The 72,089-nt window shown below is 46.8% G+C and overlaps 1 long non-coding RNA gene across 1 annotated transcript; it reads left to right on the top strand.

The window, feature by feature from the left end:
• Positions 1-54,946: 54,946 nt before the first annotated feature.
• LOC138925295 (uncharacterized) lies at positions 54,947-56,212 on the top strand. The gene is made up of 3 exons (XR_011441230.1): positions 54,947-55,038; positions 55,690-55,713; positions 55,811-56,212. It is a non-coding gene; the product is annotated as an uncharacterized lncRNA (long non-coding RNA).
• Positions 56,213-72,089: the final 15,877 nt, after the last annotated feature.

The following is a 72,089-nucleotide window of genomic DNA, read 5'->3' as shown; positions in this document are numbered from 1 at the left end:
ACCTGGTCCTTGAGTTCCTTATGCTGTATTAATGCCACCTCCCCACTGACCTCAAGGAGCCCACCGGGGCTCTGGGCCACCGGACTGCTTGCTGTTCCCTAGAGGAAGGGGATCACAGCAGCAGGAAATCTAATCTCCTAACCTTTGTTTGTCTGGAATTCCTCTTTGCGCTCATCTTTTGGAAAAGAGCTTGCCTTCTTTTTGAAGTTTTGGTTTTCAGATCTTTCTTTAGAGTTGACCCCAATCTCTTTTGTGCTCGACCACTATTTGTACATCAGCTGTTACAATCTCCATAACATTTTTGTCTACTTATCTGTTTAAGATGTCTTCCTCAGCTGGACTGGATTTCCTCTAAGGAGGGACCATGTCTGATTTGTCTTTGCCTTCCCAGTGTCTAAGGGTGCCTGGCACAGAGGGGCTTCAGAAATGCGTGTTAAATGAAAAACGGATGACTTAATGAATAAAAAGGACTGAATAGACAAATCCACTCCTAGCCTCCCGCTCCCTGGAAGCGTCACTAAGTTATGTCGCGGACCTGGCTCCTGGCGGTGTATGTGTTCCAGACCCCTGCCGTAGGTGATAATTCATTAGAATTGGGATCAGCTGGAGCGTCAGAAAGCCCTGGAACAGCAGTGGCTTAATCAGGAGAGAAGTTTATTTCCTTCTCATGTGGAAGATTGGAAGAAAATGGCAGGATTTGTATGGTAATTCATGGTCTGGGTTTCTATCTCACTGTGCCTGATCTCCATTGCCAAGTCACTTTATAGTCCAGGATGCTTACTCTAGCTCCAGCCATCACATCTGTATTCCATTCTGCAGGAAGCAAGAAAGAATGATGAGGAGCATGTTACTTCCCTTTAGGGATATTGCTAAAAGTTGCACAATCCTTTTCTAGGTATATCTCATTGGTCAGATCTGAGTCATGTGGCCACACCTTGCTGCAAAGGAGGTTGGGAAATGTAGTCTTTATTCTGAGCAGCCACCTAAAATGTGGCGGTTGTATTGGTTGAGTGGAAATTGAAGAACGGCACACAATTTCCGTTATAGGAACCATTTAAGGTTTTTTCTATTTGTCTTGTTTTATTTTATTTATTCATTTTTTGTCAGGGAATGATGGACTCAGATCAGTAATTAGAAAGAGTAATATGTTGCCTGGAAAGGTGAAGGGATTAGAGAAAGAAGACTGGAGGCCAGGAGACCAGTAGGAAGCAGTGGGACAAGTCCAAACAGAGAGGAGGAGGACGTGAACGAGGATGGGAGCGGAGGGGGTGGAAAGAAGGCGATGGATTTGAGAAGTGGTTTGGTGTGGAATAGATGAGGCCTGGTGACCACAGCTGTGGGGTGAGGGAAAGGGAGTCTAGACTCAGCCCCGCGTTTCTGACCTGGGGCCCCTGGAAATGGGCTGTCATTTACTGATCCGGGGAATGCAGGGGAATGTCACTTACTGATCCAGGGTGGAGGGAGAGGTGAGCACTGTTCTGAGAGCACTGATTTTGATTTGGGACCCTTGGAGAGATGGGCATCTCCCCAGAAGGAAGTTTTGTGGGTCCGTCGGAGCAGTCAGTAGGGGATGGGCAGTTAGTCCAGTTGGAATGTGTACAATGAGGGGGGGAAGCTCATTTGGGGCTGGGGGTCAGATCTCCGTCCTTGCCCTGGTACTGTGCTCACCGCCTGTCAGTGCGCCCTCACTGTCTTAGGGGCTGCCAACCAAGCCTCCAGAATTTCAGGATGGAAACAGTTTCGGATCCCTCTAATTAACAGGAGTGTATCAGTGTGCGCCGGGGAGGGGACGGGGCTTCCCAAATCCACAGCCAAGCCTCCAGGCAGGTGGCATCTTGACTCCAGAGGGAGGAACGGGGTGGCTGGGGGGGCAGCCACGTGCCAGCTGGCTGTGCCAAGTGTGGGAGCAGTGCGCCTGGGGTTCCGCCATGTGTTTGTTTATTTGGTTTGGCTGATGTAAAACATACACACGCAGACTCACAGCCTCAGGGCCTGCGTGCAGAGCCCACATTCAATCCTTAACTAAGATCAGAAACAGCACAGGAAATAAAAGAAGCCCAGACTGGAGAATACCACCAGGTAGCAGAGTTCGTTCATTCATAAATTCATTCATTCTTTCGGCAAATGAATGCCAGACACTGTGCAAGCACTGGGGCTGTCAAGTGAATAAACTCAGTCCTGGAGGAACTCAAAGGCAGGGTAGAGGAGCAGCGACAAGGACAGAGGCCATTTCGGCTCTTGATACAGATCATAGAGTGTCTCTGATCTGGCCGTTTCCTGGACTGAACTCTGAGCGGGGTTGGCCCTATATGGCACCAGGCTTTCCTAATCCTGGCAATCCCACCCTCAGGCCCCATCCCTGCTCCCCCACCCTGAGGCCCCACCCCTGCTCCAAGCTCAGGGCATCCCAAGCAGCTGTGGATCCCACTCCCTCTCAGGTCTCCTCCCCCACACACTTGTTTCCCTCTTTGGCGAGGTCTTTGCTCTGTCCCCCGCACTCCCCACTGAGCCGGGAGGACCAACTGGATCGTCTCCCAGGGTCTCCTTCACTGACCGTCCTCTGGGCCCTCACTCCCTTTCCTTATTCCGACATTTCTCAACTCCTCCTTTCATAGTTCACCTGCCCATTTCCCCAGTGACCTGTGAGCCGCTCGAGCAGAGACAGATCTTGTCCACATCTCCATCCTGGCAGTTAATCGATGCCTGGCACAGAAACGCTCTTAATAAATGCCTGTGCAAACGAATGGATGTAATTTAGTGCCACTGTGGGGAGCCTCAATGCGCAGCAATTAAAATACGCTTGGATTCTGGAGTCAAACCCTGAACTCCGTCACCTCCGACTAGCCATGTCCCCTCTGCAAGCCTCAGTTTGCTTGGAGCTATGACTGTTCCATGAGTATGACTTATGTGAAAACGCTTTCTTTCACATGTGTTCACTTTTCTTTCTTTAATGTATGTGGCAAGTTTACTGGTTACTTTTACTATTATCGTCATCAGAAGACAGGGCCGTGCTGTGATGAGCGAGGGCACAAACCTGGTAGGCAGGAAAAATCCTGAGTTCAAGTTCTTGAGAAGCGGCTCTCATGGGGGCCCCTGAGCGCCCATCTCCAGGGAACCACCTCTGTCGTCCACGCACTTCCTACAGGTCAGGCGTCCTGACCGCTCCCACTCTGGCCGTCTCCTCTGACCACTGCTCTTGGTCACGGTGGTACAAAGCAGGTAAGAACATGAACTCCAGAGCCAGACAGCGTGGGTTCAAATATCGCCTCCCCTTGACTGGCTCCTCCTTTCTCTCCTGGGGTGAGCACTCTCCCATTTCTGGACTTTGGTGGAATGCCACACCACAGGCATGGGATCCGGTCTCCTCAGACCAGGGCAACAGGGGAAACCTGCCCTGAGCCCCACACTTCTGAGAGCTCCACTCTGGTCCACCCAGGCCATTCCCCTTAATACGAGGAACTTGAGGGGCTGAGGGGCTGTGTCATCTAGAGCCCTCATCCTCCCCTTGTCGATTATGCATTGGGCAGCTGAGACCCACGATTTCCAGCCTAAATCACCCTGCATCTGCTTTTAGGGCCTACAGTGGCCTCTGCTCCCTGAGGAGGACCCCATCTTCAGCGTGCACACCCCAGGCCTGAAGGGTGGCTGTGGGGGTTGTGAGCAGAGCTGGCTTCCCACACAGGGACTCGTGAGGTGCTCATATGTAAGACTGAGGCACGAGGTGGGAGAAGAGGCTGGGGACCGGAGGCGGGCTCTTTCCTTCCCAACCAGGTGTGGCCCAGAATCCTGAGCATTCTAAACTCTAATGTAGCCTTTCAGGTCTTCACAAAGGTGTATGAACAAGATAGAAGCACTGTTTTCATCAGTTTACTTTCTTGATGTGTGACTTTCCAATATTTAGATATACGGCATGTGGGTGTCTGCCTTAGTCAGCTCAGACTGTCATAACAGAATACCACAGACCGGGCAGCTTAAACAACAGACATTTATTTCTCACAGTTCTGGAGGCTGCAAGGTGCAAGATCAAGCTGCCAGCTGATTTAATTCTTGGTAAGGGCTCTCTTCCGGACTTCAAAGCCACTTTCCCACTGTGTCCTCCCACGTCAGAGAGAGCTCTCTGTCCCTTCTTACAGGGGCACTAATCTCATTATGAGGACTCCACTCACATGACCTAATGACCTCCCAAAGGCCCCATCTCCAAGTGCCATCACATTGGGGGTCAGGCCTTCAACCTATGAGGTTTGGGGGACACATTTCAGTCCCTAGCAGCCTCCATCTGTTCTCTTGCTCTACACCCCACAGTTGTTGGGGGGTGGCTGAGATGCTGCAATCTAGGAGTACTGGGGCATCGGCTTCCTATGGGGTGATCCTTCACTAACGGAAAAAGGGAATGGGAGGGAGCCAAACACACGAACTCCCCTCTCCCCTCCGAGCACTGCTCCCAGCTGTGGTTTTTCTTAAGTGATCCAGAGAAATTGCCCGTGCTGAAGCTCACCTGTCAATCAGTGCTATGACTCCAGGAAGTTCACGGTGCGGTGCTGCCCGGGGGTTTGTGTCACGTTGCATTTTCCTCACTCACTTCCCTCTTAAATTCATCTTCTGTCCCCTGGGGCTCACCCTCCAGGTCCTGGGTCTGGTCCTCCTACAGGTCAGCACTCTAACCTTGGCCTGGGCCTTGCTTTCTAGAGGACTCGGAGTGAGGGACTTGCCTCTGCTGCTTGCTAGCTGTCACTTTGAGGCAGACCACTAGACCACTCTGCGCCTCGGTTTTCTCAGAGTAAACTGGGAAGAAATGACAGTGTAAACTGGGGATGAGTTCCCAGCGTGCACTGAGGATGAATAATAGTAGCTCCCACAGAGAGTTCTTGTGAAGAAAAGAGTAAGTGAGTTAATATATGTCAATAACTACCCTGTAACTGTTAGCTCTTTGTTTTTTAAGATCGGCCCTGAGCTAACATCTGTGCCAATCTTCCTCCATTTTGTCTGTGGGATGCCGCCACAGCATGGCTTGATGAGAGGTGTGTAGGTCCACACCCAGGATCTGAACCTGAAAAGCCTGGGCTACTGAAGCGGAGAGCACAAACTTAATGACTATGCCACCCGGCCGGCCCCTGTAACTGTTTGCTCTTATTATTGCTCTTTCTTCAACGACACTGCGTTAGTCTGCTCAGGCCGCCATAATAAAATACCACAGACCGGGTGCCTTCAACAGAAGAAGTTTATTTCCTGCCTCTTCTGGGGACTGGAAGTCCACGAAGATGGTGTTGGCAGGTTTGGTTTCTTCTGAGGCCTCTCTCCTTGGCTTGCAGCTGGCCGCCTTCTCGCTGTATCCTCACATGGTCTTTTCTCTGTGTGCATGCACAGCCCTGGTGTCTCTTTTTGTGTCCAAATTTCCTCTTCTTGCAAGGACATCAGTCAGATGGATCACGGCCTACCCTGACGGCCTCACTTTAACTTTGTCTCCTCTTTAAAGGCCCTGTCTCCAAACACAGTCACATTCTGAGGTACTGGCGGTTAGGGCTGCAATATATGAATTTTGGAGAGACATAATTCGGCCTGTAACAGCCCTTCTCAAGTGCTACCTCTCTGTAGGGTGACCAACTTGTCCAAATTTGCCTGGGATTTTCCTGGGCTTAGCACTGAAATTCCTACATCGTAGGAAATCCCTCAGTCCTGGGGAAACTGGGAAGATTGATCGCTCTAGCTGGTGCGGGAGCCTCACCTGAGTCTTTCCCAGTATGTGAGGAGTAGAAGGACCAGACTAACCCAGTAGGCAGCCAGAATCCCTACTTCCTAATGAACTTTGACATCCACTAACTTGCTCAGTCTTTACTTCAGCCTCGTGAGGCAGGTGGGGCAGGAAATAATCCGGTTACTCAGATGGGGAGACAGGCTCAGAAGGGTTCATCTTTGCCCCCCAGCCCTGTTTATCTTTCTTCTGGTTCTTTCATTTCTAGGTACCTCCTAGACAGAGAGCTTGGCAATCATAGAGTGGTCTTCATTCCAGCCCTGCCCAGGAGCCCAGGCAAGAGGAAAGTGCCAGAATGTATCAGGTAGGGAATATTGACATTTCTCTGCACTCATTTGAATTAGAGAAATTAAACAGACAATCACACCTGCACTACTTGGGCGGGGGTGACAGGTGGGCTGCAGGCTGGGCCTTGTAGAGCACAGGCCTCTCACTGGAAAACAGGAGGGTTGGGGGGAAGCAGGGAGAGATCCGGCTGTGTCTGATGATCGGCTCTGAAAGGCAAGGAGGGGAACCATTGATTGTGAGCTTTGTTTGATCTGCTCAAGAATCAAAAGGACAAACACCATTTACTAAGATGAAAGTTGACCTGGACACCCTGCGTCCCAGCCTGCTAGGATGCTAGGCTGCCCAGGGCCCGTGGGTCACGGAGGACTCCCACAGGAACCATGGGAAATATTGCAAGTCCATCTCTCCTCAGCTTGACTCTTGACCCTTGCTCTGCCACTGTCTTTCAGGGGCGCTTCCTCTTGCCTCTTGGGCCCTCTCTGGAGTAAAGGGAGCTCAAGGTTGCAGGGGGCCCAGGGTTATCCCTGTGGGGACTGAGGATCACTGCTGACCTTTGAAGAACGTGGACAAGTAGCCGGATAAAGTGTGGTGATGCTGGGATTAGGCTGAGGTTGGGGGACTGAAGATATAGCCCCAAGAACCCCCTAAACCTACCCTGGGAGGCACAGGAGAAGATAGCCCAGCTGATGTCTCAAGGAATAAGGGGAGAGTTGGGGGCGTGTTCTGCTTTTCTTTTGGGAGGTGGGAAAGGAGAAGCACATGCAAAAAGCCAAGGAAGTGATAGACACCGTAGTACATTGGGGACCAGCCGATATTAACAGAACACCTACTCTGTGCCAGGACCTACGCCATCTCATAGACCCCTAATGGCATCCAATGAGGTAGGCCTGGGATTATTGCATTTCCTAAGTGAGGAAAATGAGGCTCACAGAAGTTGAGTAACTTACCTTAGGGCAGTTGGCTTCCAGCAGAGTCAGGATTTGAACCCAGATCTGCCTACTTGAAAACTTGGCTTCTCACTGGTAGAGACCTGGTCATATTGGTATCTAATAAACATCGTTCTGGTCCTGGTGTAGACTGGAGGGGCGGGAAGGAGAGGCAGAGAGACCATTAGGACCCTCCTGCAGTGGCGTTAGGCACTGGTAGAATCTCCCAAGCCAGAGGTGTGCAAAAAAATGAAGTTTATTTTCTACAAACTTGAACCCAATTCCACTCTTGGCAGAAGTTTAATCTTGGTTCAGGCATTTGTCCTTATTTTCCTTCTCTCTACGGTTGTATCTAAATTCTGTGTGGGGATGGGATTACATAGCATTAAGCGAGGGGACGAGGACAGCATGGCGATGGGGGGAGAGTGGCAGTGGCTATCATCTATTCATGCAGGCATCTGCTGGGACATCCAGGTGCTTATCTGGCCTAGGTCATTGATTCATAGGGGTTATTGTATGACCTTTTCATCTTCTAGACAGCAAAGTTTCTTTGGCCCATGGTCTTCAGACTATTCTTTTGCAGGTTCTTTGGCCACAGTCTGTGGGAAATTCAGTGGGTCTGAGTCAGGCCTTATGCCTAGATGTCCTACATCAGCCCTCTGTTTCCAGTCCCTGGTGGAGCACAGGAGGACTCTTGACATTGTCATCTTCTCAGGCTGAAGCTGGGAAGTGGGGCACAGGCCCTCCCTGCTCTCAGATGCCTAACTATCAGCCCTCTCCCCAACTCTGGGCTCAGCCGAGGCAGGCGGGACATGGGACCCCTCTCAGGGACCCACACAGGCATCCACTTTATTAATTTCCCCTCTGCCTCTCTGCCAGTTCTCTCAGCTCAGTCAACTTCATGCTTGCAGTAAGTGTTCTTTCCAACCTATTGTTCAGCCTGGGATTTGGCTGTTAAACCAATAATTAACTCACTTATTTCTCTTTACATTTCTGCTAAAACTACCTTTCTCTGAGGCTCAGGCTTTATGTTCTAGTTTCGATGGGGGAAAGACCATGGCGTATATAGAAATAATAATGGGAACAATAGACTGGGGTTAATATTTCAATGTATTACCCTGTTAATGCTTACAGGGTATTTGGCTCTCTGAATTGTGACAGTGGCAGTGGGGAAAGCAATGAGGGCATGGATTAGAGAGGACTTCAAAATCTGAATACAAATGCATTGGTGACTGGTGACATCCTTAAATGTGGAGGATGAGGGACAGGGAGAGTTTCCGTGTCTCACCCCCACACCCCGAGTTTTCTCAGAATGCCAGGAATCAGCCACCAGGTGCCAGAGTAGGCTGTGTTGGGCTACATCGTATAGAGTCTGATCAAGGGTACTAAATTATGAGGACTGCCTCCATGTCTGGACTCCTTTTGTTGTTTATTTAGCCCCCTGACTTTTTCTGAGAGGAATAGATTAAAGCCTGCTGGGGAATCACATGAGAAACCAGGTGGCTCAGCATAGAGTCCGTTTCAAGTCCAGGACCCTAGAGGACCCTAGTAATGGTGGGGGTGTGGGGGGGTGTCACTGATTGGCTCCCATCCAAGCCATTGTATACTCACTTGTGCAGCCAGGCCCGCTGTTCACTTGGGGCTGGTGAGGGCCGGGGAGGAGAAGTGGATCTAAGCGTGGCAAGGGAGCTGCCGTGGAAAAGACTCCCGTGTTGAAAGGGTTGGGTGGTAGAGCGGTTGGCTCTGCTCTGAGGAATCTAGATCCCCATCCTGGACCTCTACTGAAGTCCCAGAAGAGCAAGTGCAGGGGGGCCTGCCGCGTAGGCCAAGGAGGCAAGTGTCAAGGCCCCTCATGGTCAGACCGTGGAGGCAGGATAACAACTCCAGTGCATCCGGTGGGCCATGTGTGTCTTAAATCACTGACAGTGAGATGAGGACCATGTTGGCCTTCACACCTCTGATGATGCCCCCAGGCTGCAACGGTGGCAAGAAGACTTGGATTTTGTGACTAATCCTATGTTCCACCACCCAGGTCTAGCAACATCAGAGCAGAAATTGGGAGAGGGCTTTGTGTGGTTGGGTGGGTGTGTGCACGTATATTTGAAACCCCCAGCCACTCTTCTCAGGGACAAGCCAATGGGCCACAGCAGAGGAGCGCTTTGGAAGCCGGGCCTGCGTGGGCAGAGGGCTGACGGGCTCTGTTTTGCACAAAAAGTGGTTTCTGTCACCACCACCACCCCTTCTTTCAGGGCACTCTTGACTGTTCTAAGCCTGAGTTTCTATGCCAGTTACTTGTCTGTAGTACTTGACTCATAAACGCTAGTTTCTCAAGCTTTCCTTGGTTCTAGAAGTTATAGGGAGCTATTTCTTCCCATTTCACGATTTTCTTTGCTGTTATTGGTATACCATTTTTACAGTGGGAAGGTTTGCTGGCTGATTGAAGTGGAGATCTGAAATTAATTGGCAGCAAGCACCTAGGCCCTTGCTTATAAAGAGAATGTCTTGGAGGCCTGCTGTCTATGGCTCTGAGTAGTCTGGAGACGGGGGCTAGAGCCCAGGGCTCACAGAACTGGAGGATCTTGTCTGACTCACTGGTTTATCTTCCTGCAGGCCGAGTGTTAGTAATCAGAGCTCTTTGCGTGGATATGGCACCCTTGGATGCTCAGTAGTGCCTTTGAGGTTGGTATAGTATATTGTTAACTGTTTTTTTTGTTGTTTTTTGGGGGTTTTTTGCTGAGGAAGTTTAGCCCTGAGCTAACATCTGTTGCCAATCTTCCTCTTGTTTTTCACCTGAGGAAGATGAGCTGTGAGCTAACACCTGTGCCAATTTTCCTCCACTTTATATGTGGGTCACTGCCACAGCATGGCTGATGAGCAGTATAGGTCTGCGCCTGGGGTCTGAACCCGTGCACCCAGGCCACCGAAGCAGAGTGTGCCGAACTTAACCACTATGCTGTGGTGCCAGCCCCTATTGTTAACTTTTAATAGCAACCTCTTGAGGCCTTGGGGGAGGGGTGGTATTATCTTCATTTTACATGGGAGAACACTGAGGCCAAAAAGGCAAAAATGTCACCTGCTGGAGGCCACACCATTAGCCTCAGTCATTTATTCATTCATTCATCTCAAATATTATTGTGTGCCCAGCCTCGTATGTGCCAGGCTCTGGCCTAAGGACTCACTATATTGAAATACACAAGATCCAGAACTGAACACAGGTTACTCAAGTCTAATGGAGGAGATAGACGCAGGAAAGATCATTATAAGCCAAGTAATCTACTCAACAAATATTTATTGAGAGCCTAGTGGGTGCCTGGTACTGGAGACATAGCAACAAGCTCCTCTACAGAGGAGGTGGAGAATGGCTGGCATCAGGATCCGTGTAATAGGCTATTTCTACACTTAAAGTCCATTTGTGATGATTATTCTCACCTTTTGGAGAGGGAAATACAGGATTCAGGCCCTAGAAACTGGTAGAATATATTACAAAGAGTGTATGCCCATGTGGGAGTAAGCCTGTACAGGTGTGTGGTTACGTACACGCATCTTTAGGTGTGCATGTGACTGTGTGTATGTGCGCACACGTGTGTATGTAGGCATGTGTGATGAGTTTGGGGAGCAGATGTGCATGGATATTTTTGTTTGTTTTAGTTTGAGAATCTGCGTGCATGGGGTATGTTTATAGTACACATATGTCCAGGTGGTGATTCAAGCGTGTGTATCTATTTACTTTTGTGTGTGTGTGCATGTGCGCATGTGTAGGCATGGGAGTGAACCTGTGTGGGCGTGAAGACAATCCTCCCAGCTGCGTGAGGTAGCCAGGCCTCCTGTTCCACGGCAGGAATGTAGATGCCAAGGCCGGCTTTCTTGCCTGCAGCAACTTCCTTCTAGGGATCCCGCTCCAAACATTTCCCCTAGGGCCTCTCCAGTTCTTCCCTCTCTTCCCACCAGGGGTGGCCGCCCAGAGGGGCCTCAGGCAGCTGCCTGGCCTTTGGAGCTGCCTCTCTGATGTCTGCCCCAGGAGCCTTGACTGTGGCAGTCCTGTCATGTTGGACCCTCTGCTGTCATCGCCAAAGTGACAATTGATGATCAGAACTGGGGCTGCCCAGAAACCCAACTTCTGCAGGGCCCTTTGATCTGCCCAGCCTTGGAGTGGAGCAGGGCCTGGCACAGATGCCTTTGATGGAGCCTGGCCAATGAGGGGGCTGCAGGCTGGCTCAGCCCGTCCCCACAGCCTCTGATGCCCACCCCGCCCTACAAGGGTCAGCCTACAGGAGCAGGCAAGTTGGGGTAGTTGCAGTAGGAGCCAGCCATGCTACTCCCTGTACCTGGGCCTCTGGGGACAGTCACTGTCGGGGTGCTTGGCCTGGTCATGCTTGAGTCTCGGGGATGCAGAAGGCAATTCTTAGAAACATTGTTCTTTCGACCACCCATTTATAGATTCAGCTAGGATTTATGGAGCACGTACAGAGTTGGCAGGACAAAGTTGTTATATGTACATCCTGTTGAGTCAGAAAGCTTGGATTAAACCTGGCCACTTAGTTTTTCCAAACTGGGTGAGTCAAAGAACGTGCACGTGTCCCTCTGTGTCTCCATGTTCTCATCTCTTATGGGGTTGTGATAAGAGCGAACAAGATAGTGCAAATAAGGCGGGGACACCCACGGAGCCCTCACAATTGTTAGCTACTCTCATTACAGGGTGGCTGCGTGGTCTTGTGGTGAAGATGCGTCAGCTCTGAAGTCCAATGACTTAGGGTCAGATGCCAGCTCTAGGCCCCATCACGTTCTATTTCACTTACCACATGGGATCATCATGAGCATTAAGTGAGCTAATACATACAAAGTGCTTAGAATAGTGTCTGGCACAGAGTATGTACTCCACAGAAATTAGTTTTTACTACTTTCGTACAGGAACCAGCCTGGGTGCTATGAAGTGTTTTGCCTACCTCTGGAATAAATCTTCAATATTTTTTCTTCTTTTTTTGTTCCCCTGAGAGATAGATCACATCCACTCCTATGGTTTTAACTGCCAGTCCCTGACTTCAAAATCGCAAATTCAATCCTGTCACTTCTTCGCTTGAATTCCTTTAGTGGATTCTGTTATGCGGAGAATAGTCCAAACCACTTAACGTGACATTCCAGGCTCCCTACCCTCTGCTCGCTGCTTACCTCCTCAGTGTCATAACTCATAACCTCTCTTCTCTCCACCTCCCGTGTCCCTATCCTCCAGGCATATTGGCTATTTGTAGGCCATAAGAATGTGGGCTTGTATGCACCTTGATGTGCTTGTCATTGCTGTCCTCTCTGCCTGGAATGCCCTTTCCTTCACTGTTGGCCTGTGAACACCTTCCGTTCCTTCAAGACTCACATCTCAGATCCCTCCTATACAAAGCTTTTTGCGATCATTCCCCACACAGTAGGGTTGGCCATTTCTTCTCTCACGCTTCCCCCTAAACCCAGGACATGCCTAGGCACTTACGACATGGTAGGACATTTACTGGTGCTCTCCCCTTACAGACTCTGCACTCCTTGAGAGAGACCCTGAGCTATCCAGAGATCCAGAGGGGTCTGGATCACTGGTCAGTATTAGTGCCTTCACAGGGCTCTGAGCACAGTGCCTGCATTTGTAGACACTCACTGAACATCTGCTCAACAGATTCATTCAGTATCTCTCTCTCCACCTCTCAGGTCCGCCCACCTCCTGGAGTGCTGTGGTCCTCAAGCTCAGCTGATTCATGATTGTCTACGCTGCCCTCCCTCAAGCTGCTCCTCCTTAATTCAATGAATGCCACCGTCCATCTACCCAGTCATCCAATATGGAAACTGGAGAGTCATCTTTGAAGCCCTTACTCATAGTCACTATATACACATCCCAAACCACCATGAGGACTTACTGATTTGACCCCTTAAATGTTTCTTCCGTTTATCCCCTCCTCTTCCTTTGCATCCTTACTTCCTCTCTGTGGATGATGCATATGTAAATCTTACCACATTCTTCCAGAACTTAAAATGTTTCCCTTCATTTCCAGGATAGCATTGAAACTCCTTGGCATCACTCGCAGGGCCCTCCAGGATCTGACCACAGCCTCTCTGTCCACTCTCACCCTCCCCATTGCATGCCCTGCTCTTGCCATGCCTGACCACTCATCCTTCCAGAATATGCAAACCTATGCCCACTACTCTCCCACTGGACAGTTGTCCCCTGCACTGCTTAGAATGCCTTTCTCCCACTTACTCCCTAGCTTATGCCTCCCCTTCCTTGAAACTGCACAAATGCCTCTTTGTGACACCCTTCCAGACCATTCTTCTACATACTCCCACCATCTCCTGCTGCGCCCAGTGCTGAGTCAGTTGTTTCCTCCTGGGGGCTCTCACCGCACTTAGTAATTAGCTGGCCATGTGATATGGTACCCATTCATTTCTTTAAATGTGTGCATCCCCTTCTTTAGACTGTGAGTCCTTTGAGGACAATCGTATGATCTTAAGTTACTAATTCTCTCTGAAGCTTAGTTTCCCCATCTATAGAATGAGGATAGCCATAACCATACCTTCTTCACAGGGTATTGTAGGGGTGAAATGACACAACGTGCAATGAGGGTCTGGCTCATAAGAAGCATCTGGTAATCAAGGATATCTTTACTGTTCCTGCTGGCGGGAGTGATGCTTGATGGAAGATGCTTCCAGAGACAAGAGCTCAGAGATCTCCATATTGCCCCAGCCAAGTTCTCAGCAGCTTCATGGTGCTTTCAAGCAGACTCAGTGAAATGGCTCCATCAATTTCTTCAACTCGCTGCAACTGAGTAAGTTTACATTTCTTCTCTTTCCTCTTTGTAGCTGAGTTTCCATATATGAAACATGGAGATAATAATGCACTTATTTCATAAGTAATCATAAGTACATAAGTACTTATTTCATAACTTGTGAGAATTAAGTGATATGATACATGTAGGTACGTTCTAATATTTTTCTTTGACCTCATCCCTGATACAGGGCTCCTAAAACCCTTGTAAATTCCAAAGTGATGAGTACTGAGCACCTTTTCTTGTATTGAGGCGACTCTGGGTGGCCTCCTGGATGGCTCCTGAATGAGGGCTGGTCACCAGAAAGACCAAGGCATGAATAGAAGCTTGGAATTCTCAGCGCCCACTCTCTTTCTCCAGAGAAGAGGGGGGAGCTGGAAATTGAGTTAATAATTGATCATGCCTACATGAGAAGGTTCGATAAAGTTGCAATAGTAGGGGGTTCGGAGAGCTTCCAGCTTGGCAAACACATCCATACTGAGAGGGTTACCCACCCCAGCTCCACGGGGACGGGAGATCTGCACTGGGGACCCTCCCAGACCTCGCCTTACGTATCTCATCTGACCGTTCATCTGTGCCCTTTATCGTATCCTTTAATAAACTGGTAAACCTAAGTAAGTATTTCTCTGAGTTCTGTGAGCTGCTCTGGAAAATTAATCTAACCTAAGGTAGGGGTCATTGGAACCTCTGGTCTATAGCTGGTTGGTCAGAAGCACAGGTGACAACCTGGGCTTGTGACTGGTGTCTGAAGTGTGTGTGTGTCAGGGGGCAATCTTATGGGACTGAGCAATTAACTTGTGGGATCTGATGCTATCTCCAGATAGATAGTGTCGGAATTAAGTTTAACTGCAGGACACTCAGCTGGTGTTGCAGAGAATTGCTTGATGTGGGGAAAACCCCTACACATTTGTGACCTGAAGTGTTCTCTGTGAGTAGTCAAGGAGACTCATGGGAAGAACTGGGTTGTTTCCTACACAAGTTGAAGACTGAGGTTTTTCCCATACATTACTCTACACGGAAAAAGTGTATTTGCAGATATGATTTAGTTAAGGACCTCGAGATGGGGAGACTATCCCAGATTATCCAGGTGGGCACTTGGTGCAATTACAGTGTTCTTATAAGAGAGGCAGAGGGAAAAGAGATACAGACAGAAGAGAAGGCAATGAGAAGATGGAGATAGAGATAGGAAGATGAGGCCACAAGCCAGGGATTGCTGGAGGCCACCAGGAGCTGGGGGAGGCCAGAAACAATTCACCCCTAGGATTTTTGGAGGGAGCAGGAATCTGCCAATGCTTTGATTTTGGCCCATTGGTCCTGATTTCAGACTTTGGCCTCTTGAATTGTGACGGAATAAATGTCTATTATTTTAAGTTTTTGGCAATTTGTGCAGCAGCCCCAGGAAATGAATACAGGGACAGCCCCAAATGTTGCTCTTTGGTTTATGGTTACACCACACACTGGAAAAGAACAACCTAACCTTTCAGGGCTTCACTCCAATCTTGTGCCTTGCTGAGTCTTCAATAGACTATTCTATTACTCCAGTAGACTTGCATTGTCTGATTCATCACCAATATTTGTCAGAAAATCATCTTTTTTCTTTTGGTGAGGAAGATTGGCCCTGAGCTAACATCTGTGCCAAACTTCCTCTATTTTGTATGTGGGATGCTGCCACAGCATGGCTTGATGAGCCGTGTGTAGGTCCACACCCAGGATCTGAATCCATAAACCCCAGGCCACCGAAGCAGTGCACGTGAACTCAACCACTACACCACCAGGCTAGCCCCAGAAAATCAATCTTTATAGACATTTTGGCATTGGTGTTTCTGAGCTCACGAGAGCTGAGGCTATGAGAACCCATGTGAGTCTACACAAGGAGCCCCTCCCCAGGGTTCAGAACAACTGTGCTAGGTACAGGTACACAAGGGGCAAATGAGACATTAATCCAGAGTCTGTCTCCCACTTCTTTCATTGTCTCTGCAGAATGCTCATATAAAAGTGGATTTCTGATTTTTAGCTATAAAAACACGCCTGACGGTAGCTGCTTTAGTCATAGAAGTTTCTACTTCGAGTGTGTTCTATTTTCTACCCAGGTGGCATGCTGAATGAAGTAAAAACATCCGAACCTCAGCAGGGTCCTTTGTTTCCCCTTTTTCCTTCCTTCTCTTTCTCCCTCAACGTGAAGGATCATTATGGCGTAAATCTTCCTCTGCAAAGCAAAAAGAGTCAATTTATTCTTCCTGCCGACCTTCCTCTCTGCAGCTCCGAGTGTGCGTCCTCCTTGGCAAGGAGAGAAAGAAAGGCTATTGAGTACTTTTTTCCCCATCTGTTTGATAAAAAAGCCTGTTTGTTTTTGTTCATAGATTTAAAGCCCAAAATGGGCCAGTACTGTAAATAAAACATGCACTCTCATTTGAAAAATTTATTACAAGGAATTTTGTTTATGATTTCATCTTCTCCAGTAATAATTAATTGGAGGTCTTCTGTGGTCCCCGCAGACCCACAATCGTTCAGCCTGTACGAAAGGATGATCCCACACAGCCTCGCTTCTGTCTCATCCACAGCCAAAGGAGCCGTCTCTGGGTGTGTTCCCTCATCGGCCTTCGTCGGGAAAGTTAAGTTGGCGATATGACTCGTCCGTGCAAATGTTTGGGGCATGTTTACCAATTCTGTATGTGACGTTGAGGTCAGAGCGCACTTTCAAGGATTCCTCAGATTAGAAAACTCTACCTTTAAACTGTCCCGATAGTTTAAACCAGGCCCCACTTCACTTCTCAAGTGCTGAGAATGGAGGTTATTCAAACCATTTGGTTTAACAAAGGAAACACGTATATATGTATACTCATGTCCACATGGTTACAGGAGTGATAATAATAACTGGTGTTTAGTGAGTACACTCTATATGCTGGACACTATGCTGAGAGACGTTCACATGAGTGATCTTAGGCCCTATGACCACGGCTTCGGTCAGGACAGGTTGGGTTGTGCTGTGGTGACCAACAACCCCCGAATCTCCGTGGGGTACAGTGACAAGGCTCATTTCTCTCTCACGCGACTCAACCGCTGTGGGTTGGTGGGGATCTCATCCACATTGCCCTCACTCTGGGACCCCAGCAGCCAAGCCGCCAATATCTGGAACATGGCCTTTGTGGCAGTGGATAAGAAAGTTCTGGAGGATCTCACAACAGCAGTTAAGTGACACACATCATTTCTGCTCACAACTTATTGCCCAGAACTAGTTTTATGATCCTTCTTGCTCACAAAAGGGTCAGTAGGTACAATCCTACTGTATGTGTGTAGAGGTAGCAACTGGAAATATTTACTGGACAGAATTAGTAACCACACAACTACCTGATAAGGTAGGTACTTTTAATTGTTTCCCCACTTTATAGATGTACAGATTATAGATTAGGAAACTAAGGAACAGAAAGGATATATAACTTGCTCTGCAGCAGGCATCTTATAAGTGGGGAGAGTGAAGATTCAGACTCAGGCAATTTGGCATCCCCCTTCCCTCACCTCCAACATGTGCACTCACACCTGTGCATGCACACGCTTAACTCACACACTCATAGCCGGGGTGCTGGTTAAGCGGGCCAGGTCACTCAGGTCCCTGTGTCCTGCATATGTGTCCAGGAATGGACACAGAGTGGTGAGTGTGAACCCAGGTCCTTAGAGAACCGAAGGTCAAGTCAGGGAAACTGTGTTTAGTCACTGAGTTCAAAAGGTGGGATCATGGCCAAGAAGGCAGGAAAGAAACTAAAAGCCAAGGGTCAAGGACAGGACACACTGAAGGGGAATATGATTGGTAGCAAAGAGGGGCTGGCCCACTGCTGGATGCCAGCCACAACAGAGGCCTTTGTGCTTCTTCGTGTGGGTGGGCTTGGCTGGGTTCAAGGTCTAGGGAGAAAGCAAGGCATGAGAAATATTCTCTCAGGGCTGATCCTCTCACCCAATCCCCACGCTCCCTGGGGGCATGCCTCCTCCCCAACTTGCAGGAGGTGGGAAAGAATCCAAAGATGACAGACAGAAGCTTGTCTGGGAGCCAGACTTGGCTGTGTTGCTGCTCCAGAGGCTGTCTAAGGGCTTAGCCCTTCACCTGGGACCGGCCTGACCTCTTGTCAGATGGATTTCCAGGCAGAAACACTGCTCTGCCCTGATTCCCCTTCTCTCTGCTCTGCCTTCTTGACCTCTCATTCTTGCTGCTCATCAAAGAGCTTTTTGAACCGTGACAGGCAGGTTCTCTCCCATCTGAGAAAGATGATTAAAAGAGTTTAATGAAGGGATGATTTACAAAGGACTAGATAGGGTCAAGGCAACTAACAAGGGATGCTGAAGCACCCTGAGGCTAGCAGCTGTGGGGTGCTGTTACCACCCTTAGGGAAAGAGACAAGGGGAGGGAGCAGTCACCAGACCCAGGGCGAGAGTTGTAGCTATGGGAGAGACCCCCTGATGGAGTGAGACCTTCAGTAGAGAAACATGGCAAGGAGGGAACGGGGAGAGAAGACCCAACTTCTGTCTCCTTCCACCTTCTGATCTACTGATGAATCCTCCCCTTGACTGAACTCAGCCAGAAGCCAAAGGGCAAGGGAATCCAGGCACTGAGTCTGTAAAGGTCGTCTTCCCAGGGTACAGAGCAGGGTAAGAAGGGTAGAGAGCAAAAACATTTCGAGCACACATGCTGTTCTGAGTTTCTGATCTTGATGCTTCTGAAGAACCTCTTCCCATCAACTCACACCACTACCAGGGTCCCCTGTAGTTACCCCATGACAGCAGCTGTGGTCCTTTGACTGTACTCTAGGGTCTGTCACTTGCTAATCCATTGAGGCAAGCATTCAAAACAAATGTGAGCACCTATTGTGAGCCAGGCCCTGTTTTAGAGTCTCAGGATCCAGTAGTGAACAGAGCCATGTGCCTGCCCTCATGGAATTTACATTCCAGTGAGGAAAACTGACAGTCAAGAAATATACAAAGAGCTATATTAGAGAATGCCAGCTATGAAAATGAGGCAGGGCAAGAGGGCAAAGAGTGATGGGGGCTGCTGTTTTAGATAGGTTTATTAGGAAAGCCCCCTCAGAGGAGGTGGCATACCAAGTCACCACGTACCGTGCACATAGAAATGCAATGGCGTGTTATGCATACCCCATCTCTGTCACTTAGGAACTTTCAGCACCTTTGAGAATAAGGCATTACATAAAAAACTTGAAAGGACAAAGCTAATTAACAATTCAAGAGGGATGTTTCACAAGTTAAGAAAATGAGGCACTCTGAGTTCAAACAAAAGAGACGTTACTGCTCAAGAGAGATCAAGGGAAGCTTCCTGGAGGAGGCAGTGCCTTGAAGTTCCTGGATGGCCTCGGTCATTGACTAGGCAGAAGGAGCACAGAGGACATGGTGGGAGAGAGGTAGCCAGTGTGAGCAAAGTTGAGGAGGTGGCAATGAGTTAGCGACAATGGGGGAGCATGTGAGAGAGCTAATGAGTTTTGCAGGCTGCAGGCAAGGATTCTACATATGCTTTGAATTACCCTGCAGTCAACTGGCACCAACACATGTTAGGGCAGTGGCTGGTTGAGTAGCAGGGTCAGGCCTAGGTTGAAATGTTCTCACTGCCGGTAATGAGCTGTGTAACCTCACTCAAGTTTCTCCTGCTTCCTTGAACTTCAGCTCGCTCATCAGTAAGTGGGGGGAAGACCTAATTGAGATGATGGATGTGGAGTACTCTGCACAGTATTTGGCACATAGTAGGGACTAAAGGACTGTTTACTCTTCTCCTTCTTGGCCTAAGAAATGAACAATAAAAGGCAAGCTGCTTGTCTAGACAGAAAGAGCAAGTGAGTTTCAGGGAGGCAGACTATCTTCACAGGGAGTGACAAGCGCCGGCCCTAGAGTCATTGCCTGGATTCTGAACGGCCCTTCTCCACTTTCCAGCTGGGTGAACTGGGATCAAATGGTAAGTAACCTCTTTGGGCCTCATTTTTTTCATCTGTAAAATAGGATACTTGTAGTAACTATTATGCCCTCTTGTGAGGAGTCAATAGAATGCTGAAGAGCTTAGCGTGGTCCCTGGCTCAGGTTAAGTGTAGTGATAGTGTCTTTATCGTGGTAACCATTGTTATTGACTCAGAACAGTATCTGCCGTGCTCTGACTCCCCTCAGCGCTGAGAGAGAGCTCCCACCCCAAGGCGGGGGGGTCGTGGCTGTGGGGAGGATGGCCGGGGTACCACCCTCAAGGGTGAGATGTGAGAAGGATGCTGTTACACGCAGGAGAGAAGAGAGTGTGTGCGCCAGTGCGTGGCGAGCACGTGTGCCAGCCAGTGCACCAGCAGCCTCGCTCCTGCCTTAGCTCTCACCAAGCGAATGAATTATAGAGTTGGACACACCCATCGGGAAATGGCTTATTCGCACCACATTACCACCCTATTTAGAGATGAGGCAGCTAAGGTCCAAGGAGGGTAGAGACAGACGACCTCTGGTTCTATCCAGTCCTGACACTTTCCTGGAATGTAGGACATGGTGAGGGATACGCGGCAGAGTCAGGATCAGATCTAGACCCAGTGAACCTCCGGGCTATTCTTTTTTCCTCCAGTATCTTCCCTTCGCTCCCTCAGAGATGCCCTGCACTGTTGGGAGCACCTTCCTGAGAGCAGCTACCTCAAACGCTATGCTGCCTTCACATCCCCCAAGACCCTCTCCAGGAGAGAGGACCTGGAGTGCCAGGGGGTGTCAGGGAGGAGATGGAACAAGGGGCAAGCAGGGACTGGAGAAGCCCTTTCCAGCCTGCAGGCCAACCCAAGAGTCAGGCCGGGGAAGGGGTAGGAGAGACATTTTAAATAGGGTGAGCTCGAAGAATCAAATGACTTGGTTTTGGTTGGTTCGTACTCTTCAATTTCTCGCTTTAGAACAGTTTGAATACTTGAAGCGATAGAAGAAGAAAAAGGAGGAGGAGGAGCAGGAGGAAAGGAAGCTGGCACGGCCTCCATGGGAGCCGCCGGGAATAGCAGCAAGAGTGTGGAGAAAGGGAATACAAGAGAGTTGGGACACTGCGATGCGCTGCCTCACACGGCCCTGCAGTGGAGGACTTGGTGCCCCACCTGCTGGAAGTGCTGTCAGCGCCACCTTCAGGACCTGCCTCAGCCGTGGAAAACCCCCTCGCCTCAGCTCTTCCCATGACTGAGCGATGTGGAAGCACGGAGCCCTGACCAACTCAACCCAAGTCTGGAAAACTCTGAAGGCCAGTTCCAGCTGCAGAGATCCCCACGGGATTGGCCATGACTGTCTTCATCACCGTCCGCATCACAGCTTGATTTATCCCTCTTCCCACTGCTGCTTTCTTCTCCTCGCTTCTACCTGTAATGACCCCAAGGCACTATTAATAAATGTCCTGTGACCTAGAAGGGGTTTTATTATTTTATTTTTTCTTTTTTGGAGGTACATCATATTTCAAATTCTGTATACATTACATCGTGTTCACCACCCGAACACTAATTATAGTGCATCCCCTCACATGTGACCCTAGTCACCCCTTTTGCCCTCCCCCTCCCCCTTCCCCAATGGTAACCACCAGTCCCATCTCCAATGCTATGTGTTGTTTTTTTTTTTGTCGTTTTTATCTTCAATTTATGAGTGAGATCACATGGTATTTGACTTTCTCCCTCTGACTTATTTCACTCAGCATAATACCCTCAAGGTCCATCCATGTTGTCACAAGTGGCTGGATTTCGTCATTTCTTATGGCTGAGTAGTAGTCCATCGTGTACAAATACCACATCTTCTTTATCCATTCGTCCCTTGATGGGCACCTAGGTTGCTTCCAAGTCTTGGCTATTGTGTATAATGCTGCAATGAACATAGGGGTGCAAGTATCTTTATGCCTTTGGGTTTTCAAGTTCTTCGGATAAATACCCAGCAGTGGAATAGCTGAATCATATGGTAGATCTATCCTTAATTTTCTGAGGATACTCCAAACTGCTTTCCATAGTGGCTGCACCAGTTTGCACTGCCACCAGCAGTGAACAAGGGTTCCCTTCTCTCCACACCCTCTCCAACATTTGTTGTTTCCTGTCTTGTTAATTATAGCCTTTCTGACCGGAGTGAGGTGATACCTGATTGTAGTTTTGATTTGCATTTCCCTGATAGCTAATGATATTGAGCATCTTTTCATATGCCTGTTGGCCATCCGTATATCTTCTTTGGAGAAATCTCTGTTCAGATCTTTTGCCCATTTTCTAATTGTATTGTTGGTTTTTTTGTTGTTGAGCTGTATGAGTTCTTTGTATATTTTGGATAATAACCCCTTATCTGATATATGGTTTGCAAATATCTTCTCTAAAAAATTTTATGTAAAATTGTTTTTATTTATTCCCTAAATATTTGATAAGATTCATTAGTATAATCATCTGCACTTGTAGTTTTCTTTGTAGGAAGGTTTTTGATTATGAAAGTGACTGCTTTAACAGATATAGGGCAATTTAGATTTTCTTTTTCTTTTCGTGTTCATTTCTCTTTAAGTCAGTTTTTCAAGGCATTTGTTCATTTTACCTAAGTTGTTGAATTTATTGGCATAATGTTGTTCATAGCTTTCTTTTATTATCTCTTTAACGTCTCTAGGATCTATAGTGATGTCTCCCTTTTCATTCATAAAATTAGTAGTTTGTGGGTTTTTTCTTCTTCTTTGCTTTACTGGTCTTGCTAAGGGCTTATCAACTGTTCAATACTTTCAAAGCACCGGAATTTGATTTTGTTGATTTTTCTCTACTGTTTGTACATTTTCCCAATTTATTCTTATATTTTTATCATTTCATTTCTTCGGTTTATTTTGGATCTAGTTTGTTCTGCTTTGTCTAGATTCTCAACATGAAGCTTAGATTACTATTTTTACATCTTTCTTCATTTTTAATATAGACTTTATTTTTTTCTCTTAAAACTAACATATAGTAAGATTGACGTTTTTGGCACACAGTTTTATGAGTTTAAATACATGTACATATTTGAATAACCGTTACACAATCAAGATGCAATACGCTTTCATCACCCCCCAAAATTCCCTCATGCTACCCTCCTACCATTCCCAACTCCTGACACCATGCATCTGTACTCCATCCCTGCAATTTGTCTTTTTGAGACTATCATGTACATGAAATCATATGGTATGTGCCTAGTGAGACTGGCGTCTTTTTACTTAGCAGAATAACTTTCAGATTTATCTGAGTCTTTTATATATCAATAGTTTATTTCTTTACGTTGCTGAGTGAAGTACCACAGTTTGCGTATTCATTCACCTGTTAAGGTTCATTTTAGTTGTTTCTAGCTTTTGATGATCGTAAATAGAGCTACTATAAACATGCACATATATGTATTTGTGAGAGTATAAGTTCACACAAGGCAAATAGCTGGGAGTGGGGCTCCTGGGTAATAGCATGTTTATAAGAAACTGCTAAACTTTTTCAGAGTCCTGTACCATTTTGGATTCCCATCATAAATATATGACAGTTCCAGTTGCTCTGAATTCTCATAAACATTTGACATTGACAAGATTTTTTTTTTTTAGCTATTCTAATAGGTTTGCAGTGGTATCTTATCATGATTTTAATTTGCATTTTTCTCATGGTTAATGATGTTGAATATCTTTTCATGTGGTTATTTGCAATCTGTATATCCTCTTTAGTGAAGTTTCCATTCATGTCTTTTGCCCATTTTCAAACTGTGTTTTTTTGTTTTCTTTTGTTTTATTGTCTGTTGAGTGCAGAGAATTCTTTATATAATCTGCATACAATGCCTTTGTCAGATTTGTGATTTGTCAATATTTTCTCCCAGTCGATAGCTTGTCTTTTCATTTTCTTAACAGTATCTTTCATAGATAAAAAGTTTTTAATTTTGATGAAATTCAATTTGTCAGTGTTCATTTTATAAAATGAATGTTTGGTTTCATATCTAAAAACTCACCACCATAACAAAGGTCACACAGGTTTTTTCCCCATATCTTATCCTAAAATTTCATAGTTTTATTTTTTTACATTTAGATCTATGATTCAATTTTAATTGATTTTTATATAAGGTGTGAGGTTTAGGTGGATTTTTTTTTATGTAAATACACTTCAAAATGTTCCAGTGCAATTTTTTGAAAAGACTATCTTTTTTACATTGTAGTTTTTGCATTTTTGGCAAAAATAAATTAGCCATATTTGTGTGGGTTTGTCTCTAGAGTCTATTCTATTCAGTTGCATTTATTTCTTCACCTATAGTATTATCTGGATTACAGTCATTTTATAGTATGTCTTAAAAGCAGGTAGTATGATTTCTCCAATTTTATTCTTCTTTTCAAAATTATTCTGACAGTTCTACTTCTTTTTTAATTTCACATAAATTTTAGACTTAGCTTGTTTATATTTACAAAAATCTTGTTGGGATTTTGATTGGAATCACGTTAAATCTATGTATCAATTTAGAGACAATTGACGTCTTCACTATGTTGAGTGTTCCAATCCACGAACTTGATATGTGTCTCCATTTATTTACGTTTTATTTGATGTCTGTGTTCATACTTTTGCTGTTTCAAGCATATATATATATATTATACACATTGTTAGATTTATGCCTAGGTATTTTATTTTATTTTTTGATCCGTTGTAAAAGATATCATTCCTTTAATTTTGATTTCTAATTGTTTACTGCTGGCATATAGAAATTTGATTGATTTTTGTCTGTTCACTTGGTATATTATGATTTGCCAAGCTAATTTATTCGTTCTAGAGTACTAGGAGATCTTTTTGTGGTATATCCTTATGGATTTTTAACATAGATGATAACGTCACCTGTGAATAAGGACAGCTTTATTTTTTTCCCCAAACTGTATGCCTTTTATTTAATTTTATCGTCTTATTTCACTGGTTAAGACTTCTGAAATGATGTTGGACAGGAGTGGTGAGGGTAGACATGCTTCCTTTGCTCCTGATCTTAGGAGAAAAGCGTTCAGTCTTTCACCATTACGCATGATGGCAGCTGTAGGTTTTCGTAAATTTCCTTTGTCAAGTTAAGGGAGTTTCCTTCTATTCCTAGTTTGCTGACTTTTTAAAAAAAAATCCTAATTGGATATTGAATTTGTCAAACTGATAGACCATATAGTCTTTCTTCTTTAAAATATTAATAAGGTGCAGTACATTGACTGATTTTTGATTATTGAACCAGTCCTACATTCCCAGGATAAGCTCCATTATCATGGTTTTAATATTTAACTTAGATTCAATTTGCTAATTTTATGCTGAGAATTTTTGCATCTATGTTCATAAAGGCTATGGGTTTTCAGTTTCTTTTCTTAAAGTCTTCCTTCCTCTCTTTTCTGTAAGAGAGCATGTAGAATTGGTGCTATTTCTCCTTTAAATATTTGCTGAATTTGCCAATGAAATCATGTGTGCCTGAAGATTTCTTTTTCCAAAGGTAAAAGTATACTTTTAAAGTATGAACTCAAACTTTTTGATAGTTGTAGGACTACTTAAATGATCTATTTCATCTTGGGTAAGTTGATAGTTTTCAAGGAAGTGGTCCACTTCATCTAAGTTGTCGAATTCATACGTGCAGAGTTGTTTGTAGAATACCCTTCCTAGCTTTCCCGTGACTGTGGGGTCTGTTGTGATAGCCTCTATTTCACTCCTGATCTTGGCAATTTGTAGTCTTTTATCTTCTTGTCTTTGTCAGTATTGCTAAAGGTGTATTAATTTTATTGATCTTTTTAAAGTTTCACTGAAATTATTTTTTCTGGTTTCAATTTTATTGATTTCTGCTTTTATATTTATTTTTGTTCTTTTGCTTGCTTTGTTTTATTTTACACTTTTTTTCTGGCTACTTAATGTGGAAGCTTAGCTTATTGATTTGAGATATTTCTTCTCTGCTTATATAAGTATCTACTGCTATAACTATTTCTCTAGGTAATGCTTTAGCAGCATCTCACAATTTTTTTTTTTTTAAGATTTTATTTTTTCCTTTTTCTCCCCAAAGCCCCCCGCTACATAATTGTATTCTTCGTTGTGGGTCCTTCTAGTTGTAGCATGTGGGATGCCACCTCAGCGTGGTTTGATGAGCAGTGCCACGTCCGCGCCCAGGATCCGAACCAACGAAACACTGGGCTGCCTGCAACGGAGCGTGTGAACTTAACCACTCGGCCATGGGGCCAGCCCCTGCATCTCACAAATTTTGACATGTATTTTCATTTTCAGTCTGGTAAAAATATTTTCTAATCTTTCTTAAGACTTCCTTTTTGATCCATAGATGATTTAGAAGTATGTGGTTTAATTTCCAGGTATTTAGAGATTTTCCTGTTAACTTTTCGTTATTGATTTCAAGTTTAATTCCCTTTTGGTCAGAGAATACACCTTATATGATTTCAATGCTTTTAAATTTGTGGAGATTTGCTTTATGACCCAGGATATGGTCTATCTTGGAAAGTGATCCTTGTGAACTTTAAAAGAATGTGGCTTCTGCTGTTGGGTGGGGTGTTCTCTAAATGTCAGTTAGATCTAGCTGGTTAGTAGTGTTGTTCAGTTCATATATACCCTTGCTGATTTTCCTTCTATTTGTTCTATCAATTACTGAGAGAGAAGTGTTAAAATCTCTAACTAAAATTGTAGATTTGTCTATATTTTTGGTTCAGTTCATTTTTGCTTACATATTTTGAAGGTCTGTTGGTAGGTGCGTACACATTTAAGACTGATGATATCTTCGTGAGTTGACTCTTATCGTACTGTAATATCTTTTTACTACTCTTATAATTTTCTTTGCTCTGAAGTCTACTTTGTCTGATATTATTATAGCTATTCCAACTTTCTTTTGATGAGTATTTGCATGGTCTATCTTTTCTCATCCCTTCACTTTTAACCTTCCTATACTACTGTATATGAAATGAGTTCCTTGTAGACAGCTTTAAAGAGGATCTTTTTTTTTTTATTATCTATTCTGACAACCTCTGGCTTTTAATTGGTGTGTTTAGATCATTCACATTTAAATGCAATTATTGCTATGTTTAGATTTAGGCCTACCATATTATTATTTGTTTTCTATTTGTTCCCTCTGATTTCTCTCCTTTGTTTCTCCTTCTCTCCTTTCGGATTGTTTGAAAATTTTTTTAATTATTCCAATTTAATTTATCTATTGTGTTTTTGACTATATATTTTTGTATACAGGTTTCCCTCACTATTCAAAAGTTCACTGTATGCAATTGACTCTTATGAAAGCCCCAGATTAGTAGAGTCATTTCTTGGTATCCACAGGGGATTGGTTCCAGGATCCCTTCCCGCTTCACAGATTCTCAAATCCAGGGATGCTCAAGTTCCTCAGTCAGCCCTCCATATCCATGGGTTCTGCATCCAAGGATTCCCAACCAACTGCGAATTGTAATCATTGCACCATGTGTGGTTGCTTGAATCTGTGTATGCAGAACCCACAGATGCAGAGGACCAACTGTACCTGTCTTCACCAAGAAGGAAATACAAAAAAGATTTTCACTTTTACCGAAAAAGATGAAAAGCGAAAATAGCATTCAGCATTTTTTTTGCAGTCAGCATTATTGAGGCTAAGCAGTCAAGCATACTGTCATATTTCAAGCACACCAGCCATGGCAGCCACAGCAGACAGTGAACTTTGACCTTTGACATCAAGGTGGTCTGGCACAGAAGAAGGTGTGGATGTTAGCGACTTGCCCATGCTAATGGAATCAGTCCATGATGAGACGTTAATAGATGACCCTCTTTCTCTCTCCTACACCACAGTCTGCTGTACCTCCCAGCACCCCAGCCTCCGATAACTCAGCCTAACACCCCATCATCGCCACCACATCTCAGCCTCTGGTGTGCTCACTGTCTTCCTGATTCTGGTAAGTGAAACTATACTGTACATACATTATTTCTACATTATATAGGCTGTGTATTTATATTATTCTTGCTTTCACTATACGTTAGTGTTATTCTAGGTTTTATGTACTATTTGGTACAATTTTATAGGTTATTTTGGGGGTCTGGGAATGCTCAAAAATGTTTCCCATATAAACGAACGGTGATTGCTTCTTTGCTTTTTCAGCTTAGGAAAGCTTTCACAGGAATGCTCTATTTTCAGATAGTAGGGGAAAGCTGTTATTTTTATTTAGTGGTTACTAAGGAATTAAAATATATATACTTATCGTCTGAGTTGGCTTAGAATCAATATTCTCCACTTCAAGTGGAATGTAGAAACCTTACCACCATATAGGTTCCTTACCCTCCCCACTTCATGTCACGGTTGTTATAAGTGTTATATCTACATACATTGAAAACTCCATCAAACAATGTTATGGTCTTTGTTTTCAACCATCATACGTATTTTAAATAATTCGAGAGGAGAACATTAGTTTATCATAGTTAACTAGATATTTACCACTACTATTGCTCTTCCCTTATTTGTGATGTTCCAAGTTTCCCTCTAGTCTCATTTCCCTTTTGTCTAAACAAGTTTCTATATCAATTCTTTTAAGGCAAGTCTATGGGCAACAAATTTCTTTATTCCACCTTCATTCCTAAAGGATATTTTAATTTCTAAGTTGAAAATTCCTTTTTTTCAGCAATTTAAAATTGTTGTTCCACTTCCATCTCCAATGACACCAATGTTGAAACTTTTGGCATTATCTCACAGATCCCTGAGGGTCTCTTCATTTTTATTCGTGTATTCCTTTTTAGTCTCTGTTTTTCAGATTGGGTAATTCTTATTGATCTGTATTCAAGTTCAGTGACTTTTTCCTTGGTGCTGTTAGGCCATGCAGTGAGTTTTTTATTTTTGTTCTTGTATATTTGAGTTCTAAAATTTCCATTTGGTTCTTACTTATGTCTTCTCTTTCTTCCCCAAGACTTTTTATCTTTCCATTTGTTTCAGGAGTGTTCACTTACTTCTCGGAATGTTTTTGTAATGGCAGCTTCAAAGTCTTTGATAATTTCAACATCTGTGATACCTTGGTGAAATATCGTTAGTCTGTTGAAGGTCTATTCTCCTGAGAGTTTAGATTTTCCTAGTTATTCATACACTAAGCAGTTATGGATTATATCCTGCACATTTTGAGTATCATTTTATGTGAGTCTGGGTCTTGTTTAAAACTACGTAGAATGGGTTTGTTTTAGTTTTAGCAGGCAACTGGCCTGATTGTGTTTGGGCCACAAGTTCCAAGAAGTCTTTTGTGAGTTTTGGTGACTATATCAACTCTTCTTTCAAAGATCTTGCAATGCTATATGGATCTGTCCCATGTGTGCACCGCTCAGTGGCCTGTCTGGGCCTGGGTGGTGGTTCATCCTGTAATTCAGTTCTCGACATCTTTTATATTCTGTTTAGCGTCAGATCCACTGCTTCAGGGAGAATTCTGGCTGATAGGACTCACTCCCAGTTGGAAGTGACTGTGGAGGATGCCTGTATGCCCTGCCCTGGAGAATGGTGAATCACGATAACCTTCATAACTCTACAGCAGTGCTGCCCAGGTGGCAGGATATTAGTGTGGAGTCAGGCCAACATGAGTACTGATTCCAGGTCCACTTTGTCTTAGCAGTCTCTCAGCCTCCCTTCTCAGCTTCCTCACTTGAGAAATGCAGGTATTACTTACCCAATAGGCATGTGGAACATGTTAAATGGCCTAAGTGATGCAAAGTGCCTAACGCCTGGTGTAGTGCCTGGCACACTGGAACAGCTCAATGACTCTTGAGACTCCATTTGACCCAGTGGAGAAGAGCTGGTATGTCGGTGGGTAGAATTAAAGGCCTAGGTCTGCCTGAGCTGGATTTTTTTGTAGGTGTTGCCTTTTGCTACAGGTATTGTTAGAATCATACGGGGTCCCAGTCTTTCTGCTCCCCCTTCTCCCATCAGTGTGAATCATACCCCCAGAGCCCAGAGACTGTAAATGTTGTTCAGGGACCAGGATTGTCACCAGATCCAGGAGGTAAACTCTACTTCATAGAGTGGCAGTGGGAGCTCCGCTGTGCAAACTGCATACCAGGCAGCCCTCTACCTCTCTCGGAAACCACAAGGTGGGCCTTTAACATACAGCTTTGGGGAGTCCTTGGGGCATCTTTCCATTTACGTACAGAGATGATGAACTCAGCCACTGTGATAAAGTCTCAGTGGAAGTCATTTAGGTGACAAAACCAACAAGCATTATTAATGATTCAGAGGTATTCTAGGGCTGAAGAACTAGACGGATAGGATGAGGAGACAACAGAGGTTTGTGTGTGGTCCCTGTCTTGACTAATGAGTTGGCAGTGCCATAGACAAGTGACTCAAAGTAGACTGAACACTAGTCCTCTAGTTTCTGGGTAATGATAACCATCTTATACACTTAGGGACTATTAGAAATAGAAGAAATAGAAATGGAAGTGTCAGAAGCATCCTTATCCTGAGCCTAAATTCGACATGACAATCAAACATAGCATTCTCCTTTTTAAACCTGTTCATAGCCTTAGAATACTCAACAGAGCCATCAGAGACTGAGAAACTTGTCATCCTGGATCCAAACCAATACTCCAGCAAAAGGGAAGCAAAATTGGGACTGGAATCCGAAACTTCCGAGTCCTAGGGCACAGTTCTTTTACTTGCATCGCATTGTCTTTCTGTTCCCCAAATCATCAATAACAGTGGTAATCCTGTATGTTGGTAGGCATTTTACATCTTCTAAAGGAATTAGAGACAATTCCCATATGTTTTCCTTAAAGACCTGTACAGAAGACAAGGAAACCCTAATCCCGGTGGTGAAAAGACTTGTGTTACTCTCTGGTCCACGAGGGCTTTCTGAAGCATCGAAGAGGATAGAGACCCCGACGAGAGATGAATTTTCCGTGCTGTAGTAACTCTTATGAAACTCAGACATTATAGTTCAGACATTAGTTGGATTTAATTTTTAATGCCTCAGCGTATGCTTTGAAATGTAAGTGTGTGTGTGTGTGTGTGTGTCCGTGAGCATGCCTGTCTGTCTGTGTGTCTTGTGCCCATGACTCCTGCCCAGTGTGATATGTGCAGGTGCCATGTCAACGTGCATGTTTTACACACTGACCTCTGTGCGTCCTCCCAGGAGTGTATGAGGGCACATGGGTTGGCGTGTATGCATGTATTTGTGTGAATGTATGTGGGGTTGACCCAAAGTGTTTGTCTCCAAAGCTGTAGGTATAGGAGGTTTGTGGCAGATGCCACCATGTTGCTTCTTGGCTGCTCCCTAGTCCTCATTAACACTCACAATTACTCCACATCTTTCCTGTCACTAAGCTGCACCAGCAGCTGGATGCCTGCCAATGAGAAGCTGAAACTCCTGACAGTATCCTGGGGATCCACAGGTCTGTCCCTGTCAGCCCTGAGTTCACCCTCAGAGCAGAAATACTCTCCAGAATCAGCAAGAGGGAATTCATAAAGTCCAGTCAGTCCCACATCTGAAATGGCTCTCCTGTCAGGCCCCTTATTAGTGCCCGTGCTCGCCCTCAGGCTCCTGTGCCTGCCGCCTCAGCCCTCTGCTGAGCCTGTGCGAAGGCCAGGCTGGGCCATGGACTTCGGCCCAGAGTGTGCCAAACTTGTCCTCCAGCGTGGGCCCATGGCAGACGGAGCTGTGGCCCTGGTGAGAGGCATTCCCTGCTTTGGGGAGCAGCTGAGGGGGAATTTCTTCATCCAAGAGGCCCTTTCCTCCCACTATAATTTCCAGTGCCTAACACATAATTAGTTCTCAATATATGTTGACTAAATTACTAACTGACTTACTGACTGTGTATGGATAATGTAAGCTGAGATAAAAGATCGGGCACTGTTTAGGGAAGGGCTGTCCTCCAACTTGGCACATTCTATTTGAGGCTGATATAGTTGGAGTAAAAATAAACTGCTGTTCCATTCAGGTTAGCACTTATTAAGCATCTGCTATGTGTCAAACACTGTGCCAGACACTCAAGAGGAATTCCTTCCCTAGAAGAATGTCACAATGTTTTGGGGTGACAAGTGAGTTAGGCTGCTGGGGCTGCCATAACAAAGCACCGCAGGCTGGCTGGATTACACAACAGAAGCTGATTTTCCCACAGTTCTGGAGGCTGGAAGTCTGAGATCAAGGTGTCAGCAGGCTTGATTCCTTCTGAAGACCGGGAGGAAAAGCTCTCCTCTAGGCCTCGTCCCTTGGTTTGCGGATGGCCACCTTCTCCCTGTGTCCTCACATCGTCTTTGCTCCGTGTGTGTCTGTGTCTAAAGTTCCTCGTCTTAGGAAGAAACCAGTCCTATTGGATCAGGGCCCCCGCTGACGACCTCATTTTAATTATCTCTTTAAAGACCCTATTTCCAAGTCCAGTTATATTCTGAGATACTGGGCGTTAAACCTTCAACATATAAATGTGGGGGGGGGTGCATGGCTTAGCGCAGAGCATAGATACAGATCACTTATTTATTAAATATTACTTTTCCCAGGAAGACTTCTCGTGCTTTCTTCAATAGCATTTGTTACTCCCGCCTCTGAGCTACTATACAACTGCTGTTCTGATTTTGTCATGGTCATTTTGTCATGGTCATTTTGTGTTTAGACCACTTTATTCCTTGCTGGTCTGATGACTCAGGAGCCAGGATTTAGGAGCTCGTGTTCTGTTTCCAGTATTCGGTGTAACACTTGGCACCTAGGAGTGAAGTAAATTTTTGTTATATGGATGGATGGACAGATGGAACTGATAAAAACTGTACAAGAGAAGGAATTTGTAAGGACGCACTTCTGGAGGATCCCATGGTCCTAGCAATGAGCCTAAGGGAGCAGAGGGAAGGTGGGCAGGCCTCTCAGTAGGGAACTTCTGCACCAGCTCTGTCCACAGACAAAGCTAATCCTGCTTGCAAAGAGGACATTAGGAAGAAAGAGCTCCCAGGCCCGGGATCTCCGCTCCGATGGAGACTGTGTTGTCCCCGGCTTCTCTAGCTGCAACAGGGGGATTGGTCTCATGGGCCCATGACTCCTGAGGTCATCTGGCAGAACAAAGAGACTGTGTCTTCTCTTGTCCCATCCCAGTCCTAACCTTTATCCCCCCTCCCACCTCAATGCCACATGCCTTTCCTGGAACCAGTATGAGGGCATCCAGGCAAGAGTTTTCAAATAAAAACCCTAAATATGCCAGGGTGGTAGCCTCCATTCCTGCACCCTGGTCCAGAGCACTTCTCTGGTACAGCCAGGCTTCCCCTCTGACCCCACTGCCCACTCCTTGCATTTCTAAGGCTGATCTCTCCAGGCTGCCCCCTCTTCCCAGATGGCCCCAGGATCCAGGGCAGCAGAAGTCCTGCTTGCAGCCCCTACAGTTGGAGCACTTTCCTCTGATTCTTCCCAGCCTTATCACTCAGGGCCTGGCCTTTGTGCCTGTTGCCTTCTCTCTGGCCGGAACTCCCAGAGAGACCGGACTTTGTACACTATGCCATTCAAGGCCCTCTGCCCTACCCTACGGAAGCTGCACCTTCATCCCTCCCCTCCTCCTGGGAAGTCTCATCTGACTGCTTCCTCTCTGCAAAGATCCCGTCCAGCTCTTCCTGTTCCCACCTCCCCATGGCCTGGGGCTTTCCGGGCCTGCTGGAGCCTGGGCTCAGGGGAAGGAGACGACTTGGTCCTGGAGAGTGGCTTCAGGTGGCCCCTAAGTGTCATGGCACCAGGAGCACCCTGCCTCCTCTCCCAGCCCTGCTCAGGGACCTCACTCTAGTAAACAGAGCCCCGGTGCAGACAAAAGCCATTAGACATCACAACGACATGCATACCCTGGGTGTTTCTGGATAAAGGGCCTGGCTAAATACCTTTGCGAAGGCTCATTGTGTTGCCTCCTGCGCCGCCTTCCCGGCCATCCCCGCACTATCAAATCTTTCTAGGCCCCTTTGTTGTCAAACCAAATATAGCACTACATTGTCTGGCCTTCCACCCATTCTGGCTGGATAAAGGGGCCCGGTCCCCAGACTGGGGGCGCACGGCTCCGGGGGCCTCCTCAATGCTATCGCACCGCCGCAGCCCGCGCAGGCAGCCTGCGGTTCCCCCACCCACCCGCTCGGCTCCCGGGCGGCGGCTGCGCCATTGATACGCTGTGTATTCTTTTCCAGAGGTTCCCACGAGCATGTCACTAACCATTTCCTGGGCCTTATCACCGGCAGGGAAAAAAAGGAGCGCCTTTGAAAAGTGGAAACAAAACATCGAGCCCCATTGTTGTGTGACTTCCCCGGCCACAATCTGGGTTCTCCATCGCCCGACACGCAGAGACTACAAACACGGCCTAACACACATACTCCAAATGGCAATTTGACCAGGACACTTATTGTTCTGTATCTGCCATCTCTGCTCGGCGTGTTTGCAGCTTTTAAATCATCCTTTTCATTTCTCTCTCTTGGCTCAGAGCAACTCAAAAGCTTCTGACTGCCGTCCTCACTCGGAAGCAACTCAGCCGGTCTGCAAACTCCTGCGCTCCTAGCCACAGCGGGGCCGCCTGGCTCGCCTTTTTCTCTTTCTTCACTTTCACTCTGTTCCTCTTCTTTGTCTCCATCCTTCTTTTTTGCTTCCTCACTTTTCTTTTTACCCTTCTCTTTACTCCATTCTGCCCGGGTCTCTTCCTCTCTGATTCATTGGTCAACTCTCCCTCTGTACCTAAGTGATCGGCTAGAAGTGGGTGCTTCTGGTTAATTTCTTGGACCTGAATGAAAAGGGAGTCGGGATTTTATTTAATATCGCTTCTCAGAAATGCACACGAGTCTGGAGTTTTCAATTTGAGGAAACTTCAGAGATGAACTAGTCCCACCTCTAACTTTTCCCGAGGAAGCATCAGCAGAGGCTCTGAGAGGGACGTGAGGCGCCCAGCGTCACACCGTAAGATGGTGATGGTCAGGACGAGAAGCCACGTCCACCCGGCTTCCTGACAATTGCCGGGAAATACGGTGCCTCCCTAACTCTGAGAATCCGAATGAAACGTCCCTATTTTAAGTGTCTGTCTGAGATGTTGGACTAAAATTTATCTGTCAGTCTTCTTCCAATACAGAGAGCACCAAGAAACATTTCCTAGAATAGCACAGAGTGGCTAAGGGCACTCTCTGGATACAGAGAACCCAGCCTAGAATCTTGGCTCTGCCACTTATTAGCTGTGTGCCCTTGGGTAAGTCACTAAACTCCTCTGTGTCTCAGATTCCTCATTTTTAAAATGTACACAAAAGCAAAACCTATCTCCTAGGGTCTTCATGAGGATGAGTAGTTCATGCATATATACTACCCGACACGTGGTAAGCGCTGTGTGAAAGTTAACTATTAAGTGATTCCTGGGAAGAAACCTGGGTTAGAATCTATTTTTATATCTACCACCCTCCCGTTCTGATATCTCATAAATATGGACTTCTCAGAGCTTTTCTTACAGTAGAGTCCTTGCACATGTACACATTAGCTGGTCCTGAAGCTGGGACCCCTGCTCACCCCTGCAACAGCACACCTGCCTTCCAGTGAAGAAGCACCCCTGCCCCCGTTCAACAGTGTATATGGAGCCCACACTCTGTACCAGACACTGCGAGTCATCCTTGCCTCCATGGAGCTTATGGTCTAATCAAAGAGATGACGTTAAACAAATGAATACACATGTATAGCCTGTGAAATGAAGGAGAAGTACAGGACGTGATTAGAAGTTATAGTGGGGACCATGTCTAGATTGGGAGTTTAGGGAAAGCATCTCTGGGAGAGTGACATTTAAGTTGAGTTTTAAAAGAATGACAGAAGGTGGTCAGGCCAGGAGCAAGACAGCACTCCAGGCGGAGGCAGGAGGCGGTGCGTTAGAGGACCTGATGAGAGACTGGAAGGAGGCTGGCATGGCCTCTTAGAGAGAATGAGAGGAGGGCGTGAGGTCAGCAGCGGGCACCCATATGGCTCAGGGCTGCACGTGGATTTGGAATTCTTCTGCTAAAAGCCATGTAAAGCCTCTAATAGATTCTGAGTAGATCCTTAGGCTGTGGGCAGAGAATGGATGGAGTGGGACAATGAGAAGTACAGCGAAGAGGCAATTCATAAAGAGGCATCACATTTCAGATGGGAGAGAATAGGAGCTTAGACAGGAATGATGCGTCTGAAATGGAGACAAGAACTTGAGGGATATTTGGAGTAGAATCTACAGAACTTGGTGGTGGTTCGAGTATAGGGTGAGAAGGGGCAGGGATGATTCAAGGATGCTTCTGACCTGAGCATCTGGGCTGATGGAGGCACCACTTACTGAGAGGGGGGAGTCTGGAGGAAGCTCTGGGCATCCAGAGCTCTAGCTGTGTTTGACATGCCGAGAAGGCAGCAGGATACTTGCATCTGGAGTTTAGAGGAGCAGTCCAAGCCGGAGATGTACTCCTGGGCGCTAACAGCTTTTTACGTGCGATGAATGCATGTGTGAATGAATGAAGTGATGCTGCTCAGATTTGAACCCAGATTTGTCTGACTGAAAAGTTAATGTTTTCTACACTCTTCAATCACCTTCCAGTAGACTGAATTCAGTAAAATGGTGACTCTTCCAGCATCGAGAGACTGTCAAGTCCAAGGCAAAAGATAGTGACTGTAGGTCAAGGGAGCTGCCTGGATTTTCAGGCGAATCCTTAAGAACAGACAGAATCCAAGAGTCTCTAGCTTTAGGGGGTCTGGCGTAAGACCTGGAGGTACACAGGAAGAAGCAGAATCTTGGGGGATGTAGGAATCCCATGACACTCCAAGTGCACCAGGCCCAAACTCTTGGAGTAGACACTCATAGATTGTTGGGGATAATTTATAGGAAAGAACCGAGAGCAGTTCCAGCATACAGAAGGTGCTCAGTGTATGAGTCAGGCCAGGCTAAACCAGACAGCAGAAACAAACAGCTGCCAAATCTCAGTTCCTAACCAAGTGCCATAGGGGTCAGGCAGCATTCTTGGAGGCACTTTTCTGACAAAGACGTGGATCAGGGCTATTCCACCATTTACTTCTGATATGTTGATGGTCTTCCCTTCCCGTACTGTGGAAGGGCAAGAGAGGGTGGAGAATTCACACCCGTTCTTTACAGCTTTGAACTGGAAGCAACACAATGGCTTCCACCCCCAGCCTGTGGACCTGGCACAGGGCCCCAACCTGGCCACAGAGGAGACGAGATAATGGAGGGACCATGCCGAGATTTAGTGAGGATGGATTGTCCCTGCCTACTCGTCAAGTGCTTATGCTCTCTCCTTCTTCCAAAGGGAGAACTGAAGCAGGGAATAGGATTGAAAGACCCAAATGGGACATGACTGGAGATGTTTGAGGCTGAGCATGATGGGGTTCCATCAACCTTTGACTCTAAGAGCTAGGATCGAAAGACTGTTCCTGGAACCTCATCTGTCTCTACGTGTATGAATTCCATATTCTCCTGTTCTTTGCATATGCTACTCATTAGAAAATGCTGCTGCTGCTGTGACCTAAAGGAGAGGTTAAGGTGATTTTACTTTGTCACAGGCTGAGGTCTGTGCCCTCTCACGCTTGCTACCACCCAGGATCCATATGGGGGGGATGTCTGGGAGGGTGGGACTAGACTGTGCCCTGCTCAAGTAGGATTCTAAGGGTCCACATGCAGGGAGCTCCCCATAGACCCCACTTGAGTGAGCAAAACTTCCCAAGCCAGTATCATTGTCTGTCTTGAGCTGGGCCTGCTTGTGAGTTTCTGTATCCTTCTAGCACAGCGATCTTATCAAAGAAGATTAAAAATGAGAATAGGCCCATAAAACATGCATTATGGTCTCTCACAGCCTCATAAAGCCAGATAAATGCCCTACTCCAGAGGCCCCTAGATCGAGTTTACACCTCTCTCTCTCTCCCCATAATGGAATCGTCAACAGCAGATAATTGAAGTTAAAAAAAATCAGTAACTTGTAAAGTTCAAGTCATTGGATTGATGTCTGGCCTCCTGGATTGCCTGGAGTAAAGCGACCATGTCGGAAGACACCTGGCTTTTCTCGATCCCAAATGGCCTTCCATGTTTCCCATGAGGCTTGGAGCAAAGGCACACAAAGAAATCTATGGCCTACTCTCCCTTTCTGAGTGGTTCCATCTCCTGTCCCCACTGATGCCTGAGTCCACAGTCTACAGGCAAAGGGTTTCAATATGGGGAGACACCAGGCTTACCCTGAATCTCCCTCCAGGATTTGAGACACTCTCCTGGGAATTGGCCTTGACCAGAAGTAGGGAAGGCTGGCAGCCAAACTACAAGTGCTCTGTTCCTGAAGCTCCCACTACCTCCAGCTGAGGGTGAGATACCCACACCTTTCAGCTCAGCCTTGCCTTCCTGTTCTCAGGCAGGGAAGAGCACAGGTGCTGGTGTTGAACAACGAGCCTGGTTCTTGGCGTGCTCTGACTCTGGCCAAGCTGCCACCTTGTGCCCCAGGCTTGGCAAGTGGCTCTGCCCCTGGTTCCCCTGCATCTGAGTCCTTGAATTGACACTGTGCCCTCTGAGAATGGAGACTGTCCCAGATATGGGAACCCCGCCTAGGCTTAACTCAACCCAGCCACTGAGACTTCTTCCTGGTCGAACATCCCGCAGAAGCTCACTTTCTGGGACACCCACCTTCTTCCTATTGTTTGAATAAATCCTTCCATCAACTTCCCTCTCTGTGCTGATCCTCGTTCTAGACCCAACTGCCCCTCAGCCTCCGGAGCTCTGAGGCCCTATGATGGCAGGGACAGTGAGAGAAGGAAGCCACTGCCTGGCAGGGGTTGGCCCAGGTTGGTGGCTTCCCTTTGGGCCAGGTATGGTAGTTCAGCAAACAGAGATATGAGCCCACATTACCCCTACCAGACCAGAAGAAGACACGTTCTTCTTGACCTTGGTATTTGGGTCTTCTTTACTGCACCCCTGGTATCCTGAACTCTGGAGATGGGCTGGCCTCTCTGCTCTCTAGAGCCTTGTTTCTTTCCTAGACCTGAAGCTTAGACAGCATCTATAGAGAGTATCCTTCACACCAGGCCATCCAAGCACAGCCACAATCTCCAGATCGGTCCTTAGGCCTGTAGCACTCCATGTTGACCACTGATTGATCCCATTGCTCTTTATTGTAATTATTTGCTTGCACATCTGCCTCCTGACTAAGCTGTGGGAATGTGGAGGGCCAGGGCCAGCTCTGACTTATCATTGTATCGCCACAGCCGTACACCATGCCTGGCACGGAGAATATGCTCAGTAAATATTTGCGGAATGAGTAAACACATTTAATTGTATCTTCTTCGTCCGATTCCAAGCAGGCAGACCTTTTGCAGTGTGTTGAGCTGTTTGCCCATAAACGGCCTCGGGAGGCTCCCCGATTCTGTGACCTCCTGGAATGGATTCTGAAACACAACTGAGACAGAATAAATGTCTGGCTGTTCTGTTTTGACTGGTGACAAGAGTTGCAAGCTGATTAATACATTTAAAGTGGTGATCAATTTGTCTTATTCACATCCTCTTATCCTGATTGTAATGAGTAGATCTTTTAACATAATGAAAACTGCATATTTCCCTCAAATTCCCAGTTTTGCATTCCGGAGGAGATGAAAGGCTGTTTTTATTTTAAATGTTAAAATGAGGTGTAAGCTCTTGTCTTGGGAGGTCAGGGATGGTGACAGGCAGCCTCTTCCTTGAAGTCCAGAGGTGTGGCATTTCCTAAGACCTTGAATTTGACTGCGAAGATTGGTACCCAAACTGTGGAATGGGGCAGCACCTGCTCAGTCACCTTGTGGATCTCTTCTCTGGTTTGAGTGACCCATACATCAGCCCTGACTGGGTGACATCTAGTTTTGGCTTGAATACTTTCCAGTGATGGAGAGCTCCCCACTGTTGATTTTATCTTTCAAAACCTTCAAGTGTAAAAATAATTCTTATATTGGTTCAAGATCAACTTCCTTCTCATTTCTGTTTCCATGGACTTTCCCTTTTTTCCTTCTTTTCTGTCTCTCCATTTCTCCTTTTCTTCTTTTCTGATTTCTTATTAGTTTCCACTAAAAATGTCTAATATCATAAGAACACTGACAATTTCGTGGAAACGGAGAGCTGTCACTGCCTTTCGCAGGGCCATGCAGAGGTGAAAGAGCACGTGGTTTCCTACCCATTCTCTGCGGATGCCGCTTCTCTAATGGACGAGAGTGGCCTCTCTGACCCACACTCCTTTCTGCCCCATTCCCAGAAAGCGCCTGGCACACAGTAGGCTCTCAGTCAGCGTCGCTGAATGAATGCATGCATGCATGAATGAATAAACTGTGGTGCCTGGAGGGCGTTTTAGTAAATGTGACCCTGCGCCTCTGTCCCTGGTTGGTTGTATGACAGGCACCTCACCACTAAGCAGCCAGCACCACACAGGAACAAGGTGGAAATGGGGGCAAAGAGGGATGTTCACACTATCTTGTGTGCCTGCACCCATGTTGGGAAAGCTCAGGGGCTGCGAGGAGGCCCTGCTTTTGTCATGGGGACCAAAGAAGGAACGAGAACAGCAGGTGCATGGAGAAGAGCAGAGATGAGAGGCAGAGAGAGAGCTGAGGGCCTACCAGCCATGGGTCCTGAGGCCCAGCCGTATCCCTGAGCAGGGCTTCAGGAGATGAGCCAGCTCCTTATCCAAATTCCCCTTTATTGCTCAATCCAACTCAAACTAATTTCCTTGACTAGCAACCAAGCATGTCCACCTAAATAAAGGTAGACATAAAGACATCTATTTCTTAGCCTTGGAAGGGAGGTTCTGGAGGGTAAGAAATTCTCCCAAGGCCACAGGAACAGGAGTGGCAGAGCAGGGGCTGAGCCCCACCCCAGGGCCCTCCCACTGAGCTCTGTTCTGTGCAGTCACTGAGGCGCGGCTCTGTCGCCTGCTTCAGTTCTCCCCCTGTATCTTGCTTTTAACAAAAGAAAAAGTCACTCTGGGAGCAGCCAGATGTAGCCAAGTAGTGGGAACCCAAACCAAGAGAATTCACTCTCCATAAATTATGCTTTAATAGATGTCAATTATTAATTCCTAAATAAATATTTGTTAATATTCAAAGGAGTTTGCCTACTAAGAAAAACTCAGGCTACACAGAATAATTAGTGCTTCTCACTGTGTGATGGCTGAGCCTATAATGATTTTTTTTCTCCTTCTGCATCTTTATTTTTTCTCAAGTGTGAATGCCTGGCTGTGTCAGGTTTCCTGGGGGGTTTTGGCTGGCCCTCCTCTGAGCAGTTTCGGTTGGAGGTGTGTGCACGGAAAAGATGCAAAGAGCTGAATGCTCCCACAGCAGCTTCCATACTGGCCAGTGGGTCTTCTTTTTCTTCTTTATAGAGCAAGATTTTGTGAAAAACTGAAGCTGTCACATGTCTAAGGAGATTAAATTATAGATCCAGTAAAAAACTGGAACAAATTGTGGTTCAATTTGACAACGACCCCACGTAACATATCACAGTGTTGAGAGTCGTTCTAGGGCTGGCTTAGCAAGCAAGGGCGGTGGTGGATACAGAGCAGAATAATGCCTCTCCAGGGTTCAAGGAGTGTGCATGCTGGTAGGGAGAGCTTTCTGATAAGTTCTTAGCATGGAGGAGATTGAAATCAGTCCACGAGAGAGGGTTTGACAAAACGCCAGGAGAACTTGGAGAAGTTAGAAATCACATCAAATTGGGGGCGGGGGAGGCATGGATTCAGGAAGGAAGATCTGCTTAGCGTTTGGGTTTGAGTGGGCATCCATTCACTCACCTTCTCACCCATTTCAAATACATTTATTTGTTGCAACTGGTGTCAAGCCCCGTCTAGGTACTGGAGATATAAAGAAAAATCAAACTGGGTCTGTGAACTTCGAGTTTATGGTCCAATGACATATAATAATGACACATATAATATGAAAAGAGTTGCAGTACAGTGAGGTATGGATCCAACAGAATGATCACCTCCACCGGGGGTGGTCAGGGAAAGCTTTACGAAATGAGGATTCTTGATCTAGGTCCCGAAGGATTCATTCATTCAATTATTCATTCACAGCAAATATGTACTGAATGCCTACATGTGTCAAGCACTCACTATGCGACAGATAGTGGAAAGAACAAAACAGACTAAGCTTTTTCTCATGGCGCTTACATCCTAAGAGTTCATCAAATTAAGGAGGGTAGGCCATTCCTACCAGAGAGAAGAGAATATGCAAGCCGTAGAGCTGTGACGTCGTGGGATGTGGCTCCAGCTAAGGGAGCATAGGGATGGGGATTGTCAGGAGGTGAGACTGGAGAAGAAATTAGGGGCCACGTTTGGAAGGAGCTTGCAAGCTGGGCTAGACTCTTAGAACTTTATCTGGACACAATGCAAAGCCAAGGAAGGCTGATAAAGCAGAGTTTGAGGAAGGTGACCTTGAGGGCTCTGTGGATGTTGGATTGGAGGAAGATGAGTCCGGAGACAAAGAGACCACATAAGAGGTGATTGCAATAACCCAGGATATCCATGATGAGGGCCTGAACCAGGGTGCAGCTGGTGGCTGGAGAAGGGATGTGTTTGACTTGGAGGAGTGGTTCTTAACCTTGTGTGTATGTGTGTGTGTGTGTGTGTGTGTGTCTAAGCCTTTTGAGAATCTAATGAAAGCTTCTTGCCCTAGAGAAATTCTCATGCTCACCTACATGTATCATTTTGTGAGCAACTTCAAAGGGCATGAATTCCAGATTAAGAACCCCTGAGTTATAGGAAACAACTGGGGTGAATGGGGACCAGGAGATGAACACGTAAAACAGGGGCTGCAGCAATGATTGGGCGTGGACCTGACGCTGTTCTAGTTCCCCTTGCAGATCCCTTTCTTGAGCTCATCCTCCAACTGTCTGGTACCCCACGCCTTTGGCGGGCCCGGCCTGGAGGACCCTGTAGTTACCCCACGGACTTGCATGTTCCCCATTCCTACTAGATCAGGTTTCTGCATTTCTCTGTCACCTAGACACCCTCCTGAGCTGGGACCAACGGGACAAGTTCCTTCCTGTCTTTCCCATTTTAGGGAAAAGTATTTCCCAAGTAATACCAGTTCCTCATGGTCCAGATCCAAGAGCACCTCCCCACAGATGCCAGAGGGCTAGAGCTGCCAAGCCCATCAGACATCAACAAATCACATGCCCTCATTGCACAGATGGGAAAGTTAAGGGCCAGAGAGGGGAAGACGTTTGTCTAAGGCCACATGGAGTGAATGGCTGAGCTGGGACCAGAATTCTCACCTGCTAGCATCTCGTATCCTTTGCCCCTCACAGAAGGAGATGGCTCCCTTCTTTACACTTCCAGTAGAGCAGCATGTACCTTGCTAATGGCACCAAGACCACTGGACAGTAAGCTCTGTGAGTGTGACCACACCCAATGCAGGGCTCCAGGAGTGTTGAATGTGAACCAGGAGAGAGAAGGGGTTTTGGCTGACCCTGAGTGCTCACCTGCCTGCCTCACCATCCCATGCCAGGGAGAAATGGCAGCCCTCACAGTTAACCTCCCTGAGCCTTGGGATTCATTAGCAGTACGATGGGGGAGCGATACTCAATTCCCAGGGAAGTAGCGTGTATTAAAGGGAAAGAGCATGTAAATAGACTCACACAGTCCACTCAGGAAGTGCCCCTTCCTGCCTTTCTTCTTGGCACTTCTTCCCACACTCACACTGAACAGTGCTGTGGGAAGGGCTGGCGCTGGGAAAGGCTGAGTTTGTGGTCAGAGAAGAAGGCAGAAGCTGAGTTTTGCATTTGTTGTGGCCCAGGGCCACATAATTTTCCATAAGTTATATTTCCACATAAACTGACACAGATGTCTTTAAAGGGACACTCAGAACCAAAGTCAAAAAGAGCAGTAAGCACAAGAAGATGGAGCTGGGATGTCCCTGGCATAAGCCACAGAGATGCTGAGGTCCTTGTGGGCCAGCGGGGCTTAGGCCTATCAGGCAACATGGAGAAAATCACACTTTTACTGGATTGGGTGAGTGACCTTCAGTTGCAGGGCCCTGGACCCTTCTGAGGGATCCCACAAGCTCCTCAGTAGCCATGCTGGTGGGTGGGGACAAGAACAGGGACCAGTGAGAAGGAGGGGTCCAGAGAAGCAAGATCTGGACCCAAATCAGAGGGAGTTGTAACATTTGGTTGTCCTGGATGATCCCAATTAATTTGATTCTGGAGTATCGACATGAAGAATGAGGGCTTGGAAGAAACATGGTCCTGGGGTCAGACACTGGCCTGTCACTATGAAATTAATAAAAGAAACCTGGACTAAATTGGATTCAGGAAGGCCTGTAGGGGGAGCTATCACACCCTATCAGACATCCATACATGGTCAATTATACTCCAAACAGGAAGAGACACACACCTGCCTCTCTGACAAGAAGGTGTTTACTGCTTTACTACACAGCAGAAGGGAGGAAGATTTCTCTCCTTACCTGGCAACAACCCAGCCAATGAGAAACTGCAGCAGCCCAACCAATGAGAAACCTTTATACTTTGGATTCCCAATTTCTTCCAATGGACTCTTTGTTTATTACAGCCCTTCCCTGCTCCCCCTTTTCCCCTATAAAAGCAAGCCCCTTGCTTTGTTTCTCTGGATTTGCCCTTGCTTTGGCCATAGCTTGCGTGTTGTGAATTGCAATTGCTCTGGTTATTCCCAAGTAAGCTCCTTTTGTGGGTGAAACAACTGGCCGATTTACTTTTTAAGTTGACATCGCTCAGTAGCTGTGTGCATTTGGGCGGGTTCTTTAGACTCTTTAATCATCCCCAGTGTCTCCACCCATCTGATAGGGCTAATAGTGGGATCCACCTCAATGCTGAGTTGGGGATTAAGGGAGATAAAGCCTGTGAAGTGGTTGGCACAGAGCCTGCATTAGGCAATGGTCAAAAAATCTACCAAGGCACAAACAAGAACTGGAGGGCAGAGTCTTCGCCCTTCTGGAGCCAGCTGGTGTTTTCTCTGCCCCAACAGCTGCCTGAGTCCTTCTCAGCCTTCTTTTTTTTTTTTTTTTTTTTTAGCTAAAGTTTTTAAGAAAGGAAAATGTGTACATAGAAAAATGTGCAGCTCATAAGTTGTAGCTTGATGAATTTTCTTGAAATGCACACACACATGAAACTGGTCCCCAGATCAAGAAAGCATCCTCACGGGCCCTTTCGGTCAATAGCTATTCCCCTTTGACTAGGGTAACGGCATTCTGGCTTCTAACACTATGGATTAGGAGTGTTTGCACTTGAGATTTATAGAAATGGAATCACACAATATAGACTCTCTTGTGTTTGGCTTATTTCAATCAGCGTTGTGTTTGTGAGATCTATCCTAGTTGTTGTATATAGTTGTAATGTATTCATTCTCATTGTGTGCACTCTTCTATTATATGCACAAACCTTAATTTAATTATCCATTCGACAGTTCATGGGCTTTTGTGCAGCATCCAGTGTTGGATTATTATGAATAGTGCTGCTAGACCATTCTTACTCATGACTTTTGATGAGTATATGTATGCATTTCTGTGGGTTATACATTAGGCTGAATCAACTTAAACGCCATTTTTTGTAGATCAAAACCAGTCATATACTGGCAATTTCATATGGTTTGATCTAGTACTTAGGAGAAATGTTGGGCCATAAGACATGTATGTTCAACTTTAGTAGATACTGTCAGATAGTTTTCTAAAATTATCGTGCCAACGTACACTCCCACCAGTAGTGTGTAAGAGTCCAGATTCTACAGCCTTTTAAACTAAGGCTACCCTGCCCTCTGCTGAGTCTAAGCTACAGACACCTTCTGTCCTACAGGCTCTCTTGTGTCATGAATTCACCATAATGTCTGTGTTTACTTTCCCCTTGGGAAGGTCTTTTTGACAGCTCTTACCCTGACTGAGCCACATTTTAGTGTGTGAAGAATGTGGCGCCACTTGTGACCAGTGTGATGGTGGCAGAAGGAATCGAACCATGAGGACAGGAACACAGGTCATCCCCCTCCGATGATAACCTCGGAAAATCAGAGTTTGACCGGAATTAAAGAAGGTGAAGTCTTCTCACACCAACAATTTTCAACTTCTCCCCAGAAAGGAAATTGTTAGTGAGAGGACAGGAGATAAATCTCTTCCCCCTCGCCTGGATCCAAAGCAGCTAGATATTTCTAGGCTGCTCGCGTTGATGATCAGAGCCCACCCACCAAATGGAGGCAGAGGGGGAAGCTCTCCTCTTCTTGGGCTTCATGTCCCTGGGCCTGGCAGGGCCCATTTATCCGTTAGTCACTGTAGGCTCAGTGCCCAGCGCCCACGATACATTTAGGGGTTCATGAAAACATTTTAATTTCTTTTAAAATCAGAAAAAAATTAACTTTTAGCTCAAAGAAAATGTTTTATTTAATAAAGTGAATACATTCTTCTATATATCAATGCAGTCATAAAATATAATTTTATAGTTTAGAGGGTTTTTTTATGGAAGAAGGAGTCCATGAAGCGAAAGTGTCTGAGCTCACAAAAGTCGTAATGTGGCCCTGGGGCCTGGATCAGGGAACCAGCTGCGCCCTACAAAGGTGAATTATCCAGACTCACGGCCCTCTGTTTTGAGTCCTTCTCGGGAATGGCCTTGATAGTTCTATCCCTGTCTCAGTCATGCCCCAGGCAAAAGGAAAAGAGAACCATGGCCACATTTGAGCCAAACACTGGAAGGGGCATGTGGGGAACTTTCTCTCACTTTATGGCCAAGAGTAGAGTAGGGTCTGAAAGTCCCTTATTGCTGCTTCCAGAGTTGGGGTGAAACCTGAATCTTTAGACAACTCCCTTGAGGGGTAGGGGCTGGGGCTCTGGTGTCGACAGGATTGTGTCCTCTCCTCCCAAGAGGATCCCAGTTTGGGCCTCCAGCCCTGGTGATGGCTAGAGCTCAGGCTCAGGCCTGCTCAGTTCCTGCTCATTTCATCTTTGTTCTTCTTCCCTGCATCACACACACACCCAGAGACTAATTTAGGGGCTGGAGTCTGAGACATCCAGCTCTTATTTCTTCCAAACATTTCTCTGTTGGGCTGGCCTTCAAGGAAATATCGAATGATGAATAGCTGTTTGCTGGCTGGAGGAATCTGGAAAGGACATGCTATTTAAAGCTCTGTGAAGAGCAACCAGGTCAGGAATATATCTTGTATCATATAGGGGGCTAAAAGAGTCATTTTGCAAAATGCTAATTATTCAAAAACTATGTCCCAAATGATATTTCTATTTGAATTAAAATGGAAGGGAGATGGCCAGGGAAACCAATTCAGCAGCGTGAAAAAGAAGAGAAGAGAGGGATAGATGTGAGCCACGAAGCCAGGTTCTCCACGCAACTCTGCCACAAATTGGCTGTGTGATCCATGAAAAATCATTCAGCCTCTCAGAATCTTAGTTCCTGCATCTGCAGGAAGAGGTGGCTAGATAATTCTGAAGGTCTTCTCCAGCTTTGAAATTTTGGCACACAGTAGGTACTCCATCAATAATCAAGCGAGAGTGAGAGAGTGAGTGAGTGTGACTCGACCAGTGTCATACAGGTGCGAAATCCGGGCGACGGAGGTGGTAATTGCATCAACGATAGCTACAAGGCTGGGAGCTGAGCCCATCTGTAGACGGCATTTGTACCGCCATAAAAATAGCATAACAAGATTATATTGAAATATCCCACTATTTAACTTAATAATTTAAATGTTTGCCTAATGAGGTGGACTTGATTGGATTAGGGCATTCACAATTAATTTTGATAGATCATTTTACACATTGAAGGTGCATTCTTCTGAACCAGGAGGTGGAACGGAAGTGCAAAATGTTTACGTTCAAACGAGCATGTGATTTTGCAGAAAACATTAATCCCAGATCATGCACACTAAGTCAATTTCAGAAATGGCTTCTAGTTATATTATTAGAAATTGCTCTTCAAATATAAAAAGCTTGTCATAGAGTTCTGTCCATTTTTCCTTTGGCTGATGAAAGTTGTTTTATAAATACGCCTATGATATGATGTTTTCTTCATCTGAGCCTTTTGGTACTAATTGCGACTTTTTAAACAGTGTAAGTAGTGGCTGTCACGAACACTCTGAATCCTATTACAAATACCTATTTCTGAACAATTTCACATTTAGGGGTGCGTTCTTTCTTCAAGTATTTTTAACTATGTTTTTTCCTCTATTTTTTCTAACAAGCACTTGAATTGGAAACTGTGAACCCCCTTTTTTGTTAAGGGAATGCTTTTATTATGTAATAGGAAAATGGCCCCACTCCTCATCTCTACCCTCTCAAAAGTCAAAGAGCCAGGAGTGGCCATATCCACCCTTGGAGTCGGGAATGAGCAAGGCAAATGGCTTCTGGAAAGACAGATTGGAATCAGGCCATCAATTCCATCCCAGAGTTCCAGGAAAACACGTTCCTCGGCACCAACGCTGTCAGATCAAACGAACTGCATCTCTGTTTTCCATCAGAAAGTTAGCTGATGTAAGGTGTCCGTGGACGAAATGCTTTTTGGAGGATTCTCCGTGTCTCAGTATCCTCCTCTGAAAAATGGAGATAAATGGCCCATGCCACAAACCCGTGAGGTCCTCGGTGTAACAGTGTTTGGTGAGAGAGCATGCAGTGGGAGAAGCTCGGCTTTGGGACTGGCTCACCATGGTGCAAACCCTGGCTCTGCTCTCATTAGCTGTTCACCTTGGGGAGCCACTAGCCCTTTCTGAGACTCAACTGCATCATTTCGTAGGTGGGGACAGTCACACCTAACTGAGAGTGTTATGAGAATCGAATGAGACTCTCTGATGCATGATGGCGACTTGACTATTTTTAGCTTCCTCCTCCCAGTCCCCTTCTCTAGGAGAAAAGCAGCCCAAATTCAAGGCAGCATCGCTGTTTTGGTTTCCTCTGGGCTCCCCAGAAGGCTATGACACTTGGTGCATTGGGGCTCCAGGCTTCCTGGTCTTGGTGGACAGATGAGGTTTGCTCTTCAGGCTCCAAGCCGCCTTTGTTGGCAGAAGCAGCTGAACTGCCTTCCTCCGCTGAGGCCCCAGCTCTGTAGTGAGATTTCATTAAACTCCACCTTGTGAGGTTTCCATGACCTTCATTGCAACATCCAAATGCCTTTGCATGGCACTCAAGGACTCGAGCAACCTGCCTTCTGCTCGCCTCTATGGACTTGTTTCCCTCTCTCACTATGCCGTTTCCTTCATTCACCCACAAACCACTCCTCTCTGCTCACTATGTTCTGAACACACCCAACTTTCTTAACCCCAGGCCCTTTGCTTGTACGCATGGCTCCCTCATCGTGGAATGCCCTTTCCTCTCTTCTTCAATGGAAAAAGATCTCCTATCTGAAGGCCTAGCTCAAATGCCACCTCTTTCCTTATGTATTCTAGAATGCAGCCAGCACGGCTCATTCAGATCCTCTTTGGGTTTGCAATTTGTCCTTGGCATAGATAATATTCTGTGGATATTAAGGTGTGACAGGATGCCTCAGAAAACTGCCTTGTCTCTTCATCTCTGTGTCCCCTGAATCCTCAGAAACCAAGCTGAACACAAAATCCTCCCAACAACCCTACTGAAGTCGGCACTATTATTGATTCATTTTGCATGAGAAGAAACCAAGGTTCAGAGATGCTAAGCATCTTATTCAGAGTCACACAGCCAGTGGGTCCTAGAACAGAGACTCGAACCTGCAGACTTGCACTTCGGAGTCTGTGCTGTTCCCACTACTCTATAAGCCTTGCCGTGACCTCCTTCAGTCTGCCAGATAACTTGGTGAGACAGGCAGGGAAGGCATCACCACGGCCGCTTCACAGATGAGGAAACGGAGCCTTCGGCAGTCACTTCCCCAGCCCAGTGGCTAAACATTCGTGGGGCTGTTGCAAGTCCCAGCTTCTGTTCTGAATGTGGGCCTCTGCACAGCCCCAGGCCGCCTGCCTCCCATCAGCCGTCCACGCCTCACCTGCTGGAGGTAGCCAACCAAAGCAGGGAGGTGAGGCCTGGGCTATTACAACCCCTGACGAACTCGTGTGCCTCTCCGAGCCCCTTCCCACAGAGGTGATGAGAAAATGACAAGGGGCATCTCTGCTCCCAAGGGATTCCAGTCACGCGAACTGCGCCAATTAAGGCTGGAACGATGTCATCTCCTGAAATAGCATTTTAATGAGTGATGGCTCTCGGATAAATTGTCATCTTGTGATCCCTCGTTAGAGAGCTTAATTAGATCCATCATAAAACATATTGATCGATGGCACTGAGCTGGTCCGCAGGACATTCACCATCCACTGGAACATTCCTGCCCGGTGGAGCCTGAGTGGGACCAGACCCCAGGCCCTGGGGCACAGATCCTTTCTGAGTACCTGGGCACCACGCCCCAGTTCTCTCCTCCCTCTCTTCTTTCCTTTCACACATATTTATTGGGCACCAACTGTATACCAGGCACTGTGTTGACCTCTCATGCTTTAATTCATTTTGTCTTTACAAAAAAGCTGCTATTTTCCTATTTTGCAAATGGTAAACCGAGGCTTGGAACCCCGAGCTGCCACTAGGGGTAAGCCCAGGCAACAGAGTCATCTTTCAGGCAATTTCTGGGGGGAGCGGCTACAGCAAGAAGAACAAAAGGAAACTTGAAGGAAAAGGTGGACTTTCTTAAACTCCTAATGCTTGCCTGGCACTCTGCTGGGCACATCATCTATATATTGTCTTCTTTCACCTTCATATCAAGCCCACAAGGGGGAATTTTAATGGTTTTATAGTTGAGGAAACTGAGTGACAGAAATGTTGCTTGCTCAAAGTCATGCAGGCAGTGACTGTCAGAGCTGGGACCAGAACATGGCTTTGAGGAATTGCAAATCCGGACGGGTGAGGCTTCAAACCCAAGCCCTAGCATATCTTAGCTGTATAATTTGAGTTATCAGTCCCCACCTCTGTCATGCTGGAAGTAACAACTGGACCCAACTCATAGAGTTATTGTGAAGATCATGACTGGAAATAACGCCTATAAAGTGTCTAGATTGTATCTGACACCTGGAAAGTGTTCAGTAAGTATTATTTTTCAATGAATACCCCGACTGTTTCCTCTTGGAAAGAGGCTGCCTGTTTCCTCATCTATAAAACGGGTGTACTAACCCCTCTCCTGAAACAATTCATATGGAAGTACTTTTATAAAAGGTAAAGTACGTAAACTGCGCTTATTAATCACTTTCTGTATACCTGTGTGTTGACAAAAAACTCGAAGTGAGCATCTCTCTCCTTCACGGGCTCCAGAGATGCCAGGAAATGGTCTCAGGCAAATCTTATCTACATTCTTTTTACTATTATTATTACAATAATGCATTAGCACAAAATGGTGGTGGGGGTGGGGAGGTGGATCAAGAGGAAATGGTCAGGGGAGGTTCCATAAGATCCAAGTACTGAGACTTTGGGAGAAGGCAGAGGTTACTGTGGAGGTCCAGGAAGTCTCTGCCACAGGGCACGAATGCCTGGTGCAAAGGCCGGGCCTCAGCAGGGTGGGCATCATTTGTGGTGGGTCATTGTGTCTGCAGTGTGTGTGTGTGTCTTGGGCCCTGTGCACATAGGATCATAGACCTTTTTATCAGGAAGGATTCTGGAGACCCATCACGGGTTGTGCAAGTACGTGTGTGTGCGCGTTTAGGTGTGCACATCTCTGCGCGTGTATTGAGGCCAGTTTCCATGAGCGGGTGACTTCCCTCACCTGTGTGCACTTGGAGATTCTTCCTTTCTTATTACAGCAAATGTAGCTTGAAAGCTGAGAATAGCATAGCTTTTCCCCAAACACAGATCACATCACAATTTTTCTTTCAGAGAAAAATGCTGCAAAATAACCTGCAGATGGTGAGTCTCCGTCTTTTTTTTCTTTCTCTTTCTGTCTCGCTCTTTCTCTCTGTGTCTGTCTGTCTCTGTCCTCTCCATCTGTCTCCCTGTCTCTCTATGCTTCTGAGTCCCTATTTATAGCTTAAAACGCTTTCATATTTTCACACTTAGCATATAAAATGTCCCCGGGTTACATAAAATAGCAGACACTCGGTTTGTAATTAGATCAGTGTTTCATCCCAAGTTTGCACATGTTAACACTGGACACTGTTCCGCCTTCGCCCCTCCCCCTCCCCACAGGTATTGCCAGGCCTCCCAGCTGCCCTAACCCTTTCCAAGGTGTTGCTTTCCCAGCTCCGCCCGCCTATCCCAGCTCCCTCTCTGATCCTCTCTTGCTGCCTCCGGGTTGGGTTCAGTGTTTTCAGTGTTTTCGGCCGTGGCCGCCGCGCAGAGCGGCCGGACCTCCCCTCTCAGCAGAGCTGGAACAATCGCTCCGTCCGTGAGCCGCCCGCGTCTCCGAACAGTCACTAAATTCATTTCCCCAAACTGGCCCGACACAAACGCTACCCAGAGGGAAAGGGGAGCTGCGTCTCTTTTCCCTAAAACGAGGAGAAACAAGCATTATTTTCTTTTAAAGGAGGGAGAAATCGAGATTCATTTCTAACCAATCTGGACATGTGTTCGAGAATATTGTTGAGAACAATTAGGGATGTTTGAGTGAGGGGTTTATTTCTCACTTGCTTGTCAGGTCAGAAGACAATCTGTTTATTTTCCTGCTGCAATTTTATTCAATAAACTGAAAGGATGGGAGCCGGGAAAGAGGGTATGAACAGGATGTGTGCTATCAATTTGTCAAATAAATAATCGTGCTTGGAAACAACAGATTTTATTAATTAGACAGGATGGTGTATTATTACCATTAAAGTGTTATATTGCATTAATTTTTATATTTTACTCGGCTACTAATTACTGTAAAAGATTTCGGGAATGAAGCAAAATAAAATCATGCAGCATTATACATAATGTAAAGATAGCTTGAATTAATTTGTCCGCTGCTCCCGCCCGCCTGCCTTGGGGAGCGGAGGGGCTCGCAGAGGCCTTCCCTGCAGCACAGCGCTCGCCCAGCACCCCTGCTCCTGCCTTGTTGCGGGAGGCGCTGGGAAGACCTGGGGTTCAAGACCGGCTCAGCCCCGAGGCGCTGGCGTTGCACCCTTGGGCGCATCACCTCTCGGGAGCCTGTTTTTCTCTTTTGTCAACGTAAACACCCCTTCTCGGCCTGCCTCACAGGGCGCTTGCAAAGATCTAATGAATTCCCGAGAGGGAAAGTGTTTTCAAAGGTCAGAGGTTGTGAGAGGGGGTTGAGAGCCAGTGTTCCTTCCTGGAGGAGGTGGGCAGAGGCGGGGCGTCCGGAGGGCAGAGCAGCCCGGGGGCCGCCTCATCCTAGAACCGCCCGCCCCGGGCCGCCGCGCAGGGTGGCTGTGCTCAGGGCTTGGGGAGGCAATGCGGGAGCCCGAAGACCCCAGAGGCCATCGCAGCCCCTCCCCTCCCTGGACACTGCCTCAGAGCGGAGGCAAAACCAGCCCGCGGCCACACCATGGCTGCGACAGGAGTTCCTCACTGTCAATGCAGGCAGGAGGCCACCTCGCACTGGACCAGGCGTTTGTCGCAAGGGAAGCCCCCTGGGTGCTGGCGCTCTGGAAGAAAGCACGCCTCTGGTCAGACTCCATGCAGGTTTTAATCCTGCAGAGCCCCTGACGCGCTCTGTGGCCACAGCCAAGTCCCTTAACCTCTCTGAACGGCAACTTCTTCTTCAGTTAATTAAAAAAAAGAGTTATTTGCTCAGGAAATAAATTCCCACGCCGGCACACAGTGTGGCTAAGCAGGCAGTGGGCAGGGCCCCCTCCAGGATGCCAGGGGCCCCAAGGGCTCCCCAGGACGGCACTGCCGCCTGGGTCCCGGAGCCCGGGCAGCCCGGCCTGTCCCCCGCGGGCGCGGCCTCGCGGGTCCCCGCTGACCTCGGCCGGGCAGCAGCCGCGGGTCCGGGGCGGCTCGCCGGTGGCCGCAGCCCAGCCGCGTTTTTCTCCCGGCTGGGTCTCCGAGCCCGGCGCGGAGGATGGGGATTTCTCGCGGCCCACTGCCACCTACCGACGGCCGCTGGCACTGCAGGCCGGCGCGGCGGGGCGGCCTCCGAAGCTGCCGGGGACCCGGCTCTGCGTGCGCCCGCGGGGCGCTCAGGGAGCCTCGCTGGAGCCTCGGGTCCCGGGCAGGCTTGCTCGGAGGGCCGGGTCGCAGTCGTGCGGGAGCAGCTCAGTCAGGCCTCCTGGAGCCCTGGTGCCCTGGCTTGCACTGTTAGGGGGTGACTGGGGCCCCACTTCCCAGGAGCCAGGAGCACTAGGCAAGCCCCCAGCCCCCTGTCTGCCGACGGCTCTCTTTAGAGGTCTGGAAATCCTGCCTCTGGGTGAAAGGGCTGTTTCTGGCCGCTCAAACTGGACCAGATGTGAGTCTTCTGGAGAATGGCTGTGGTCCCTGTTTCTGGCTTCCGAAGGGTCAGAACTTCGCCTGTCCTGGAAGTCTGACCTCATTCTGAGTCAGGCATGCCCTGGGCCTTCATTGTCCTGTCGGGATCCCTTATGTCGCCCTCTCTTAGGGCATGCATCCTGAGCTCTGGGTCGGCCTCCCTGGCTGTGTCATCTTAGATAAGTCATCCTACCGTTGTGAATATTTTTTTAAAATCTGTTAACAGTAGGAATAATGATGATATATATGCAGGAAGCCCCTCAAAGAGGGCTGCAGCCAAGACTGAGTCTGACAGCAGCCTGACACGGACGGGGGTGGGAGGGGATGTGCACTTATTCTCCCCGGGCTTTCAAAAGATTTCTCATTGCTGTGTGGGGACGTGTGTGTCTTTCGGGACTCACGTGTTGAAACCCTAACCCCGGCAGTGCCGGCGTTAAGAGGCGGGCCTGTGGGAGGGGATTGGGTCAGGAGAGGGGCGCCCTCATTGATCCGACGACGGCCCTTCTGAAAGAGGGGTGAGCGCTCCCTCGCCCCTTCTCCCTTCGAGATTACTCGGAGCGGATGGCCATCACAGCGGACGCGGGAATCTGTCAGGCCATGATCTTCGACTTCCCAGCCTCCGGAAACGTGAGAAATAAGTGTTGGTTGTTTATAAGCCATCCGGTTAATGGTATTGTGTTATAGCAGCCTGAGCGAACTAAGATGCTCCTCGAATCAAGATGATACAAACCCGCGCGGAGCAGAGGCCTAGGATCGTCTTTTGAACAGCGGTTGGCGGGTGGCAGGAGGTGGAGTGGGGGAGGGGAGAAGGGGGAGCATGGGGTATTGAGTCCTCCTGTCCCCACCTACCCAATGCTTTCTTTCTTGTAGAGCATTCTTTTCCATTGCCTCATAGCACATGTCATGGTTCGTAACAATGCATTTAAATTCTGTATGTATTTGTTCCGTGTCTGACTCTCTGGGACCACAAGCTCCATGAGGATCAGGACCATGTCTGTTCTGTAAACCACGGTACCCCAGTGTCTAGCACTGTGACTGGCACGCGGGAGACTCTCAGTAAATATTTACTGAATGAATGAATGAATGACTATAACCATCCGTTTTTCCAGTGACAATTAGCTATGCCCTGGGTCCTTTCCGGTTCTTCCAAAATAATCCACCCTCTCACCCTCACCCTCAGAGAGCTCATCTCCTCAACCTTCCTTTCTCTGTGGGTTCTTTCCAACATCCTCAGCCTAAACTCAGGCCTCCACAGAGTTTTTTCTTTCCTTCCTTCCTTCCTTTCTTTCTTTCTTTCTCTCTCTCTTTCTTTCTTCTTTCTTTATTTCTTTTGTTGTTTTTTGCTGAGGAAGATTCACCCTGAACTAACATCTGCTGCCAATCTTCCTCTTTTATTTATTTATTTATTTATTTATTTTTGAATGTGAGCCACCACCACAGCATGGCCACCAACAGTGGTGTAGGTCTGTGCCTGGGAACCAAACCCGGGCTGCCAAAGCAGAGCGACTGCAACTTAACCACTAGGCCACCAGGGCTTGCCCTCTTTCTTTCTTTTTTAGCAAACATCTACACAAAATAAGCAGAGGAGGGTTAATGGCTGTTTTGATCTCTCCTTGGTTTTGCCCTTTAACGTTATAAGTGACTTTGACCTCAGTTTGACCCTGTTGGGTACATGGGGCAGAACTGACTCCTGCCCCCATTTTCCAGATGAGGAGCCATACTGCTGAAGAGGTGAATTGACTCCTCCGAAGTCACAGCTGGTGAGTGGCAGGGACACAGCTAATCCCAGCTCTCCTGGCTCTAAATCCTATGACGCTTCCTCTTCCAGGCTGCTCTGCTCCGCAGTCCTGTGTGCAATGCAGTCCACCCTTCGTGCCCTGGGGCTGATGACAAACCATCTGAGGACAGTTCTCCAGAGAACGGCTAAGGAGAAAGATGACGCAAGACTCTCAGGAACACGATTGTCCCTGCTATTGGCATCTGCTTCACTTCCACCAGGGCAATTGGGGGACATTTCAACACAAATAGCTCCATAAGTCCCAAGCAAGGTCCCTGGAGCCACATCTGCTAGGTTCGTCCACTGGGCTTGCCACCTTCCAGCACTCTGACCTTAGGCCATTCACTTACGGGCTCTGTGTCACAAGGCCCTCATCTGTGAAACGGGAATGATAACAGTGACCACCTCATGGGGCTTCTGTGCAATTTAAATAAATCAATCTGTATAAAAGGCTTCCAACAGTGCCTATCACATAGAAAGTGCTCAGTTAATTTTTTGTTCTTTTTCCTCCCTTTGCTCCTCCTTCTTTCTTCCCCCTCCTCCTTTCTTTTCCCTTCTACTTCTGTTTTTTTCCCTTTTTTGGTTTCTTTCTTTTTCTTTTTTCTTTCCTGCTCTCTAACTCTTATTTATTCCTAAATTCCTGTCTCTTCCCAGAATGTACCTTATTTCACTATAGTGCCTCAAGGAATATTTGCTGAACCAATAAATAAATGAATAAAGAAAAAGAAAAGAGGGGAGAGGCGGTGCAGGGGACGGATGTGAAGAAGTGAGGGTAGAGCAAAGCAAGGTAGCCTGGTTTCTTTGTAATGTTTATTTTTATCTTAACGTAAGAGCCGTATTATAAGAGCCAAGAAACCTAACATGGAGCCCAATCCTTCCATGCTCATGCTGTGCTACCTTGAGTAAGTCAGACAACCTCTCTGGGCCTCCAATTTAGCATCTCTAAGACCAGCAGCATTGAACTAGATCATCCCTAACGTTTTCTCCATCTCTGACTGCGGTCCTGCAATTCTATCGGCATAAAGAATCTGATGCTGACTCTCCCCAGCATTTGAAGAAGGTGAGGTGGGGGTGGGGAGAAGCCAAATGCTCGTTTCTGGTGGAACCTGTTTAACCTGTGACCCCCATAAGAGGCTTTCCAGTGGAGTGCTCCTTTGATCTCACCCTGGCACTCAGTTCTATCTCCAGCTCTGCCTCTGCATAGCAGAGGACTTTGAGCAATACGTGCAGCATCTCTAAGTTCCCCTTCCCTGATCTGTACGATGGGATTAAGCGAAATAGTATAAAATGTTTAGCACAGTGATTGACACACAGTAAGAGCTCAGCAAATTGTTATTGGCGTGTTATTAAAGTGTGCATACTATCACGACCCTTGACAAAACCCACTCTAAGGCCAAATGACAATAGATTTCCCATTAACTGGCATTTTAACTATTTTTTTCCATCAAGCATTCATGGAAGCTCCACTGTGTATTAGAACTTGAACCAGGTATAGAATGGATGCCCTGTGAGCCCTGACTCTGGGGTTCGGAGGATCACACGCCCTTTTCCGGGTTCTAGGATATTCCGGGTACTTTGCTGGGTACTTTGCTGTCTTATCCTCTGCAGGGAGGTTTTGTCGGGGCTGCAGGAATGAGGGAAACAGGAGATGCTCCCAATGGAGGGAGCAGGGGTGAGGGGGAACTCAGGATTCCCCCTGGACCACACCTGCTCCTTCCCCTCTTTAAGCCACAACCATATTCCTGGAAGTCCAGTGTGGGAGCAGAATTGAGACTCTCGCCAGCCCTCCAGGTTGCAAGAAAACACGAGTGCCTCCCAGGAGCTCCTCTCAGCCCCCTCTTCGGGCTTCCTCCCCCTTCCCTTCTTTTACTTCTTTAAGGAAAGGCCTGGGCATGATTAACCTATCCATGAGCGTGAATGCATGTCTGTGACCGCTTTCCTCCCCCAGGGGGAGTTTGATCTCTCATATCTTTTGGATGAAAACACAAAGGCTCCATATTCCTACCTATTAGAAGCCAGAGGCCTGAACTCAGCTTGTGAGCGCCTCCGCAGCCGGCCTGCCTCTACCATTCCGGCTCCAGGCAGCTCACCTGCCATTGCTCCCCTCTAATTCCAGCCCAGAGGCCCCTGACTGCTCATTCACATCCTCATACTTCCCATCTCCATGAGTCTACTGATTCTGCTCCCTCTGCTGGAATGTACTTCACACACCCAAACACTGCCTCTGCTTTCGGGCCCAGTTCAGAGATAGCCTCCTCCAAGAAGGCCTCCTTGATCTCTCAGCTGGAAATAATTTTTCTCTCAGAGAAACTACTAGTGCCACACTTTACAAACTTTATTTTGAATGTGATTTTTTTCATGTGAATCAGCCCAGAGATTTTGCGAAAATGCGGACTGTGATGCAGTAGGTCCGGGGACCTGAGAATCTGCTTTTCTAATATGCTCGCCAGTGGGGCTGATGCTTTTGGTCTGTGAACCACACTCTGAGTGCCAAGTGATCCCAGCCCTGGCTGTGGATGGGAATCACTTGACAAGCTTATCTTTACAACTCCAGATCCAGGGGCCAGTGGTTGGTCTAGGTTTTGTGCGGCCTGAGCTCATTCTATATGAAAGCACTTCTTAAAAAAAATATAAAATTATGAATAAGAAATTCTTGGAGCTCCTCCAAGGGCCCTGGCTGGGCCGTGCAGATGAAGGGTGCTGAAGGATAACACCCTTAGCCTCAAGGTGGCTCCGTCTTGGCCTGGGTCCGCACCTGACCGAGTCTCAGGAGGGTGGAAACCTGTGTATTGTTTTCAGAATCTCTCCAGGTGAGTCTTATAGGCTGTCCCTGAGCCCACCCCCACCTTGGGGAACCGCTGTCCAGAATTTCTCCATCTCTTCCCGCCCATCTGCTCGCCCTCCTCTGTCCCTTCGGTCACCAGGGCCCCGGGTCAGGCGTGGGGCTATACCCCACGGACACGTGATCAGTGAAGGGTGGGCTCCTACTTCAGGGAGCTCGTGGTCTGCTGGAAAACCGGTCACAAAATGAACCTTGCCTCAACTGTCTGTCCCAGTGCTGCAGGGGTGAGAGGAGGGAACAAACTCAGCCAGGACGAGAGGACAAGGCCAGGTCTCCCAGAAGGGTGACATCAGCAGGGCTTGCTGATTACTGGGGCATTTCCGATAGAGGGAGCAGCCTGTACCAAGGCGGGAGGCCTGTCAGAACACAGCCTCTTGGAGAACGAACAAATCAAACCGATGTGTGGCAGAAGAGGCCACATAGTGGGGACAGGGGTCCAGGCTGTGACAGGCGGGTCTGGAGAACGGCCCGGGCTGGCCAGGGTCTCAGGAAGGCTCATTGGGAAGGGAAAGGTGGGCGTGGAAGGCTTCCGAGCAGGGTGTAGCGCCACCGGGTCTGTTTTGCACGTGCACAATTACTCTCAACTTCCAACTATGATTACTTCTTTCTGTGACTTATCCCGCAAGTAGATCCAGAGAGCTTTCTTCCTTTCTTTTTTATCTTTAGGTCTTTACTATTTCTTTTAAAGTAATCGCTATACGGCGGGGGGTGTGCTAAGCATTTTCACCTCATTCCATCCTCCTAACTGGAAGGCATATAAAATGATGTCAGTTTTACAGATAAATAAACTAAGGATCAGAAAGTTTCAGGGACTTGCCCAAGGTAACAGAGATAGGAAATAAGAAAAGCCTGGGCACCCAGACACGAGCAGGGTGCTGCCTGGCACCCGGCAGGGACCAAAGGTGCTCGGTGAATGGATGGATGAGTGCTGAGATAAAAGGCCTTCACTTGTCAAGGCAACTTGGGAAAGCAGGATTCAGGGAATTTGAGGGATATGGGGACGTCCTGCTTCCCTGGAAGTCCCAGGTCCCTCCCTCCTGGGTGTCGGAGCACGTGTTTCTCTCCTGCCCTTTCCAGCAGCCAGCTCTTCCCTACACACGCTCTGCTTCAGTTGGAGAAAAGGACCCGTAACGGGAGAGACCATGGAGCTCTTTGGAAAGAGTTGATGTGGTGATTTTATTTGATTTGGGTGAGGCGAGGTGGGCTTCAATTGGGTTTTGAGCTCATTCCATTCAGTTCAATCTAATTCATTTATTCCAGTTAAGACAAATGAACTAAATGTTAAAAAAAAAAATATTTAGTGAGTGACTAATATTGCCCCTGGGATGCAGGTGATGGCATGAGTGAGACCTCCCAGGATGCTATAGGCTTCTGGAAACATAGGATTTGAACCTGATATAGACCCTCTATTTTAATTCTCCTCCTGGAACCCAATCCAGCCCACGCCTTCATGGTTGAAACCTCTAGCCATTTCCTGCAGTGAGTTCAGCCTTGTTTCCCTGCTCTTGTTGTCAAAAATGATGATGGTCGTGCCATTTCATAGAGCATGTGGAGGTCCTTTCTGTATTGCAGGGGATCCTCACAACCATACAAGAAGAAAAGCAGAGTGAGATCATTGTGATTCCTCTCCAACAGCAGCTCAGAGAGGTTCAAAAACTTGCCTATGCCACACAGCTAGGAAATTAGGGCACTGGATCCAGAACCCAATGTCTAATGCTTGGCGAGGTACAATTCCGATATGACGTGATTGATGAGCCTCCAGTCTGGCAGATAATCAACATCCCTTTCCTGATGCGCTCACTGGAGTTGTTCTCCCCTGTGCTCACACGGGTTAGTTTTCTCTTCCCAAATAAGCTGCAAACAATTTACAGGAAAAACCCATCTCTTGTTCTTTCACTTTCCTAACACTGCAAGAGTTACTATTATGGGAGGTACCAGGGGTACAATTATGAATAAAATAGATCCATTCCTGCTCTCTGAGGGAGCACAGTCTAATGGAATAAGAATATTTTACGACTTTTTAAATTCTTACTATGTTCTAACATTTCTGTTCTCCATATTTCAGTTGAGAACATTGAGATGCAGAGAGTGAGGAGGAACGTGTCTGGGCTGGGAGAGCCGGAATTCCCACAGATTCCCTGAAGAGGCCGGCCCGGGGCTGAACCTCCTAGCAGATAAGAACACGGTTCTAGAAGACAGATTACATCTCAGCTCAGCAATTCCTCGTGTGATCTTAGGAAGGCTGTCTACCCTTTGTGCCTCAGTTTCTGCATCTGTGAAATAGGGCAACACAGCCAGCTCCCAGTTTTGTCCTATAGATCAGTTGATGAAGTGACTATAAGGCCCCCAGACAAATACCTGACCCAGACGAGGGCTCAATATGTGGTCCTTATGATTAACACGTGGCAGACGCGGCCCGGCTGTGCATTATTTATGTGTGTGATATTCTGGTAGTGTCTTCTGCCCCCTATGTTCCCAAGAGCAAAATGTTCTAAATTCTCCACACCCAGCTCTGCACGTGGCCAGGAACAGAGACCACTCACGCCAGGGTCCATTTCCATGACCAGTGGACGCCAATGGTCCCTCACTGGAAATGACGACAAGCGCAGCACTGGACACACAAGCCGCCAACAGGCTTCGGAACCTGCCAGGCCCTCGTGCCCACTCGAGCACCAGGGAGAGGGGCTGACTGTGTCATAAACACACGTTTGCTTTCATTTGGCTTAGCTGACTGTGTTTTTTGTTAAACAAATTTAGGTTTGGGAAAGATTATTTTTGGTACACTGCTGCATAATTAGATGAATTTTCATGAGTTTATTCTTGAAATAAACTTTGAAATTGTCCGTGTTTTACTGTTTTTTAATCATCTGCAGATACTGTTTTTTGAGACTTAGCATGAAAAAAAAAAAACCTTGTTACATATCAGTTTAATTTAGATTCAAATAAAATAATTTTTTGAATTTGCAGCAACAACAAGTCTGAGAAAGTGGTTGTAACTGGTGCTGAGTTGTTTGAGGATCAAGATAATTACAGTATAAAGGATAAGAGAGAATATAATATCCTGGCATCCAGTGCCTATTCAGCTAATCCCCAGCCCTTGACAGATGTTCAAACACAGTATTTTTAAAAGCTGACTTTAAAAAAAACAGGGCGAGTCGTTTATTAGATATCAACAACATGATAAGAAATTCAAAGTCTGACGTCCATTAGGAGGTGTCCATGCCGAGAAGCACAGGAGACAAGGTACAAGGTCAAACACACCGTGCTCCGTGCCGTAAGGCAGCCCTCACAGGGCTGGGATTGCACAGACACCACGTCCCCACCTTGTCAGGAGCACAGGTTCCATCTGTACCAGCCCCCGAGAAGCAGAGCCCCAAAGGCAGCTTCCACGATGCTGTCAGCCTGCGTGGCAACAGCAGCACCTCTCTGGCGGCTGTTTGAAGGCGAGGATGCTGGCAGCCAGCATCAGGACCGTTTGGCTGGCTTTGAACAATAGCGATACAGTATTAGGTGGCCCAAAAACGTGGCCAGGCAGATGGAGAGGGAACAAGCAGTGTATTTGTTGGCTCAAGGATCGCTCTTGTCCTTGGCCTCTGCCACTTCTGCGCTCACTCATCCCGCAAACATCCTACTGAGCCGGAGTATCTGTGGGTATCAAGGCCATCTACTAACGTCTAGGGCTCAGGGATGAATAAAACCTCATCCCTGCTCTGCCTCCCAAATCTCACAGTGTAGCAAAGTAGAGAAGCTATCCATTGCTAACAACAACAATTATTATTATTATCGTTATTGAGCTTTGTCTAAATGCTAAGCTTCATTCTAAGTATTCTTACTAATTCCCACGACTTCACAGGTAGGTACCTTGTTATGCCCATTGTACAGATGAGGAAACTACGGCACAAAATGCATAAGTGTGTGATGAAGTGCTTTCTGACTGGGTGGTGGTGGCAGTGGCCACAGAGGGATCAGAGACGTCTTCATGGCGAGGGCGGGATCTGAGTGGGGTCTATAAGGACAGATGGGGTTTGTGGATGTAGAGATGCTGGAGAAGGGCATTCAGGGTAGAGAGAACCACCGAGAGAGAACAGAGAAAGATTACCTGGTAAACTAAGACACCAAGGCGCACCAAGAATGGTACGGAATTATCTTTTTTTGCCTTTCTATTTAAATGGAATTCTGTATGAAAAGCGCTCAGTCACCCCAGGAAGCACAAGCCAGACTCTGAATGCTGGTGTTTTCTCCCTTTGTGCCAAATGTTTTATCTGGGCTCCTTGCAGCTGCTTCCGTAACAGCTATGGCTCCAAGGTGGCAAAGTGCTTTGGAGAAAAGGGAGCCCTACCCGATGCTCCTCTCTGGGGCTGGGCCTGGAGCTGTGGGTCTGGGCTGGGAAGAGCCAGGCTTCAACGTTGGGAGGTGCTCGTGGATCTGGGGCAGGTGGGCCAGGGCTGGGCCCACGCTGGGAATTTCTGAGACGGCAAGTGCATTAAAACGTAGACCACCTGTTTCACGAGTCTGCCTGTTTTCCTCTGATGCTTTCGTTATGTATTTCATTCTGCTACTTCTAATCTCTTTTCAACATTATTAAGAATTGCCTTATCATCATATTACTTTGAAACAATTGCAGAAAAGTGTCTTCATTTAGAGACCATTCTGTCTCCCTTGTACCCCTCACTCCTGCTCAGAAAGCCCAACATTCCGTGAGGCTCTGCATCCAGGGCAAGAGAGAGCGGCTTCCAGGAGACCATGCAGAGAGCCCGCTCTGTGACCCCGCTGTGGGGTGGCCAGGGTCGGACGTGCTTTAGAACAGTAACGGGCCCAAAGTAGGCCTGGTTAGCTGTTGTGTCCTCGGAGGGAAGGAGTAGGTGACAAGCAGCTGTGTGTGACCCACCCTCCCAGAGTTTGCCAGGGAAGGATTGCTTTTACTTGAGTGTTTTCTGGGGACCAGATGTTGGCCACTGTGAGAGACAGCCTGTGTGGGGTTGTTTTAGGTCTTGCCCAAGAGGGCCCTCTGGAGGGGCCGTGGGGGCACATGGCAGGGAGAGAGGATTAACTCCTCCACTCATGCTTACCTTGGGTACCACCTCAAGGGAGCAGAGGTCCCCACTGTGGTCTCAGCAGAGCGCTTCCAAAGAGGAGCCCTTTCAAGGAACTGCTCAGTCCTGGCTTGAGTGGTGGGAGGAGATGGGCCTGGCTGGGGGTGCTGTGCCAGGCTGTATTCCTGCTCCGTCAGCTCCCCCTGACTGTCCTCTGCTCAGGATGTCCTTCACTCTCCTCACATCCCTGCAACAGCCGTTGGACTCAAGGCTCCTGGTCTCTGGTCACTGTCCTCTAACGCTTTGCACATGTTCCTTTCTGACCGGGCATCTCAGATTCTCTGAGCTCAGGCTCAGTTTCAAAAGCTTCCTATCATTTTTCTCCAAAGTTCTATTATCCAGCCTTCCTGGAGTGTTTTCTAGGTACCGGATTTGACGTCTGTTATCTGATTTCGTTCTCATCCAAACCTTCAGGTGTGGAACTTGAGGCGCACGTGTCTTCTGAGGATGAGGAATGCCTGCCTTCCCAACACTTAACGGAAATTTCATGAAGAAGGAACATCAAGTGAGGGAACAGACTGAACAAATGGATGAATGATGGGAGGAAAGAAGCAAAGAAAGCCAGTCACCAAGAGCATAGTGAAACAGCCACTCGGGCACTGCCTGGCTGGGGATGACTTTGAGCAAATTTTCTTACCTCTCTGAGCCTTTGTCCTTCCCTTTGTAAAAAGCAGTTACTGGTACTTAAAGAGTGAAGAAAGACATGGGATGTGGAAATATTTTGATTTGCTTATAGTAAGTGCTCATTTGGTGGTGTTGTTGTGGAATAAATCTAATCTAACTTTTTTACCTGCTATAAGGACTAATTCGACTTTTCTCTGTGGCCTGCTCTGGGGTGGGCATCAGAATTCCTGGGAGCAATATGAAAATTCTATGTCCCCTTACACACATACAACGACAACCACAGCTCCACATCATTTAAGAAAAAAAAAACAATGTCCAGTCTGTGCTCGATCACCTCCAATAACAGAGAGTTCACTACTTCTTGAGGCATTTTAATCCACGGTCACACAATCCTCGTTGTTGGCTGGTTGCTTCTTGCGTTGGGCTGAAATTTCCTGGCTGCCTCATTGGATGAGGAAACAAAGCTTTCTTGGGTTGAGCTTCAGCTATTCTCTAACTGGAATGGAAAAGTATAGATTCACAGAATGTCAGAGACTTAAAAACCTCCTATTCCAGGGCCCTCATTCACAGATTAAGGAAATCTACATGCAAGATCCAACCTTTCAACAGGTTGGGAAGAGGAGAATTTCATCACTCTTCTGTTTGTCCAGACTGCTGGACTGAATGATTTCCCCTTGGAGTTCATTAAGAGGAAAGGTGCTTTGGCCTCATGTGTACAAGGTGCCTATTTAAGAATGACTTTGCCCAGAACAGGTTCTCTTGTGCTTGTGGTAGATTGGTGCAGTGATGGCTCCTGAGGGGTTCATAGTCCCCCCACCCCTCTCCCTCCCCTCCCTCCACCCCCTGGCCTCCATGCCCTTGGTAAGTTCCCCATGTACTTACTCTGGATTTGGTTGCATGATTTGCTTTGGCCATTGTGACACAAGTGCAAACTCGAAAAGTGCTTGTGTATTGGAACTTACCCTCTCTTGCAACCACATGACTACTGACGTGTCATCAAGCCTGGGCTAGCCTGCTGGATGATGAGAGACATATAGCCCTTTGCGGGCCTCCATCATCCCAACTCACAGCCTGCTAAATCCTACCGAGCTGACTGGCAGCTGACCGTGTGTGAGTGAACCCGTTTGCAACCGGCAGAAGAACCGCCCAGTGCAGCCTAGACCAAATCGGCAACCCACAGAGTCCTCAGCTAAGCAAATGGTTGTTGTTTTAAGACACTAAGGTTTGGGGTGGTTTATAATGCTGGGGTCCTCCAAACTGAACTGCATGGAGCATTCCTCTAATTGACCTGTCCATCAGTTCAAGAACACCGTTGGAACCGAGCAGGCCGCTGGTTACAAAGTTTAAAGCTCACAACAGAAAGAGTTCTTTTACTTACACTTCTTAATTAGCAAAAATTCACAGACACACATAGGGGTACACGTATATTCTGAGGTCCTGAGGTCTTGCCTAAGGTCACAGAGCCAGCCACTCATCAGAAAACTCAAGATTTAAACCCAAGTTGACCTGGTTCCAAATATTAATCTCTAATCTTTTCATAGAAGCCTACCAGACCTTTTATCAGGGCCTCGCTGAAGGTCTAGCTCTGTGCGGGACTCCTGACTTCCTTATGAAGCCCGCTTTGCCACCACCACACGAGCCTGGGAGCCACCATGATGAGGCTGTCGTGGAAGGAAGGGGAGGACGAAAACCCTGCCAGACTGTGTACCAGTAATTCTAATCGCTAACATTGATCACGAATTATTGGCCCCTAACTATGTGCTAGATATTCTTTTAACCCCTTACATGTGTTATCTGTGGGTATTATTACTAGCTCCATTTTGCAAACATTTAACTAACTTGGCCAAGAAGGTGAAGAGTAAGGATTCAAACCCAGACCAACTGGTATTGGAGCCGGTGATGTTTACCACATGCTGTGCTGCCTCTTGCTCTGGTTCAGGGGTCATATTTGCTCAGGTGGCCTTCCTAAAATCAGGTAGCCAGAAAGCCTGTGCAATTATTTGCAGCTACTGGGGCCAATGTTTTCTGCTCTGTGCCTGGGTTGTTAAGGGCAACCGAGGATTTGCTGCTTTTCTCTGCTCATTTTTAAAATCATCTCTGTGTCTTCCACAGATTGCTTCTCAGAGGCTGGAAGAGGGAACACGGCGACCTGTCCTAGGTGCTAGAGCCCCATGGAAGAAGAAAAGCATATCTCAGTGTATTTTTCCCTCTGTAGTGGTTACTGTGCTGGGTCACCTCTGCAAGGTGTGCCTCGAACATTCCTTATCACTGCCCTGAAATGTCAGCATGACTGTCCCCATTTTACAGATGCCAATTAATTGCAAGTCCCAATCAATAAGACTCTAGATAAACCATATTTTACTGTAATTGGGTGCTTTCCTGGTGCCGCAAAATAATTTGTTCTCTTTAGCTTGGTAAACATTTCTCCTCCAATTTTATTTGCTTCATTCATTTGCTTGGCAAACTCTTTTCCACAAACATGAAATCCTGTTAAGAGAAAACTCCAGGGATACCCAAATTGTTTTATTGAAAGAAATTCTGGTATAATAAATATGTAATTGCAATTCTCATTCCCACGCTATGAGATCTGGGCATGCAAACAGGCTAAGCGTCCGGGACAGAGTCTGGACTCCTCTCAATGAGCGGGCCCTCTGATATCCGTAATTCACTGTATGGCTTCTCTAACCCACGCGCAGAGCGTCTTCCTCATTTTCTTGTTGCCCTTCAAGTTGTGTTGATTTTGTTCAGATTGTTTTTAATGAGTTTGTCCTGCAGCAGCCAGGGAATGGCTAACAAGTCTTCTGGGCCCTTAAAAACCCATTAGAATGTTATTTCTTACAAAGTGAAAAACTAACCTCATGCCAGATGCAAATAGGGCTCAAACCATCAGAAATAAAGTTTGATTCTGAAGGAAAATTCCACTGAGACATGAAAGTTCTTCAGCTTGGAAAACTAGCCTTTGATGTCTAGTCCAACTCGGCAGTCTAAGATGATTATGAAGAGTAGGAATGTTGGAGAAGTTGGCTTGGGTTGAAATCCGCTCTCTGTTACTTACTAGCTCACTGATCTAGGGCGAGGTGCTTAACCTCTCTAGGTTTCCATTATCATACCTGAAAAACCTTAGAACAAAAATAGTCCCTATCTCACAGAACTGTTGGAGAATTAAATAAGACATTATAGGTGCATCAGTTAGGATTATGTTCAGCTGCGATAAAAAGGGAAGTGACTTAAATTAGTAGAGGCTTATTTCTCTCTCACTTAAAAGAAATTCAAACGTTGGCATGGCTGCTCCATGGTTGTCAGGGGCCCAGTTTTCCTCGACCTTTCTGCTCTACCATTGTTGGCACTCTCTTCTATTCTCAAGGTCACTTCATGAACCTCATGGTTCAAAATGGTTGCCGGGCACCAACTCTCGGTCTATAGTCTAGACAGGAGGCAGAAGGAAAGATGGAGGGGACAGAGGACACAAATTTGTGTATCTCAAATGGGTCAGTATCTGTTTAGGAGATTTCCCGGTGGTTGCAATCAACAATTTCTTAGATCTTTTGGGCTTCCTTAGCTGCAAAGCTAACTGGGAAATGATCTGTGGTTGGGCATATTGCCATGCAGAAGGATAGCTCGGGATTTTCTTAGTAAAAAAGGGGAAAATGGAATTGGATAGTTAACTAGCAGTCTTGACTGTCACATTTAAGGTACTTAAAAATGGTGTCTGTTACTTGGCTGTAAATTTGGTGCCCAAACTAGGAGGCAGCCTGTGTGGTGAACTGGATGCAGCCTTGGGGGTCCAGTGGACTTGAATTAAACCCTGGTTCCATCCCTTACCGGAATGACATTTGGAACAACCAGTTGAAATTACCTATGAGCCTCAGCATTTTTGGTTGTCAAATGCAGTTCCAAGTACTGACCCTTTGGGATTTCCTAAAGTGGGAATGAGCATTTAAAGGGCTGGGACATAGTGGACGTTCAGTAAATGTGTGAGCCCTTCTCCCTAACCCACTAAAGTTTGGAATTCAGTGCAAAACAGAGTCGGAGGAGTCATCAGCGTGCAGCAGGGCCTGGGGAAGCGGTCAGAAAACTCCCAGAAAACCACGCTGCTTCGCCCCCAGGCTGCCTGCTCTCTGCCCACAAAGGGCTAAAGTGAGTGAAGCCAACCCTGTAATCAAACAATGCCAGAGACTTTAATTATAGTTTTTTGCCATGATCTGAATCACTGTTTTCATGTGCATTGCTGTGAATTAATCTCATAACAGTGGTGTTAATTCCTTGATGCATAAAGAGGGTTTCAGCTCCCGAGGTATTCCACAGAGAAGGGAAGGGAGCTCACGTTCCTTTAGTTCCTACCCTTGGCCAGGTGCTGCGCGAGCGCCTTATAAACCATATCTCATTTTTCTCTCACAATAACTCTGTTTGGTAGCTATTACCACCCCTTTTCATAAGTCAGGGCACAGAGATGCAGAGACATTGTGTAACGTGCCCAAAGGAGCAGTTTGTACAGATCCCACAACTGGATTTCCATCCCACATTTATCTGATTCCAAATCTCAAGCTCTTGCCACCATATGCTGCTGCCTCACTGCTTTCCCAGCCCCAAGAACAAACCGGTCTTTAGAACCTGAGTGTTGGGGGAGCCACTAGAAGAAAGAGAAGAAGACAGGACTGGAAGTTGGCTCACCACTTCTGGGTCATGGTTCTGACCTCGCGGCTCTGGGAGCTCTGTAAGACGTTGTCCCTCTAGGGCCTCATTTTCCTTTCTGTAAAGTAGGTCGTAGTGGGGGGCCATGGGGGAGAGGGGTCAACAGGATGACCTGAGATATCTCTTGCAGCTCTGAGAATCTACAATTGGAGAGTGAAACTACACACCCTCATTTCTCTAAGTTCCGATATTAAAGCACCTACTATGAACTAAACCTCATGGTGGAGAAAATAAAGAACAAATAAGATGTGATGACAGTCTGAGGAAAGTTAAGCTGAACTTGGGAGGAAGGGCAGCAGATTTTCTCTAAATATATGGAGATGCTTGGCAGTACTGTCTAAAATTTGCATTTATCCAAAAGGGTAATGTCAAAGAGTAGTAGGCTTCACGTCGCTGCTGGAGGGCTTCCCCATATGGCTGGGCCACCATATGACAATGGTGCTATTGCAATATTGAGAGGGTGGGCAAAAGGGTATCTAAGACCAAGCACACACCTTAAAGAAGGTCCTTAGAAAAGGATTAAAGAGACAGGAATAGCCAAATTGGAAGTCCCTATCGCCACTTCCCCTCTTCCAATTTCAATCCCTAGGAACAAGTGTAGTGTATTTTCTTCCAAAACCTTTTCCAAGATAATATCTTACTCATCTTATGTTCTGAAATTTCTGTTCATCGTGAACATCCTTACACGGTGGTTCACAAATGATCGCCTTCATTCCTTTTGTCAGCTGCATGATGCTCCATGAATGACAGGGACAAGGATCATCACCACATATGCATTTTACATCTTCTGTCCTTTTTTGCACACTCCTCCATCTCACCTCCACTCTGCGAAAGGTAACATTTTCATTACTGGCTCAGATTAACTTTGTAAGCTTATTTGTGGTATTGCTTTCTTAAAAATTCCTACACAGCTTTAAGAGTATACATGATCAAATCCATCAGTGTTTTACCTTTTGACTTATGGGTTTCATATCTTGCTTCAGAAAATCTTTATCATCCTGTCTTATTTAGCTATAGTCACAATAAAGTTGTATATCAAACCACCCAAAAATGTACAGGCTTAGAAATGCAAACATCCATGCATCTGTGGATTGAGTATTAGCTGACCTAAACTGTATTTGGCTTTAAGCTACAGCTTGGATTTGGCTCTGCTCCATATGACTCTCATCCTCCTTGGATCAGGGGCCTCGCTGGGGCATGTTCTCTTCACAGTGACTGCAAACATCAAAATATTTCCTGGCTTTGCTCATGTCATGTCCACTAACATCCTATTGGAAAGCAAGTAGCATAGCTAAGCCCATTGCTGACAGGGTTGGAGAAGAATATTCAGATCACACCAGGAGACGAGAAGAATGAATATCACACCCTTAATTTTTTTTTAATAATTTCATTTTTTACTTGTTTTACACTTTTAGGTTTTTGTTCAGATCTTTCTTTGTTTGTATTTAATCTCACGTGTATATGTACTTTAGAGATCCAACATTAAACAAGGGAGTGATCTTAAGGTGTGATGTCAGGAGACAGACAAGTGTGCTCTACCAAAGGGAGTGCTAATTCTGGAGGATGGTGGAATCGCCAGACCTCTACTTTCCAAACCCGAAGGCTTATGCCTTCCAATGGCGGGGTGTGTTTAGAATTTCATCCCAGTTGGAGAGTCGATCACAGAATATATGAGATAGTTCAAAGTCTCAGAGAGCTTGTCAAATGGAAGGATCTCTATCAGATTGGTTTGAGGGCTTTGGTTGATGGTGGAGAATTTGCTTCAGGCTTTAGCCCCATCAAAATACAGCCATTTTCACAGAAAGCCCATAGGAGGCAGCGCTAATGGATCAGGGGTAATTTCAGGTTCAAAAACTGGAAACATGAAAGCAATAAAAAGATGGCGTATAGGCTGTGGTGTAGTTTGCTTCATTACGTTTGTCCTGGGAAGGGTGGCTCTCCACCCCACCTTCCGCCTCATGCCAGACCTCAGGAAGTGAGGGCCTGCCGAAGGTCCGAGAGGGGGACAGAACTGTAATATTTGGCTCCTCAGGCAGGTAAGAATTTGGCTCTCCTTCAAACTCATAGACTTAAAAAATTTGTTCAACACCTGTTTACTGGAGAAGCTGAGCACTGCAGGGGGCATGGGTATGGGAGTGAAGACAGGGCAGGGCTAGCTTCTCCTCTACCACACTGAACTGTTCTGCTTGGCCCCAAACTTGCATAATTCCCTTAGCACAACAAGAGCCCTTCGGTTGACCAGAACCGCTATCCTCAGGACACCGTTTAGCACAGGTCTTTGGGATTTTAGCCTGTCCTGAAAGGCTGATCAAATATTCCTTTGTTTTGGACACTGTCCTAAGGTAGGTGGCTCTGCTTTGCTGCTGTGCACTGCACATCGCTATCCAATCTCACAGCTCTCTATAGCGCCCCACAGCCACTGATCCATCACCAAAGAGTGATGACCAACTCAGAAGTCTGAAATCAATTCCACAGCTTCTACCTTGGACTAATGCTAGGGTTTTCTCTATTTCTACAACACAATGGCTGCTTGTGGCAGAAGCCTAACAAAATGGTAATGGGATACGCTGGCTCCAGCTTGGAGACCTGGTTTATATACTTCCCCCATGTCATTCCACGGGCTCCATCCTTGTTCAGTGCCTCCACGCAGAAGTGCGACCCAGCAGGAAGTCTTCCTAGGATACTACCTCCATTTCTCCTTTTCATATAGCCTCTCTTTGGGGGAATGCAGGGAGATCGCAGCAATAAGGCATATTGGCATCTGAGATTTTGTGCAGTGGAACTTGTCAGCCTCCAGGGCTTAAGGAGTTTAAGTACTTACTTCCCAAAGTGTGTGCCAGGGCTCATATCTGCCCTGTGTAGCCCCATACCTTCCAAGTATATACAATATTCTCTTTGAGAAGAGTTCTCTTAAATATGATCTTCTCTATCTTCTTCCATCTCTTGAACCCTTTTGGTGCCCCTTGGAGATTGGCATCTTGGGCAGCTTCCTACTGATTTGTCCACTTCTACTTGAAGTGGGACCTTGCTGGCTCATCAAGGCCTCTAAAGCCACAGCTTCCGCCCTTTCAGCATCCTT

The sequence above is a fragment of the Equus caballus genome, chromosome 7 (genome assembly GCF_041296265.1).
Source record: "Equus caballus isolate H_3958 breed thoroughbred chromosome 7, TB-T2T, whole genome shotgun sequence".
Classification (NCBI taxonomy): Eukaryota; Metazoa; Chordata; class Mammalia; order Perissodactyla; family Equidae; genus Equus; species Equus caballus.
This window is presented reverse-complemented; position numbering and strand designations above follow the sequence as displayed.